Source organism: Pelecanus crispus, chromosome 3, assembly GCF_030463565.1.
Source record: "Pelecanus crispus isolate bPelCri1 chromosome 3, bPelCri1.pri, whole genome shotgun sequence".
NCBI classification, from domain to species: Eukaryota; Metazoa; Chordata; class Aves; order Pelecaniformes; family Pelecanidae; genus Pelecanus; species Pelecanus crispus.
Window position 1 is genome coordinate 18,057,811 of NC_134645.1, and position 64,690 is coordinate 18,122,500.

General features: G+C 44.2%; 1 protein-coding gene across 1 annotated transcript; it reads right to left on the reverse strand.

Moving 5' to 3' along the window:
* Positions 1 to 6,427: 6,427 nt before the first annotated feature.
* EGLN1 (egl-9 family hypoxia inducible factor 1) lies at positions 6,428 to 42,418 on the reverse strand. The gene is made up of 5 exons (XM_075707473.1): positions 41,486 to 42,418; positions 14,862 to 14,981; positions 12,559 to 12,695; positions 10,510 to 10,577; positions 6,428 to 8,462 (listed from the first exon to the last, which is right to left on the reverse strand). The coding sequence occupies exons 1-5, from the start codon at positions 42,416 to 42,418 to the stop codon at positions 8,398 to 8,400; spliced, it is 1,323 nt and encodes a 440-aa protein (XP_075563588.1). The 3' UTR covers positions 6,428 to 8,397.
* Between the last annotated feature and the right edge of the window lie 22,272 nt (positions 42,419 to 64,690).

A 64,690-nucleotide genomic window follows, 5' to 3' on the forward strand; every position in this document is an offset into this window, starting at 1 on the left:
GATGTGGTAGTACTAGGTTAATGGTTGGACTTGATGATCTTAAAGGTTTTTTCCAGCCTAAACAATTCTATGATTCACATGTGGCTGTGGATTTCTGTTGAAGTTATACCATTTTCAGGAGATGGACAAGTAGATGTCCTGTTTGTGGATGTCCTGCACCAGTTTCCAGTCTCCTTGTGTCTCTCCCTTTCCTTTCTTCAATAGAAAGGCTGCCCAAGCTTGGTGTGAAACTGCTCCTGGGTGATGCTAGCATGGTTAGATACACTGCATGCAGTGCTAGCTGAAGGGTATGTCCCATGAACTGCCACAGTTCAGCTCTGCCAAAAGAGGAAGAGCACCCTCAGCAACTCAAAATTAGTTTTCTTCCCCAAGATGGTCAGCAGCTTGCCACACTGAGCTTTTGTCAAGCAGCACCAACTCAGGGCAGGTAGTAGCAGCAGCCAGAGGCTATGCTGCTGGCCATGACTTGGTAGCCACTCCTCTCTGGGCATTTTTTGCAACCCTCAGCCAAGGGCTTAGGTAGCACCTGACCACCTGGAAGAGCAGGCACCAGGCTGCTGCCAGCCTTCATCTTGGAGAAAAAAAACCCCAAACATTTTCCTCAGCCAAGTATTTTATAATTTAACCCACCACCCACATAAGGGGTGTAGCACAAAAGCCTGCAGCTTGGCTGACGTGGGACAACACTTGGGGAGCTAACGCAGCCTGGAAGGACGCAAAAGCGCTGGGTTAGCGAGGGGGCAGGAGAGGCCCCCACACGTGCGCAGGAGCAGAAACGGTGAGGGAAGGTGCCGAGGAGGTAGGAAGCAGAGCTGTTTTTTGCTGTGCGCTCTTGCCTGAGGAAACTAGAGCAAATTTGCAAACCTACTGTAAGCGCTGGAGGTGTGACCAACCATCTCCCGCTTCTCCTACTCCTTCATCCCTGCCCTGGTGGATGTTTAGTCATAGATAAAGCTGCCTCACGAGTATCTAAACAAGAGCGTACACCACCGTAAGCAACAACAAAAAAGCCTCCCGACCCAAAACACACGTCCAATCGCTGCAAGTTAAAATAAATGTCGTTTGTGCAGCACAACATCCTCCACCTAAAATAGAACGACTTGTCTCTTTGCCGCACACGCTTTGCTGCTCTGGCGAGGAGGCCCCACCCCGGTTAGGACAGCAGGGGGACCCAGGCGCCCGCCCCTGCTGCCAGCCGCCCCTGCCAGCCCCTTCCCGAAGCGTTTCTGCATCCCGGCTCCCTGCATCCCGGCTCCCTGCGCCCCGGCCGCAGCCTCGGCGGCAGGCAGCTTCCCCGAGTCACAGCAGCAAGGATGGTGCAAACCCCCTGCGTGTCTTCCTGGCTTTGTATAAGCCTGATTTTTGCTGTAAAATACATGCCCTCCCTGCTTATGTCATTGCATAACATCGCATGGTCGTGAAGTTGCAGCAACTCTTCGCTGTATGCAGTCATTTCCTACTTGTGCTATTTGAAATGAATTTTTTTTAAAAAAAAACACCCCTAAAATGTTCTTGTAGTGCAGGTAGGGGAAAATAAAAGTAAATCAAAGTAGTTCAAAAATTGCTACCTACATGCCATTAAACAGTTCTACATATAACAAAAATTTAGGACCAAAGAGTTAACTTACTACAGTTTGCTTGTTCATTAAAATATCACTGTGCAGACCATGTGCCCAGCACCACATTACTTACTATTATGTTGTGGCTGGGGAAGAGGAAGTGAAGGGAAAATAAATATGCCCAATCCGACAGCTCAAACCTCGTTCTTTGCTATCAGGAACACCATCAACTGGACTCTAATCTCCGAAAACAGATTTGGTTATTACCCATGGCCCCAATTCCATCTGCCAAACGCACTGCACTCGCCAGCAGCCAAGATCGCGCTTTTCACGTTTACGGGTGGTGGTGTTCAGCTTGTTGGGGGCTTTTTGACACATTCGTTCCCATCTTCACTGTATGAAAAACTTCTCAGGATTGCAACAGCAATTAATCAAGCTCCAAAATTCTGGTTTCCTTATGTTTCTTAGAGCTGCCACCATGTCCTCTGCTATAATGCAATCTTTATTAATAGCTTGTTAAAGCTTGCTTACATACGATAATGTAAGCAAGATACATTTACAACCTAAGTGACTTGCCTTAAGATACTTTTGATCTTTTTTTTTTTGCTTGGCTTTTTGTTTGACCCTTGCTTTCTTTAGGTAGTGAAATACCAGCTCACAACCCGATACAATATTCAGGTATTAGGCTTTCTGTTTGTGAGTGGGAGTCAAATCTCTGCATTTTAGTTATTCTGGATTCATCTTTTCTTTAAACGCAAAAATAAAATTGAAGCACATTGAAACGAGCCCGGGAGAGGGACTGGTTCCACCCTGGCAAACCACACTGACATACAGACAGGCCCACAAAGAGCACTGGATCCACACGGTAAACGTGTGGAGGTGAAATTTTACTTCCCATCTCCAACAGCATTTGAAACAAAGAATGGGTTTCCTGTTGGGGCTCTCCCCTGAATCAGTGAGTCAGCTGTGTGCAATACTGGCAAGCTGTTAGTCCATCTGTGTGTTTTACGTCCCTCACCACTCAGATGTGAGGCATGCCCTGCAGACTTTCTGCCATGTGAAGGTGCTGGTACTGAGCTTATAGGGTAAACAAGCTGGTCACCTTTTTCCAGCATTTATCACCACATTTTATATACAAGGTAGTTACAGTAAGCTCTCCAGAAGAACCCATAAACTATTACCAACTAAAATTAATCCTGAGCTGCACATTTAATAAGAGGGGGGAAAAATCCCCGAAGTCCCGCAACTTATACCTGGAAGACAGACAAGGAAACCAACTCCTAGTTCAAGCAAAAAGTTACAAACCTCTCATCTTCAGAGACAAAAATATGCTATTTTGCAACACACATCCATGAAGAGAAAGGATGGATGGGATACATCAACAGTTGTCTTTCCTGAGGCAAACACATCATGCATTCTTTCTCCTCATACTTCATGCTCCTCCCCCCAAAGCAGACAACAATAGCGTATTTTCGTTTGGCATGTCCCATATTCCTCATACCCACCCCACACACGTTTTATCTTGGTCTCATGTATCAGTCTCTTCCCATCCTACTTTACAATTTCTATTCAACTCATTCCTTCCTCTGTGTCCTGCTAAGGACTTGAGTCTATCCTCAGTGGGTTGGTGATTTGCATCTCGTCTGCTCCTTCCACTTTTAGAGCCAACTCTTAGTACCTGGCTCGCTCATTTGGGAGCTATAGGGATTTTTTTTCTTATTTCAGGAAAGGGATAAATGTGCTGTATATTCACTCAACTTCAAAGCTATGGGGAAAAGCTTGATGGAACTGAGTAGGTGGTAGCAAAAGTCAACAGAGCAAATTCTCTGGAACTGGTTGTGTCTGGTAGGACAGAGGACCTTGAACCTGCTTCTGTCAGCTGCTACCCACCCCCACCAGACCGTGTCAGGCAACCCAGATTCAGCAGACACTCTAGAGCGAACACAGGTCTTACAGCAGTGTAATAGCACAAACAGGCTTCAACGCATTTGCAGTACATACTTACATTCAAGCTTTACTTTACATCCGCAAAAAAGCTAAGTATTTTATATAAAAGCTGACTATGGGAGACCCAAGTTTCTGCAGATCCATACCCCCCCAAGCAGATGAGATCCCAATCCGATTAAGTCCCATGTTTCTTCAAAGTCTTTGCTGCTCAGTACTCAGAAATTCCCACTACGTATTTGCAAGTGCATGCAGCTATCTGTATATCTGCATGCCTGCAGGCAAGGTACACACGCTAGACTTCCGGGGTTTTGAGACTTTTGAATTTGCTGCTGTTATTTAGCAGTCTTCCTTCTTCTTCAAAGCATTCAGCAGGCACAAAAATGGTACTTTCCAGTGTGATTATACTTATCAGTGTGACTTAGAGATGCGATCTTTCCACTCCTGACCTTAAAATGATCAGCACAGCCAGATGTTTTAATGTAAAATATAGGCTGTTGGCTAGCTTCCTCTGATTTGCAAGCACCTTTCTTTTGAAAAACACCCAAGACAGACTTCATCTTTCCCTGGTGCAGTGTTTTTGACTTTACTATGCAAAATTATCCCCCTGCATATTGTGCTGAACAATGTGATAATTAAAAAAAATCAGGTCTACACAGGATGGTTGCAAGTGCTAGAAGGCTTCTTCCCTGTTCAATGCAAAACAAAGATGGGGAAAAGGCTATTTCAAGAGAAATGTAAGAAGTTACACAGCACTGAAGCATGGAAAAAGCCTCAAAGCACTCTGGGACCAGCTCAGTGCTGCAGCACTTTGGTTTCAGCCTAACACACTGGCAAGAGCAAAACTGAGCACCACAGGTACCCAAGTGCCATGAAAGGTGCACTAAGGCTGGCAGACTCATCTGGAAATCCAGGTAACTCTTCCTGAACCGGCACAAGACACACAAGCACATGCAGAGGGGCTTCACAAGAGTTAGAGCAATGGCAGAAGCACAGCCAGCCAGATGCTTCCTTGGTTACCATACAGTCATTACGAAGCTCATCAAAAAGCTTGGGGAAGTTGTGTGCCATCTCGTAAGGTCTGGCATCTGTAGACTCCACCATTCTTCTGCCATCTTCAAGGGGCTTATAATTCATTGGGAGCCACACAATGAACTGTAGAGCTCCCATTAAACCTTACAAATCCCGTTTGAAGAGGACTTTTGTTTTGCGCCTCACATACCTGTCAGAAAGTGGTGAAAAAAATAGAGCTGCCTCTACGTCCATCATCACTCTCCACTCAGCCTAAACTTGGTGCTGTTTTTGAGGCAGAACTCATCAGGAAAATGATCACCACACCCAGGTTAACTGTAGGCAGTCTAAAAAAACCGGATCCTTCTCCAGAGCAGAAATAGCTCTAATAAAAAAATAAAAAAACAAAACCAAACCAAAACACCCCCACCCACCCACAACAAAACAAAACAAAATATCCCCCACAAAACCACCAAAAATCCACATGCCCCCTTTATCAGGAGGCATTTATAAATTAGTTGCTATGGAGTAGTTTTTAAAAGTTACATCGATTACAAATAACCACATAGTTTTCAAGAACCTTTATACATCATCTTTTTTAATTAGATTAGCTTTACAAGCAACTTGAGAGCTCTTTCATAATGAACACTGCTTTTGAAATTACACAACTTTATAGGCAACCTGTAAATGAATCCTGAATTTCTCTGCCTGCTATAGATAAAGGTCTCATATTTTACAGCCGGCTAACATCATGAATAAAAATAGCATTATGAAGCTTTATCTTTAACCAGGACTAGACACATACAGATCATAACACAGTTTAAAAAAGAGTTTTAAAACAAGGACCTGCTTGGTGATGCTCAAGACTGAATATTCAACCGACATGAAATGAACAGTTTCTAAAGTACATTGAGAAATGGCTGACCTGATTTGTTGACCCTATTGTAATGACTTACATGGAGTGAAAAATTAAGCACTTTTTAAACCTGTCTGGCAAGCACAAACCTACAGTGTGATGAGAATTTGATACGCCATTTAACTGCAGAAGTTTGAATTATAGAGGGACTGAAATGAGTTTAAAGGCTTATGCTTACATTTCTAAAGTAAAACCAACCAAACCTCCATTAAAGTAGTACTTAAAGAAGATGAAGTAGAAGAGGTGGCTTTTTTGCTTGTTTCAATTGGTAGCCTAAATGCACTGCAGACCAGACAGTAATGAAGATTTGCACTCCTTGGCCAGGTTGGCAGAGGCACTTACAGTAAAGGTATCCTGTCTGTTTTTCTGGGAAAAAAAGAGGAAAGACGAAGAGAACTGTAAAGGGGAAGAACTTACTAAAAAAAGGAAAAGCGAAATCAAAACAAAACTGGGATTTCTGTTGGTTCTCCTAAATGATATACCAATACTGATTTTTTTCCCCCTTCTGTCAGTTTGTTACTAAACAATTAGCTTTTTCATGTTTTACATGAACAATAGTAATCTTTTTAATAAAAAATTACTGAGCTTTCCATAGAAAAGGTCTCTAATTGAATACAAACTATACAGATGCTAAAATTGTCACAAGTTGTAATATATACAGAAATATTTCTGTACACTCACATTGTTTTGGCTAGTAAGGAAATAAGGGACAGATAGAAAACTGCAGTAGAGCTTGTAAGCTAATCAACCCCCAAACTCCTGTAAATATGAATGCTGTCTTTTATAGGTTTGCTTTTGTTTTCTCAAGCTTTTAAAGCTCAGGGAAAAAAAGAAACAAGAAGAAAAGGGGGGGGGGGGGGGTAATATCAGTGTCCAAAACATCTATGTCTTAAAAATAAGAATATCAAAGTTTCTGCACATCTCACTTCTATTCTGTGATGTCCCCTCTCCTTGATAAAATGAAAACAATGGAAAAGAAAGTGAAATGCTTTCTTACCTCATATATATATACCTCAGTATTGATCAAAGGGCAGTGTCTTTTTGGGGAAATCCTTCAGCACAGTGAAAACCTAAAGATGTATTGCACAAGGAGCCTACAGTGATGCACTTCAGCTTCAGTGTGCTGACCATCTCCTTGATACTATATAATAGCTCAAGGTGTCAACTTACAGACTGCATGGGACACCAACGTTTGAAAAGGAAATTAAAAAAAGTGAATTTTAGATATTCTATTAACTTATATACAAAGGAAAGGGGGGTGGCAAATATTCTTTAGAAAAGGGAGAAAGCTCAAAATTTTCTGTCAAGTACATAAGGAGGTTCTGGGTACCTCTAATAGCCTAGGAAAGCCCTTGTATATTCTTGTAACTTGATGGTATTTACCAGGTCCCCAAAGCCAATGACAGCAACCAATAGTGTCAAGTTCACTTAGTGCCAGTCACTTAAAAAAACCAAACCAAAACAAAAAACCAAAAAAACCAAACCAAAAAAACAAAGAGACAGAAACTTCCCCTCTGTGGATTCAACATACAAACCCACAAACTTAATGTTACTAATAGCGAGATACTGATTTGCTTCTGTTAATAAGGTTCAAGAGGACATATTCAAAAAAACAATACAGCAGCAATCTTTACAAGTTAAGATTAGTGTGAGATATGATATAAACCAATCAGGTTTTTAGCTGGTAATTAAAGTGCTCCATTTCTGACTTAAGGTGTAAAGAAAATTAAAGTGATTATCAGTTACTGGCAACCCTTACATTAAATTAGGTCTTTCATGGCAGAGGAGAACAGTATGAACAGTTTTACAAAAATAGATCCATGTTATTTTGGAGAATACTGCAATTTTTTTTCTTTTTTTTCAGTTTTTCTTTTTTTTTTTTTTAAGACTCAATTTTGATAAACTGTACCTGGTCATACAAAAATTACCCAAAATTCAAACTTTTACCATATAAAAAAAGGGAGAGATGACTTGGATTCAGCTGGATGACAGTGTTAGGATCCGATTTGGATGAGAGGAAGGCCCCCCTGCGTTCTAACTGACCTCAGACGAGTCTGGGAGGCTAGGGGCAGCTAGACCGACCTCTCATTTCAGGTTCGATCCCTTCGAGCGAGACTGAGACACAAACGAGGTCAGATGTCCTAAGTCCACCCGTTTATTAACCACTCGGAGGAGAGAGAAACAGCGATAGAAAAGGAAGGCAGGCAAGATGGAAAATTAAGCAAGAGTTCAGGATAGAAGAGCGCAAATAGTCACCACCATGGATCCGTGGCGTCCCGGGGGTCCGTGTTTCTGGGGTCTTCGGTGGTGGGCGATCACCAACGGGGTCTGGGATGGTGGCCTTTTATAGGCTGCGTGCCTGAGGCAACAACTCCACGCTTGCGCAGAACTCCTTTGCGCCATGCTTGCCCAGGGCGACGGCACATATCCCACGTCTCTGAGCCCCCCTCCCATGCCCAGGGTCTCATGCACCGACCATGTGCACACACCCACAGCCAGTTATCTACACCGAGCAGGATGTTACTGTGGTCTTGCTGCCGTCCTTCTGGTCGTGCGAGCAGGTGACATCTTGCACAATTGCCTGCAAGATTCTGTTAGCTTCACCTGGGCAAGCTTTGAGACAAATGGTCAGCCGTTTCGTCCCTCACAGACAGGTCTGGCAAAATATAAGGATGGACAAATTCTATGTAGGGCACTTATTTATGTCCAGATGCATATGCTGTTTCTTACTGATTGCTTATCTTCTTCACATAAGCAGTCATAGGCCTGGAGTCACAATCACATAGTACAATGCTTCAGCAGTCAAAGAACCTTCTATTGGATGCAACATGGAAACACTGTTTGCTTCTTTATTAAAATGTTGGTTTGTTGTTGATTTTCCTTTATCTTGTTATTCACATTCAAAAGTTAATAGATAGCATCAAGATTTGTCAGGGAGAATAGCAAGGGGAGTTGCTAATCAAAGGCTTATAAAACGTCTTTCCCAACTGAGTCAGAAGGTTTATTAAGTTCAACCCTCACACCTTTTTCACCTGCAGAAATATGAAAAGGAAATTGGTATTATTTTTCAGCATTTATCAAAGTACAGTCTATAGAACTACTACATCGCTTTCCAGATTAGTTTCAAGAGAGTACTTCAAAGATTGTCTAGTACATATGATCTAGCAAGACAGATATTTTTGTATACATGCTCTGCATCCTGTGCTCTGTAAAGTTACTGAGCCGTGGTTACTCATCATCTCTGAAAGCGGGCATGTATTTGGCTGCCAAGTAGAAAACTGGATACTTCACATCATATGTGCAGTTCTGAAGCTATCTCAGCCTTTATAAAGGTAAGCTTTAAGAATGGCCCATTGACAATCTGACGACATTGTTCATTATTCTGTATCAGAATATCGGGAGTTTCTGCGTATTTACCTTCGTAAAGAAGCTCTGAGGGATTTTTAAAATGCAACATTCCGTTTGACTGGCTGCTAAAAAATAAACAAAACAAAAGCACCAACCAACCCACACTTCTTCTATCCTTTTCTCTAAAAATTGACCTAGGCAACTTCAGGTACCCCCAAATAAAAGTTTGACTCGCAATACATTAACAAACACAGTTATCCCGTATTCAGGAATAATTCACACATATTCTGCATGGCTTTAGTTAGACTGACACTAAGCCAAAAATGGATAGTTTTCTATTTTATGACATTTTATTCTACAATTTTATATTTAATTGTCAGTAGAAAATAAAAAGCATCTTGCACAATTCTTGCTGCAGATACAGAGCAAAGAATGCTATTTTAATCGCAAATGAAAACTTAAATCACAACAATATGATAATATAAAGCAATTACAGGGCAAACCGATATTGAAATTTAAACCACCCCTCCAACCCAGCCTTCCTTCCTTAAGTGCCTGCAGTTTAGGGGGACCCCAGAGAGGGAGGGGGACCATGGGGGGAGCACCTCCCCTGCAGACACAAGCCCATCCGAACCATTTCCCAGCACTCTCTCTGAAAGGGCAGCAGCTGAAGCTGCGCAGAGACAACTGAAACAGCTCTGATCCGGCAAGGCGGGCTCCAGGAGCTGCGTGGTCACACGCGTGTGACACGAAGCCCGGCTACAGACAGACAGGCTTCCTGCGGAGACCAGGCGGGCGTTATCCGGCATTCCTGACCGCCTGGGAAGTCACCGTGCCTCACTGGGCATGCACCACCGAGCAGCGGGACAGCCTGCCTGGCCGGAGCTGAGGGACTCCCTGCGGTTCTTCACCAGCCAGGCGGGAGCTGCATCGCTCTTACTCCTCCCAAAATGCACAGTCACCAGCCGCACCAAGGGGGACTGAACTAAACTGCAGCTTTCTCAGCCGCTAGATAGCTCTGAGGCTACTTATGAGCTCTTTGACAAAACCGTGGAGAAAGTGGCCCTGTGCATGTGCGCACTTGCAGTCCACCTGATTTTGGTTTATTTTTAAAGTACTGTAACAAACAGAAAATCATGATGGCAATTACAAGCATGACAGAAGTCCTAGGCCATTGCTCCTTATAATGCTAATTTGAACAGGAAAATTAGATCAACTTCCTCTTGAGGGAGAAGCCAGAAAAGGAAAACAGATGCTAGATATGTGGAATTGGAAATGGAGGAAGTAACTCCATTCTTTGATTCCAGATTTTAATTTTAGGCTTTTGTTTTTCCAATATAGAGACTCTAGTCAAGTTGTACTCAGTTGTTGAATCACTATATTTGATCAAAACTCTTTCCAGGGCTCTCAGTTCTGCAGTGCCGCACAGTCTCTGGTGTATTTATCCTCCACAACGACTAGAGAGACAATACTAGGGAGAAGCTGTATCCCCCATATAAAAATACTGAGCGGTCTCAGAGGAAGTGTGAGCAGGACAAGGCACTGACCTGGATTTCCCAAGTCACTGCCTAGCAGCTCAACCACTGGGTCACCTTCCCTGTAAAACCTGACTCCAAGTTATGCTGTTTTTCTCCCCCTTTTTGTGCACAGGGTGGGCCAAGGAGATGAGGCTGGACTACTTAGCTATTCTTCCAGAAAAAAAGAACACAGAAGATATTAACAAGACATTACCTGTTAGATATTTTACTTTAGCTCGTGCTCTTTCATCTGCATCAAAATACCACACTGTTATTGCGTACCTAGGGAAACGGATGGAAAAAGAACTCCTGAACTATGAAGAAAAAAACCCAGTGAAGCACTTGACATAAAACACAACCTAAGTGAGATGATACTTCTGCAGTCTGACCGAAGAAAGATTTCATAAAGCACAAAGCAAGCAGGGTATTTTTTCTGTTAGTAGGTATAGACTGAACAGTCATTGAAAGGGTGACACTGATGCTGTAAATTTACACTTGTTTTTCCTGGTGAGTCGCTATTACGGTTCTTGCCCAGAACCTGTAATATAGTCTGCCTGTATCACCTTGCCCTATGACCTCATCTTTTGCTTTATTCGGTCAAGTCCATCACTGAGTCACGCTGCAAGAACCTCTTTTGTTGGACGTTCGCCATAAGGGAAAATTAACTACCCCTTCTCACATGGCTCCTCTGGTTTTCCACTGCCCCTAGAGGATTTAAATATGAAATGCCAGCTATTGAGAAAAGACTTCGAGGAGCTTTAGTAAATGGCGTTTCACCCACTGACTGCTCGGAGCACAAAGGGGGAGGGGAGAGGGGTACGGCCTCCAGAAAGGCTGCAAGGGGACGCATTGATGGCAGTTTCAAGTTACTTCTTGCAAAGGTACTTGCGTTATCTCACAGCTCCAGTCACCCGTTCAGTGCCCTGGCCGTGAAAACGTGTTGTGACATGGACAACAGGAAGACTCCAATGATTTACCTGTTAACACTATCGGGACACGCCACTCAAGATGTGGGGGCAGTGAATGCAGCATCATCCACTGCCCTACACTGAGCGACAAAGGAGTTATCAAGTTGCCCCTGTGGCTCGGACTGGGAGCAACTCCTCTAATACTCCAGAGAATGAAAAGATTTGTCTATCAATGGTCGTTTCTGCCCCTCAGCCCTCTCCCAATTCCCAAACTAGAATGCGGTGGCTTAGTTTGAAAATGACTGTTTTCTAACAACTCCCTCCCCACAAGAGGGGACTGTCCTGGTTTCGGCTGGGATAGAGTTAATTTTCTTCCTAGTAGCAGGCATAGTGCTGTGTTTTGGATTTAGTATGAGAATAATGCTGATAACACACTGATGTTTTCAGTTGTTGCTGAGTACTGCTTATGCCAGTCAAGGACTTTTCAGCTTCCCATGCTCTGCCAGGTGCACAAGAAACTGGGAGGGGGCACAGCCAGAACAGTTGATCCAAACTGACCAAAGGGCTATTCCATACCATATGATGTCATGCTCAGTATAGAAACTGGGGGGGGGGGTTGGCTGGGGAGCAGCGATTGCTGCTGGGGAACTGTCTGGGTATCGGTCAGCGGGTGGTGAGCAATTGCATTGTGCATCACTTGCTTTGTATATTATTATTATTATTATCATTATTATATTGTTATTATTATCATTACTATTTTACTTTATTTCAATTATTAAACTGTTCTTATCTCAACCCAGGAGTGTTTCTCACTCTTACTCCTCCAATTCTTTCCCCCATCCCATCGGGGTAGGGGGAGTGAGTGAGTGGCTGCGTGGTGCTTAGTTGCTGGCTGGGGCTGAACCATGACACGGACATAAACTGAAGTACCTAGTCAATCTTCCAGCAACACAGTAAGGTGCTAAGGACAAAGGGAAGGGAGGAGAGTGTAAAGCCATCACAGAGAAATGATGAAGACAACACCCCTTGGCTAAGGTGGGGTCTGCTTTATGGCTCTGTGTGCTCCTACCCAGTTCTGCCAAGTACAGAAACTCAGAAACTTCTGATGTTTCCAGTCCTCTTTCCTACCCATCCAAGGGTCTTCTCCAAAATAAGAGATCAGACATGGGTACAAACTCAGCTGCACAGCAGAAGCCTAATCAATCAGTAGAAAAAAATCCCTTCTGGTCACAGTGCAACTGGAACTGTACATGGAAAGACCTGCGATCAGGTCATAATGTCACTCATTTCTCATTAGGATTCGCTCATTTCTTGATAAAAGAGGCATCATGCAACACAGAGTCCATTAGTCCTACCTTGTAGCAAATGCTGGCTGTACTTCATGAGGGTTGCGGCGATCAGACCAGAAGAATAGCAGTCTATCGAATTTGGGTTCAATATCAGCGAATTGGGCTTTACCTTCTGGAAATATCCGAAGGATGCCTCCACTTACCTACAAATTAAATATTTAAAACCAGTGCTTGAAAACAACATCTCATTGTATTTAAAAGTACTGAGTATCACATTTGAAAATATTTCAGACACTTAGAACTGAAACAAAAGCCTTTATCAGATGCTATAGAAATTATGAATCCACAGCTTTTCTGTTGATACATTTCATTTAACACAACAGTTTTACACATTTTTTGCTAATTTCAGAGTGCTTGCAAATATAAAACCTCCATTCATGTTTAAGTAAAAAGTTGTGTTTTCAGATTGGTTGTGTTTTAGCTGCATTACCTACTCACAAAAAATGGACAAGACCAACTGATACTACACAGGTGGCTAAAAATATGCCAATACAGACGAGAGAAACATTGTATTTCACATCAGAGTTTCACCCTTTCCCATTAAAGAGATTGTTTTATTTAACAGCAGCACAAGCTCATGTCATGTTTCTGTAATTAAGATGAGGAAAGGCTAGGAAACTTCAACCTACAGCTTGAATCTGTTAACTTCTTCCTACTGATGGTATTGATGCTGTTAAATCTAACCACAGATTGCTACCATAGGCCTCCATGGGAAAGTCATAACAGTGCTAATAGTTAACATGGTAAATTGATATAAATGACTGGTTTTTAACTGTTATCTAAATCAGCGAACAAGAAGTGACAATTTAGATCAATTTGTTCTCCTAAAGACAGTTTGAGCTTCTTTCTTTGCTAACCAATATACTTGGTAATATACTAATTTGCAATTTAAAATAGGTTTTGCAGGAAATTAAATACCTTTGTTCATAAATTAAATATCCAGCTAGTAAATTTCTCAAAGTTATTGTGAAAATGCAATTTGCTTGACTTCTACACTCTGGTATGCATTCATTTTTTTCCAGGAGAGAAACTGTAAATCAACCAAAAAAGCCCCAAAGCTGCATTTCAAGATGTTCAGTTCAACCAATGCACTTTTATGTGAAGATGCTATCATGGCAAAAAAGGCTAGTGATTTATTTTCTAATTGAAGGACCACATTTGACATTTCAAAGAGCAAGTCAGAAACAGAAAGCTTCAAGTGCATCCATTTCTGACTCAGCTTTCCAGTCTACCAGTTTTATGCAAGTATGTTATCAGTCTGATTGTCTGATCTAGCTCTTGTAAGAAAGAAAAAAAAAAAAAAAAAGAAGAAAAACTCTCAGCTGCAATCTGTGTTATCCTGTGTTGTTGGTGCACCCAATTCACAGAAACTGACTGCTTACGTGCTTTTCCACAGGCTACTTCCTAAGTATGATAGAAGTTATCAGTAGTTTTATCTTTTTTTTTTTCATATACAATGAGAATAAACTTCTCCATAGCTAACTGCATAGCAATCAAGGAATAAACAAAGCTATCTTTGCATTACTCCCTCATGCTTTCAATACAGCCCGTTAGCTATGTCCATTCTTCCAATCTACCCTAATCCCACTGAATCACTAGGAAAATCCTTATTAAAAAGTTACTTTATCAGAGTCACTGCATCTATGGAGGGTTTCAAGTCACTGGTAGTAAATTCTTAGACCGCTTATCCTTATCTGTTCTACATCCTGTATCTACAATGATACAAAGACTTGTGCTGCCTTGAACTATACTGATATAGCAATAACCATAACACTTGGCTTACTTGAAACTGCTCCCAAGCTACAGCATCTTTCTTTTTATAAGCACACTCAGTTAAGTAATCTAGTTGCACAGACAGTAAACTCAAGATTCAGCAAGAATATAAGGAGAAATAAACTAAAAGCAATTCTCTTTCAAATATGCTTTATTTACTCTTTGTGCATGTGTGTGTGGGGGTGTTTACCATACAAATAATGTACAATAATTTGCATAATTAGATATTTACAAAACTTGGATACTAGCAGATATTTATATGCATAATTAAGAAACATGCATGAAAAAACACGTAACTTTCCTTCAGCCTCACTGTCAAGGAGGTCCTGCTGGCATCACTCAAAACCTTGAAAATAAATGCCTAACTCTATGTCCTCTCACTAACAGCAAAATCAGGGGGGCAAAGGATACCACTGTTAACATGATGTAAGAACACAACTAAGGCACAAATACAAGGACATGAACAAAGACCTGTAGCAAAGGTGCGTTAGCAAGTATATGTAAAAAAAGCGTTACAGAAAGAAATTATTGCATACCTTGGCATCCCAGTCTTTATTAAGATAATATATACATGTAACACATCTTCCATCTCTATTTGGATTATCAACATGGCGCACGTATCCCGTTCCATTGCCTGGATAACAAGCCACCATAGCCTAGAGTCAAAGAATCAAACACGATAATTAATTTTACCTGTGTGGGGGGGGAAAGTCTACTTTTTATCTGTATTAATTCCTAAGTAATTCATACATAAGCAACAGAAAAAATAAGTTAGAAATAATGGGAAAATAATTTTTTTATCTGCGTCTTCTTTCTAGCTAAAAACTGCTTTTGAACACAAACAGATGTCTACAACAAAGGTATGAAACACATTGAGATGAAAACTGTTAACTAAGGTATGGAAGGTAGGGCTGCTCCCATGTTGTGAGTAATCCTTCAGACTTCCCTCTCTTGAATGAAATACAAGCGAGGAAAAATGTCTCGTGTATAATTAAGTAGCATGTGCTTCTCCTTGTGATAAGAATACTGGTTTTCCAGACTCAAGTTCACAGACAGCTAGCTATCTTTTTTTTTTTCCCTTCTGTGTTTCCAATGCAAACAATTCCTCTTCAAAAAATAGCATCAAACTTTATTTTTAGGAGACTTTTTAGACAAGACCATTAGCCCATCTTACTCAATCGCTCCAAGGGCATTCTTGGGCTGTGTTTTGTCCTGTACATAGGAGGTCTTTGAACCTTTGTTGAAACAAGCCTACATGTACACCAAAAACATCCTTTTTAGTCAAGAAGTGAGAAATTGAAAACAGACGCCAAATGGTAATCTGCAATAACCTTCTGACATCAAACAACACCCAGTACAGTAGTATATTTAACTTCCCATGCTGCACTGAGCTCAGCTGACTTGAAAGACCCCTAGAAGGTCGTTTGCTTTCTGAGTCTTCAGCCACACAGATGTGCCTGTGAAACAAACTGGCCATCTTGCTAACAGATGGCCTGATTAGCTATCAGTTCATGTGGCCGGCTTGTTGTATGGCACATCCCCATATCTTCGTGCATTTACTGGAAATAGTAGTCATTTTGGGTTTTTGAAAGGGATCAGAACCAAGTTTTCCAGGCCAAGTCATCCACTGCCACCACAGTACTCGGATGTCTGCAGTGACAATATCCTATCTGCAAAAAGTTGTAACATGAATTTAAAAGAAAAGCAAAAAAGTGAGTTTCTACCAACAATCCAATACACTACTAACCTCAATGAATGTCTGCGGTCTAAAAAAAAAACCTAAAAACTTTTAAACTCAATCATTCCTGTCTAGATTTAGCCTGGTTAAGTTACAATTTAAAGTCAGACCTCTGGATTGCAAACTCTTTCATCTCTCATGTACAATATCAAAACTAGTTTTCCCAATAAAGTGTTAGAGTAAAATGTAACCCTTCCAATTAAAAGTATTTCAAATCAACTGTTTCAGTGCATTTTTTGCTTTATACTGATAACATTTTCCTCATTTTTTAAATGTTAACAAATAAAGCTTTCCACAGTTTGCATTACTTGCAAGAAACTGTGCCTTGAGCAGGCTGAGAAATAGTTTAACGTACTTGCAGTTCAGTCAGGAAGGTATTTGTATATCACATGTAAGCAGAATGGATTTTGCTACAGCAGCAAACAATTTAAAATCTTTATTTCCATATATACTCTACTAAGGGAAGAAGAAGGTTTTTGATAGCTCCTTCTAGGCAGAAATCAGAACATAGTATTTGCCAAATAGCAGCACCATGGTTATAAAAAACCTAAAAATTAAGCCAAACTTCATTCACATGAGATGGATGTGATGACACTGCATGAAAAACACCCAAAACTACAAAATTCAAATACACTTGTAATTTTGAGATTAGGCACTTCAGCTTCTCAATCCCTTTACTGTAATCATAGTGCAGTCGTCATTACAGGTCTCACATTACATAAACATATTACATGTATCAAGTAATGTGACTGAGTATTTGGCAACATCATTACTTAGCAGTTTTGCTGCAGGAAGATAAACCCACAAAAATCAAACCAGTGAGTTAAAGATATCAAATATTTAATAAGGGTTCTGTAATTTCCTTTCTTACAGAGAAAAAAGGAACAAAACAAAAGCAAAGCTGGGCTGGAAGAGGAAGATAATTGGTTTCCACTGAAAGCCAACCCTCTTGAAAAAGGTCCCACATACCACGTAAACCTTATCAAGCTCTCATGGAGCATGAGCAGTGCTGAAAGCAGATCCAGGCCCAATCCTCTAACAGCATTCCTAATAACAGGAAAGTTTTAATTTAACGGGTTTTGCTGATAAGTATCATGTAAATGAAACCCTGACATTAATTGTTGCTCAACGTCTGTGCGGAAACAGCTACTAAAACTCATCCAGAATGAAGAAAACATTGAGATCGAGTAGCTAGAGCAGTGTCAATTCTCACTGACATCACAAGGAGTTAGACTCAGATATGAAAAGGTCTTCAGGCATGTAAATGACATAAATATCTGTCACTGAGCTAAAAAACCTAGTGTTAAAAGTTTAGGACAGTTCCCAGGTCTTTCTGGCCAATACAGAGGTTTTTTCAAAGGCACGCTTGGTTGCCGGCTGTTCCTCAAAAAGATAATTTTGCAGTTAGAGAAGCATAAATTTGCATCCTATTGCTATTGTTTCCTTTATAAAGTAGTGAAACGGGTACTTGTTCTCTTTGCCGAAGGGAAATCAAGAAATGAATCTTTAACATCCACGTTGCTGAAGGAAAAAGAGGACCAGCAGCACTCTTTGCAAGTCTGGGAAAACACCAGTTGTCATCAACTTCACATGAAGAGCAGCCATATTCAATGTCAGAAGTGTTTCATCCAATCATCTCAGTCTAAAATACTGTCAATGTTTAAAAAAAGCCCTTGTTTTTGACTTCAGAGTTTGAAACTTCTGCTATCATCGACTGCAAGAGACGAGAAACAGTTTTGCTGTGATAACTTATCTAATATGTATTTGTTATAACAGTAAGAATGACTCAGCCTTTAGAGGCAAATTGGAAAGCAAACAAATTCACAAATCAGCCAATGTAGCACAATATACATTGGTTTTGCCTGTTAGTGTGACAATTCCCTCTCCCCTATTGAACTACGGTAAGGAAAGTCACAAAACTTAACAATTTACAGGACATGGGAAATACATTGCTTCGTGAAACAGTGTGAAGCGAGTTCATGTCAAACTGTCATGTACTGCAAGATTACCCACATGGAAAGGACAAAAAAGTGACCCTGGTAAATAACAAAGTCACATACTTCCATTGTTGTTTTAATATTTTACAGTATAAATAAGCAAGCAAATACATGTATGCCAAGCAGAGAGAAAATTCTGGGGTTGCGGCTTTTTTTTTTTTTTTTCTTTAAACACTGTTAATGGCAGTCAAGCGAGCCAGGCATTTGGGACGAGAATGTCCAAGACTCCTTAATGTTTTAGACTACGAACAATAAAGTTGTTAGCTCTCCAAAACAGAGCTACCTGTCTCATCAGTTCTCCTACAAAAGTAATCGATGAATTCAACTCAAGGCATTACTTGCATTTTCTTAATAGACAAGGAGGTCTCCCCTTTTGTGCTTCTTGGGCACTACAATTTTTAAGCATTCAGTAACCTTAATTTCTGCAAAGAAAATATTTAAGTTACACATTGGATTTGTTCATCCACTGGATTCCTTTGCAAACACTTTTAATACTAACCTCCTTTAACTCAACAGCATTCTCTTTTAGTCTGAGCACTCATGCCTAGCACATGAGCGCTGCCCTAAGATACCCTCTGGAATTCATGAGTAATGGAGAAAGCATGAAAGTGCCCTCGCCACTCTGCAATCTGCCCCATTTGTGTCTATCAAACCGAAGTACTCACACACTTAAGAAGCTGCTGATTGCTCATTCACATACAGATGTTCTACTTGCAAATGTGTAACTCTGGAAAATTAACTTTAGGCCATCAGCCCAAACAAGCGACAGTAAGTTGTTAACAGAAGAATTAATTGAAACCACAGATTTTTTGCTAAGCATCAGCATCCTTAGAGTGTCAGCCATTACTCTAATTAACAATTAAATGCATGAAGGTAACATCAGAGGGAATACTCTGTAGTCCATACAGTTTTGTTCACTATGTAAAGAGGTGTCAGCCAAGACACTTAACCCTGGGAGGCATAGCACATCAGTGCAGCTGAAAACATGATTTCATTTGGCAGTAGCTTCGACCTCCTTTCACATAGAAATATGACAGCCTCACCCATATCTAAAGAAGGAAGACTTGCAGGTAAACCGACTGCAGCTTTTTCTGCTATCCTTTCCATTCCTCTCACAGCTGGGTACCTGCAAGTTTAGGTATTGTTCCTTAAAAAAATGGAAGCAGTAATAGCCAACTCTTAGGAAAGAGGGAAAAATACCAGTTACATGACAACGTAAAATTCCTTAAGGGGAAAAAAAACCCCAAACCAACCACAAACATAAGATGGAGAGAGGACGTGTGTTCTGTCATATGAAGTTATTAATGTAAAATAACTTTATTGTTTAGCTCAGATTAAAGAAAGCTGCATCGGTCAAGGAGATGTCACTTTTGCTGTTTGCTGAAGGAACTGCAAATCTCAGTGAGCAAAACAAGACGTCTAAATGCAAGACCGATGACTTCCTACCAAAATTTATCAGATGCTCTCACAAAGACTTCACTGGAAATCCTTGGCATGGGTCATCTGACAGATTATTCAAAGAAAAAAAAAAACCCCACACACCACTGGAACGAAGAACTGAAGAAAAGAAAAAATATGACCTGTCCCTGTTTGGTCCATCTATGATGTATTTCTAGTTCAAGAATTTGTTCATCCCTGACAAACAACAGTCCTGAGGAACTACATTTCAGTTTAAACACATCAGGCTAAGATTTTTCACAAGGTGTGCAAAACAACAAACTGAAGGAAAAAAGACTGTATTGGTACTACCTTGTGTGAGCAGCGTCAAGATTACTGACTTAAACATGCTAACGTGGTACAACTTGGCCTGGATTCGTAACTCTTCTCCTGCAAATTCTTCACAGAGACAGAAACTTCCAACAGAAAGAAAACATCAGTGGGGAGAAACTCCTGTCAGCCTTAGCCAGAACAGAGGAAGCTAAAAGGGGTAAGATAAACTCTTTGGGACACAGCTAAACCAAGTATTTCCATACTAACTTTCATCTGAGTAAAACTTCATGCTGATAGCCTCCATGATCTAGTACGCAAGGCTAGAGAACCAAGTTTTCACACAAGTCAACACTGTGAAACTGGAAAAGCATCAGCCCCTGCAAAGACTCCCTCATTAAAAATCCATGCCTTGCAATCATCGTCAACTGGAGAACCTGCAAACTACTTCTTATGGGCTTAAAAATGAAACAACGCAGTAGTTCACACATCCCCAAGAGAGAAAGGGAATCTGTAAATTTGAGTTAGAAGCTAACATAAAGAAGAGACTGACACATTGCAGCAGCATTGAATCATTTATCTTTAAGCCCTCTCTCTTAATACTAAGTTACCACAACAGCCATTCAGTTTGTCTATTAGCAAATGAGTATGAGCTACTATTTTCTGTTGCATTTTTCTCTGCAGATATGGTAAAACACCTAGCTGCAGATTTAAAAACAAACAAACAAAAAAACCCCACAACCTACCCCCAAAACCCCAACTACTTCAAACACCAGCTATTTGGGTCACCTTCTGGCAAGCAGAGGAAGCTGCTCTTCTAGGAAAACACAACTAAAGGCAAGGATGACAAGTGCGGGTCACCCCTCTCCTGTGGCTGCTGAAAGTAGCAGCAGCAGTTTTAACAGGAAAGGAGTCTTGGCAAAGCTGCCCGCTCTTGAGCTGGCAAAGGGAAGGCAAGCTGAACTGAGAACAGAGATGAAAAATTAACTCAGATAGGAAGGGAGAGAGGAAAATCTGAGAGTTGACATAGCCGCTTACACTATAAATAGAATCAGCACACGGCTATGTGCATGGATTACATCTTCCATGAGCTTCTAGGGAGTTCAGAAACTAATGGTAACCTGACCTACCTCACTCCTTCCCAGGCCTTTCAGTGCAATGGCCAATACAAGATTTCTACTTGCTTCGACAGAACCATGTTTCATAAGCATACAACATGCCACCAAAAGTTTGGCACAACAGATTAATACCATTACTACGTTGCTTATTTCTTACTTCCCAATCAGATGTTGATTTCTCAGACCGAAGTTCAGAGAAAGCTTTGCCAACCTAGCAGTTCAGCGGCAGGCTCTTCAACTCCTCTTCAAATGAAGTCACTGCTTTACTTTTGTCTTCAGTTTTACGTAACGTTTACCTGCTTACAACATTCGCTTCACACATCCTAATAAACTGACACAAATCAGAAGGCAGAAACTTTCATGCTGGTTCAGCGGCCGCATTCAGCCCAGCACTGTAGGGCCAGTTTGGATCCAAACACCTTGAACGTAACCAGGGTGCTACTCGGCAAACAAGCTCACGTATTTTTCACTGTAGCTACATAAAGTTTGGTACGCCCCCTTTACCGTTCAATTCTAATTGCGCTTAACAGCAAGATCACATGAAGTTGATTTCCAAGTATCATTCCTTTCATTCATGCATGCCCATAGGCTCTAAGAAACGTTCATGAGCTCTTGAATCGCTACAGAAATGTGCATACAAGTTTGGATAATTAATCCGTTCTTCCAAATGGCACAGGAAAAACCAAGAACTGCAGTTGCTTAAGTCTGATATTCAGGAAATGACTGAGTGTGGGATGTGCTCACACTTTGATGAATATATCTAATAAAGAAAAAAACTTACATAGTTTTGTTATAGTTACAAACTCCCATGAAACTACCAAGCAAGAGCCATTAACTTGGGGGAGATGGTGGAGATTCTCGCCACGGGGACAGAAGGCACGTCCCCCACGCGCAGGCTTTGACTGAGCCCTGAGAAAGCAGGGCGACTGGAGAAATGCATCTCAAAAGGTGAACTGATGAGCAACTGAAACCCGTGTTAGACAGACATAACAGGAAGACCTAAAATACACTTCCCAACTCCTAGCTGAAGTCCTGCAGCCCCCACCACTACTAAACTGAGATAACAACATTTAAACATTACCGAGGTTCTCTCTGCTCTCCTGTACCTGAGTTTGTAAAGTTGCAAGTCTCAAATCTCCAAAGGCAAAGAGAAGAGATCGCCGAGTCAGCTTACAAGCTTCAGGGGAAAAAAATAAACGTTGTATCTTCCTTAATAGTTAACACACTGGCATTTTCCAGGCTGCTAGTCAAATTAAGTAGGACATGCTTATTCTCAAAATTGTGCCAGTTTAACCAAAAGGTGCTGTTTTAAAACTGGATCGCTGAAACCAGTGCAAATACCTTGCAGTACTTCAATCTTATGAAGGCCTAGCTTCCATTAACTTAATCTAACTGCTTATTAGAAAAATAAATTGGGAAAATAAAACTGGGCTCAAACCTAAAAAAGCATATTAAAGAAAAAAGAAGAGCGCTGTGCACTGGCTTGAACTGGGTATTAAAAAAAAAAGTAAAGTTTATCTAATGCATCTCTGAATATAAACAATGTCTTCAAGCCTAAACCACCTGCATTCCCTTAAAAAAAAAAAAAAAAGGAAAAAAGAAAAAAGATTTAATGAGCACATCCAAGCTATGTTAGTGCTTCAAAGCACTAATAGCTCCCCTAAGGTTCAACATCACACATTCTGACAGTTTTGATATCAAAGTCTACTACAAACTTAAAAAAAAGTCAACAACCTAGAACAAACAAACAAACAAATCCCCCAGGTATACCTAACAGAGGCTTCCCAAAGAAGGTAGATGAAAAGCACTGTCACCAGGGTCAGAAAGTTCTCTCTTGTAAGCCTAGGAGCAAACACAACACTCAACTTTGCAGCTGAGAAGGGTTTAAAGCATACTTTGATTTATGTCAGCCTAAATCTGTCTACATTATGATTAAATAAGTTGGCCAATACACTTCAGATTCAAACAACTGTTGAATAATGTAAAATGTGTTTGTAGAATTGGCCAGCCTCCATGGATAACTCCCCGTTCCCTCCAAGAGAAGCAGACTGGTGACTCAGTGTTTTGGCACTGTACAAAAACTTCATGGAGAAGTCAATCAACATGAATTTTAAGAGTCTGTTTTTAATTTGACATCGTAAATGCTTTGAAATGAATAATACCATTTAGAAAATAAGTATTTGAAACTTTTTTCCCCCACGATGGGGCAGAACGTTCTGCTCCTGCATGAGACTAGTCAGCTTACATCTGCAAGAACTAAAAATAACACAACACTAAACCAAATTACAACAGTGCACTAAAATAGTAAGAAGTTCAGTCTCATTCAGCTACATCACTTAAAATATATTCTGACAGCAGTTTGTGCACACCAGATTTCCAGAGCCAACCACATGACATCAGCAGGCACACTGATGGATGACAAGTGTAAAAGCGTGGTTACCTATTTTAAGACTATTACATACAATCAGTGAATTTGTTTAGTTGTGTGAGCTCTACTGGATAAACAGAACTTTATTACCTCAAAAATAAAGCATGCACACTAGCCCAAACTTCAAAGCTGGAGACTTTTTATACTTCTTAAACCCAGGAGAGGCTGGGGAGGAAGAAACCCTAGGGATTAAGGGTGGGCAAGGGGTGGTGGTTTTTCATTTTTAAACAAAACCTCACTGTAGTATCTGTGAAAGTGAATGGCTGAGAGATTTGCCATTTAAAGAATACCACTTACCACCACTACCATTCTTCCCCCCAGAACTGTACATACTGAGAAGCCTGTAACTTCTTCCCTATAGAAGCTAAGAAACTGTACATGATAGTTTTGCTAAATACTAGGAGATAGTATATATATGTATTTTAGTTATTTCATTTCTTAAAACTGTAATTTTGTTTCCACTTTAAGGAGCAAAATAACCATGTAACTGAAATTTAGCTTGCAGGAAAGATACCTTTATATAAATTTGAAGGTTGTGCAACTGCATGGTAACAGGATTGCATGTTTAGTACTATGGTTAGCCAGATACTTGAAGGTACTTGTGTACTGTAAGTATCTTAAGTTTACTGCATCTACATGAACATTTACTGAAGTGTCCAACGCAAGGTCTCAGCTGCTGCCTCTAGATTTTAAACACAGAAGGATTTACTGCCATAAACAGTATGTTGAGGAAATTCATTTTTAAAATAGTTTTTAATGATATTTGCAAGGGGACATACATGATATGGCATGCACACAGCATTCCAAACTTGACACCATACACTACAGCATTCACTCCTACTATTAGAGTCCAGACAATTCTTTGAAATTATTTATGAATTAAAAAACCCAAATAACTATGCACTGAAATGCTAATAGACAAAGCGCTGCTTTAATTTATATTAGCACTGCACAAAAGTCTGACTAAGGTTTAAAGCCAAATAGCAACGAACTGCCTGTATACTCTTTCAAGTCACCTACAATTTAAATCCAAGAAATGCTGACTCTGCCTATACTGCTTTTTATGGTCTGATTTCACACATAAACTGTCTCCATCCAAGCCCTTCTTTACAATCCCGCCATCACACTGTAATACGGCCTTTCTCCCAGCTGGTATAAACAACACTTGGGGTTTTTTGGTTTTAACCAGATCACCCAGCGTATCCAGTTCAAATGTAAGCAGGCATTATGCAAATCTACTGGTGTTCCAGCTGTGCTGGGCTGCCATCAGTGCTCAGGGAAAGCCTTGAGGAACAGCTGTGGCCACACAGAGTTAAGGGCTGACCATAAACACCAGGAGCAGGACTGCTGACGTTGGCGTGCGAGTTAGAAAAGTGACTCCAAGACCCACCCCTTCCACGTATGTCCCAGCAGAGCCAGCCACATTATTTCAGGTTAAGGAGGCATTCTGCTGTGACGGGGAGGCTGCGCCGGCTGGGTGCAACTGCTGGAGGAGGATGGCTCAGGAACGCGATTTATTTGCTCTAGGAGTACGTGGCCACACGAGCATGACAAAGACCTGAACGTACCCAACACTGACTTCAGTGAAAAACACCTGAGGAAACCGCCCATCCTCGCCTAGCCAACACAAAAGCCCCACCGTCGTCTTAAACGCCCGTTCAGTTGACTTTACAGCAAATTTACGCTCACGGCAGCAACAAGATCATCTTTAGGTTAGGACCTCTTGCAGGGAGCAGGGCTCCCTGGTGCTGTTCCAACAGGCTTTTGCCCACTCTCCCCGTTGGTCAAAACCCCAAGAGACCAGTGTGACAGAAAAACACATCACTGGAAAAAATAAAACACGCTGCATTACCAACTATCAATTGATTAAAAGAAACCCATCTGGTTTGTTCCAAGTACATTTATGCTTGGCATTAGGAAATGGCTACGAAAACAACCAATCCAGGCAAAAAAGTTACCTACTTTCCTCCTCGCCACTATTTCAATAACAAAAGTAATGTTCTATATATTCATCAAATTATTCACCCTTCCTAAAAGGCAAGCAGGCCTCTCCACTGATCAGCCCTTTTCTGTGAACCACTAAAATACCTGTTGATGCTATCTGCCAAGGGTCCTGTCAATCACCATTGCTCTGACTGTCTGTAACTTAAATATTGTGGTTAGAAGTGAGATGCTAACCTCAAACTCCACTCTAAAAATCAGACGGTGGCGGAACCCAAACTGCACACAAAGTAATGATGTAAGAAGAAATGCTGTAAGTGTATGAAACCTGACGTTGAGGGGAACAAGAAGAAAGCCTCTCTGAAACAACTTGTCGCCGTGATCTTTTTCCTCTTTCAAGGCATTCAGAAGAACATAGAACCAGGACCTCTCTCCCCAAATGCTCACACATAAAGTTAGAAATCCTGCAGCTTGTAGAAATCCTGCATGTAGCAGATGGCCCTGTATCTTTACACTAAAGATACTACAGATCCCAGAACTCACTTTGTGTCCTCTCTTAAGTCTTCATCTGATCCGAGATGTGCAACCAAAGAAGAGGAAAAACAATTCTGAAGCCAGAGAAAGGCTGAAGGAAATAAGAGGGAGGAAGAGGAGGAGCAGGTAAGAACCCATGGATGGCAGAGGTGCTTGCCAAACATGCTGTGCAAAAATGAAGGGAGCAAGTTCCACAGCACAGGTTTTAATTGCGACTGCCCTGCTACTAACCCCATGAAATCAAGTTGCAAGCACTAATGACTGAGATACCCCATCAGGCCTCAGCTGTAATTGCTTTTCTGTGTCCTCTGGTCCGTTAATCAACTGCACTACAAAACATCTTGGACATCAGAGGTTACTCTCAGCACACAGAATTGCAACTGAAAATAAGAAAAAAAGCCACTGCTCCATGCACAGCACAGTACTATCGTGCTCATATCCACCCACTATGTGCAGAAGGCTGCTCACATAATCTCCCAGATAAAATGTTCACATGGAGAGGCCTTGCAAAAAGCTAACTAGAAACAAAAAAAAGTCAATTCAAATTGCAGGTGCTGTAACAATAGATAACTGCAGCATTCCTAACAAAAAAAGTTCCAAATGGAATTGACTTATTTCATGTTTTAAATAATTACCTAGTTTTTGCTGGGGGGGGGGGGGGGGGGGGGGGGATACACACAGAATTATTATATATGAAGATTTAGCTTACATTTAATTATAAATTCTTCAGGGAAAGCACTGTTGGGTTTCAAGTCTGTAGGCAGTTAACACATAACAATATTATCTGTTTACTGAAAAAATGTTTAAAACTAAATTCACGAACAGGAAAACGACAGAGCTTAGGACGCAATCTGAAAACACCACAGCCCAGGATGCTCAAGAGGAGCCAGCAGCGTACCGTGGCAGCTGGGGAGGACAGCAGCACCCCAGGCTGCACTGCCAGGAGCAGAGCCTGTATATTGAGGGAGGTGACAATCCTCCTCACGCAGCACTTGCTGGTCCCCAGCCTGTACCACTGCACAGGGCTCTTCCAGGCGCAGGGCTTTGCATTCACCCTTGCTGATCTTTGTAAGGCTGCTGCTGGCCCATGCCTCCAGCCTGTCTGTATCTCTCCGAATGGCTGCTCTGCCCTTAAGCATATCGACTGGTCCCCCAGCTTGGCACACACGCAAACCTGCAAGTGCCAGTAAAAAGACTAGAATGTATTTTATTCCCAAGATGAATACAAGCAATGCTATGCAGCTATCAGCAAGACTACTGAAAATTACTCCAGAAAAAAGGAATTTTCTTCCTCTGTAAATGCAACCTCAATGAAGGGTTCCAAAGCCAAGATAACTCCTCCTTGCAAATGAAGGACAGCTGACAAAAAAAGAAAAGTGTAAGGGGTTTTTCAAAGGGAGAAACCTCAAAGGAGCTCCATCTTCCTATCACTGGCAAATTCTGTTCTCCACCAAGCCCCTGAAGAATTCCTTCAATCCCTCTGGAAATTTGTACCCAAACTGGGGGCAGGGGAGAGGGGAAAAAAAAAGCGTTTTGGAATTTTCCTTCATTCTAAGGCAATTTTTCTCTGTGGTTTTACTACATAGCTATTACCAGTTGAACTGTAGAAGCTGAAGCCTCAATGGTGAGGAAGGGTCACTTCTTATTAGCTTTGTCTTTCAATGGATGTACCTTCGAAGTAGCAGGATGTGTTCTTAGAAAGACCAAAAGGCACAGTAAAAAGTAAAAATCAGAAGCAACACCTCTGCAACATCCACGTTGCTATATGAGAAGACAAACTGAAAATAAAGGTAGCTGACAGTATCTTCATCTACATTTCTTGTCCTGTAGAGGAATATTATTTTCCATGTATGCAAGGCTCTTTATAAAGTTATAGGACTAAATAGGTAAAAATAATGTATGTTTATCTTATTAATACCTATATAGCCTACAATATAATTTTGGCATAGCCTTTGGCTCATGAGAGAGACCACTCCAGTTTTCTATTTTTGCTGAGGAAAATGACAAAGTCAGGACTCCAGTCTAGGAACTCCTGTGTTGTTCTTGAGTCTGTGCCAGGTGTTAGGAGGCCTTCAAGAGTCACTACATGTCATTTTCTCCAAGCTATAATGGAGATTTAATAAAATTTACTTGAGGCATTAATTTTAATGCAAAAATTAGGCGTTTTTAAGCATAAAGCATTTTAAGCATGGATCTTACTCGCAAGACGTTCTAAAGTGCTGGAACAGGCCAAGCCAATAGCAATAAAATAGTAAATTGCAATGAGAATTTCACTACAGCAAACTAACCTCCTTTCAGTGAAAAATGAGTTACCAGCACGATCCCCACAGGACCTGTACTTTTCATATGTGACCTGGGAAAAGGGGGTGAGCAGCAGAGTGGCAATGTTTACATGCAATATGGATATATGTTGTGTAATCCATCCTAGACCTGATTGCAGAAGGACACACAGAAGGGTAAAATGATACCAAGTGCCTGGACAATAAGGTGGCAGGTGAAATTCAGCAAAGACTAAGTGCAAAGGAATACTTAGGGGGGGGCGGGGGGACCTCCTTACACACAGTGATGTCTTCTAAACTGGATGGCATCACTTTAGAAAAAAACTGTAGTAAATACAGGCAGTTCTCCTAAGAACATCATTTCAGCACAGCAGCAGAGGCAACTAAAGTGCTGTAAATCACTAGACAGGGAAAGGCAACACAGAATACATCACTATGCTAGCATACAAATTCATGAGGTACTTGTACATTAATTCTGGTTGCCTTAAAGAGGGATTAGCAGGACCAGTAAAAGCTGCACAGAAGGGCAGCAGGAATGATCAGAAACATGGAACAGCACCCATCTGAAGAAATAGTAAAAAGAATAGAATTCTTCAGTTTAGGAGGGAAAGGGTGTCAGCTGAAAAATAAATGGAAGAAGATACCAGACTTCTAGAACCATAAAAAGTAAAACTACGGGGAAATGAGTTTTCATAATACAGAGTCTAGGAGACATTGAAATCACCAGGCAGTAGGTTTTAAACAAAAGGAAGTTCCTTTTCCATCTAATCAAACTATGGGACTCGTTGTTACAGGATGTTGCAGAGGCCAAAAGTACAAATGGCTTTTAAAACAAGATTACATAAATTAATGGTGAGTATGTCCATCCATCTGTGCGTATTACGAGCAGTGGTCCAGATGCAACCTCTGGCTCAGAGAGTTCCTGAATTGCCAGAAGGTGGATGGTATACAAGAGCATCAGTTTATATACATTTCGAAGCTTCATATACACACACCAATTATTGATTATTTACAACAAATACATAATGGTATGAACATAAGATGACAAATACTTGCGTAAAATGGCGACATCCGGTAAGGAAGAACTCCCATCTAGCAAACATGAGAAGGCAACTTGCTAGAATCTGAAACAATTTAGCCAGAGTGCAAAAATGGTCTAAGTTTTGAGCAGAGTGGGTCATCAGCATTTGAACAGTAACAATGGCTGGTTTATGCTTTGTTTCAATGCATTACGTTTTTTTTTTTTTACAGTAAGACTGGATACTCTTCAAAAACACATAGCTTTAACCTACAATTCAGGGACAGTCTAGCATCTAGTTCAGACAGAAGGTCACTTCAGATGAGCACAACTCCATCTGGCTTCAATTTGCCACTAGATATAGGGCATGGATGGTCAAACTGGCATCTCCCAAGAGGCACGCAGCTCTTATCTTTCGAACGCAGTCCTTGCAGAGGATAGCCCATTGACAGGGTGCCTGCAACTGCCGAATACCTGGCAGAGAGCACCCCTGCCAGGGGCAGCCCACCTCTCGGCACCTGCTCCTTCTCCCTTCTCTCCCTCAGCAGCAAAGGAACCCACCGCTGCACACCGAGGTCTCCAGGGGACGACACGCAGGAGGGAAGTGGGCAGGAGCAGCAAGTATGCATGGGCAATACAGATGGAAGAATGGCTAGAAGTTAAAAATAAGGGGTGAGGATTATAACTTGAGAGCTGCAGGTTTCTGATTTATACAACAGCCTGACAAAATGCATGAGCCTGACTCTTACCTGTTCAAAGGTTCCCGCCTCACACTTCTCTGATACTGTTTTTAATGTGAAGTGGGTGGCATTTTTCTTTAGTAAAATAAAACTAAAACATACTGAAAATAATTTTGTCCAGATGTTTGTTACAAATTTGCTACATAAAATAAAGTAAAAATATGGGAGATATTAAAGTAAAGCACTTTTTGGTAGTTTGTGGCTTTGAAACAGCATATTTCACTTTTCTGTCTGCCTAGCAAAGAAAGGATAGCGATCCCTGGTGCATTATGCCCTCTCACTATAGCAGAGGTCCCAAAATCATATATAACTTTAAAATAATTTTGGAGAGAAATTTTGAGCCCCCCTATAGTAAGTAATTTAATTTCTTAAACTTTTGCTTAAATCAGTCTTGTGAAGTGTACACATGCTTTAAATCAGCAAGCTGTCCTAGGACAGGACTGCGTAATGGGCATATGCATATATGAACTGTAAAACAGCCAACAGGGAGAAAACAGTGAAGAGGCGGCAGCAAAGACTGTAGTGCAAGTGACCACCTGGATGACCAAAAGGGATTCAAGCCAGGAATATTTCAAGCTGTTACATTACTTACATATCAGACCACAACGGTCCTTTAAGAAGCAAATGACCACTAGCAAGAAGAGAGAGTTCTGGTGACTTCACTCAGAGATATAATAAGCAGGACTTACTACTGACTGTGTCACTGCTGGAAAAAACCCTGTTTTAACAGACTGCAAGAATTGGCTTGTTTTGTATCTCCTCCACTCCAAACTGCATTTTCTTTTTTTTTTTTCCACAGAAGGGCTGAAGTGGGCAGGCACCTTTGGAGATCATCTGGTCCAGCCCCCTGCTCAGAGCTGGGTCACCCACAGCAGTCGGGTTTCGAATATATCTAAGGATGGAGAGAGATTCCACAACCTCTGGCAACCTGCTTCTCTGTTTGTTCACCCTCACAGTGGAAAAAGCATTTCTTAGTTTAAATGGAATTTCTTGCATTTCAGTGTGCCCACTGCCTCATCACTGGGCATCGCTGAGAAGAGCCTGGCTCTCTCTTCTTCGCTCCCCCCATGAGGTATCTGTATGCACTCGTACAGTCCCCCCGTGCCTTCTCCTCTCCAGCATAAACAGCCCCAGCTCTCTCAGCCTCTCCCCGTATGACCTGAAAAAGCAAATCCACTATTATGAAGAGGGCCACCGACAGGCTGATGCTTTGTCATACAGGGGCTAAAGGAGACGCAAACAAGGTTAAGCCAAACAGAGGTACGATTAGCCAACATCTATTTCACTGGGCATCGTATAAGATGCCAACTGAAACTGAGTCAGTTTAAGATGCTCTTATCAACTGGCCACAGTTTCCTTTCTCACAGCAGCGAGGCGGCGTGCCAGCTGCCTGAACAACAATGCAGCAACCGCTGGAACTGGGAGGGCCCCGATGCCTTCAGTCGAGCACAGACCACACGCTGGTCGAATACAGCAGAAGCTGCTGAGGGAGCCTGGCGTCCACGGAGAGGGTTAGCTGCTTCAACAGGACAGAGAACAGCCACAGGAAAGCTATGTTATTAACCAGCTATAAACTGCTTCGGAAACCTTTCACGTGTTGCAACCCTGGACTTTTTCACAGTGTAGAGAACTTAAACATATGAGGATTTCTGCCTCAAAATTAGCATGGACCAAGTTTTTGATCTATAGCAATTTGAATTCCACATTATCACAACAGTCAGGTTAGTCTATTATTGTAACTTTTTGGTATAATTTGACTAGTAACTTCAGGACTGTTCTAACTATATATATAGCTGCAGCCTTCTGAACTACGAAAGCAGGAAGATAACAGACCCTGGCACACCAGAAGGTCAGCAAGCCACTGCAAGAGAAACCTACAGCCTCTGCCATTTCACCAAGAATTTCAAGCTATCAACAAAACAAAGTGATGTGAATTGACAGTACAAGCTCCTCCTGTAAACAGATTTAAAATACCTTTAGATTAAAAAAAACCCAACAAACAAACCCAAGCAAATGCATATAAACCCCTCAAGTCTTCAACCAGTTTATTGCATTTTAAAACTGTTTACAGTCATGTGATAATCAACGCAACAACTCCTCCACCTTATTAGGACCAAAAGGGAGAACAGCTTCCTGAGCTTCCTCACTGCATTCACCTTTGTATCATTTTCAACATAATGCTTGTTTTTTGCTGAAACAAGGCAAGGCAGTCTCAGGCTCTGCTCTCACAGCAGCACGCTGGGGCCACACAGCAGCACCTCCTCAAAGCTGTACGTCATTTGTACAGTCCAGAATGCCTTCATGGTGAAACTATGTGCTCTGAGCTCATCTGACCCCACATTACTGTGTAAAATTAATCCTTGGGTGTAAAACAGTATCTTTCATTAGGTTCCATTAATTACCCTACAGGTATGGTCTTCCTCAATTTGTTAGAGCACTACGCACACAACATACACATAACAGTCTCACCTTCACACATAATGTCCATACAGACATGCAGGCACGCACATTTCTACCCGATTCCTATTCATAACATTATATGCTAACAAAAATACTCTCGAGTATTTTTAAGTTAAATACCAAAGAACAAGAAAGTCTTCAAGTGTAAGCAGCTGTTATGTGCATAAAAGCATTGCTCTATTTCTGACAGATGCTGCCCTGGAACAGCGAGTGAATTTGCTTTCGACCTGAAGCTTACGACTGCCACTTACCAGCTAATTCTGGCACAAGCTTGCACTGAAAATATGCTTGATCAGCTCTCGTTAACCAATAATCTTCAGAAACTGGAAGGCATTTACAAGGATTTAATGAGCACCAAATGACTTTTCCAAAAGGCCACAAAGACCAGCATTAGTCCTGCTTTTGAAGGGTCTAAGTAGTAAGTCACAAATGTGGAAGACAAAAAGGGTATCATAAATAATGATTACTCCATTCAGTAGTAGCTGCAAAGTCAAATAACTTTACTGTTCTGTTCACTGAAAATACTGCTTTCAAAATATTATTTCCTCAGCATAGTGTAAAAAACATGCCAATGATTAAAGATCTTGTATTGATACATTCCAATTAAGTTTATTTCCAAAAAACACTTGCACAGTCCTTGGACTGTTCACAGTCACTCCCTTATTGTAAAGTAACAAAATACAGCAGCACAAGAGACAGGGAGCCCCATGAGTGTCCCACTGAAGAATTAAGTAACCAGCCCACTCACAACAGTCCCAAACTGAATTCTGAACTGAAAAAAGTGCTGGTTTTGTACAAGAACTCTCCAAGGAGCCTAAAGAAAACCTATTTAGCTTCTGGATAGGCAAGAAGAAACTTTTGCTCTATACAGAGCATCCGTTTCCCTTTTACAAAACAAGTTTCCTTTCTGCTGCAGCAGAAAGCCTTCATTTAAGCTACAAGGTTAAATGCAACTTGCTAGCTACAAGTACACTATGTACATACCTACAGGTACATACTAGCGCTCAGTACAGGACAACACAGTAGCAACCAGAAAGAGAGCATTTTGCAAAATTCCAATAGCAACCTAGCCTGTTCAAGCCAAAAGCTGTCAGATATTAACCAGGATGGTCTAAACACCACAACTGAATTACAAACACCATGAATGCAGGTAAATATAATGAAAGAGAATAATATGCTGCCGATTTATTTGCAGGAAATAGCTGGCAACCTATTCAGAAATTAAGCATCATCTAGAAAAAGGGAAAACTTCTCTCAAATGCCCAGTCAAGCTTACTGATACAACTAACCCAGAGATCTGAGGAGACTGCTGTTCAGTCCTATGACTTGGCAGGACATCACTTCCAAGGAATTTCAGTCCAAGAGGCCGCCGGCAAGGGAAGACAGCTCTTCCTCTCGAGCTGTACAGCTATGATGAGAAGTATCCCGCCTGATTTTGGGGTGGTATTGAATTGAGCCCATTCTGCACAGGAGAGACAGCATAGCACATCAAAGCAGCAACACTGTCAGAAGATCATCGATACCACTGACAGGAAAAAATGGAGTTACCCATAGTGTACTGAAATCACTGATGTGCACAAAACACAAGGCTATGTGTTCCTAATCTCCAGAGCAGAAACAACTCAAAAACTAACTGCAGTTGCAGAGTCAAAAATGATGGGAAAAAAGCAAGCACCAACCCAACCCAGAATTTCATAGAGCTATCCTAATGCACCAGAGAACAGAGAGGAAACAGGACAAGAAAAGTGAGATAGTACTGAAATTGCCCATTTCAGACAAGAGCCCCTGAAGCAGAGCGAGTGCTGGACCCAGCACAGGGGGATGCGGCTGAGCAGGGACCTTCCTTACCAGCAGCAGCCAGCAGCAAACAGTAGCGAGCTGCAGCACAGTGTTCATTGCAGACGATGCCAGTCCAGCTCTGTCTTGAAACAGAGAAACCAAGAATGTCTTTGGTGCTAATAAAACTCTAGAATAATGGATAGGGACAGCCAACAAGCATAAGAAATCTAGCCGGTAGGTTGGTTTTGAAGCTTGGCGGGGGCGGTGGAGCAGGCAGAGAAGGGTGAAAAAAAAATCCATTTTCATTTGGAGAAAATACTTTTTTCCTTGTGCATGTTACATGGGATCACATGGTGGGTAGACCAGCAAAGCTGTATAAAACCATCACAAGGAAGATCCTTGGAGGACAAAAGAATGCATTTCTGATGGCAAGAACTGAGTCTCACATTGAACATGGAAGAACAAAGAAAGGAAAGGTTAAGAAAGAAAAAAAAATACATAGCTAGCAAAGATTTCGTAAACTGTGTTTAAATTTTCACAGGCAAATTTTGGAATAATCAGTCCCTAAGTGTTAAACTAAGGCTGTAGTTTGGCAAACACTTTAAGCTGGCATAAATTTGCATTGCTGCTGAAAGAAAGTCTCACCATCTGCCAGTCCCCTGTGCCAGCACAAACATCCGAACACTGAACCAGGAGCACTTCTTTTGCCAGTTTATTTTTCAGATGGATCAGTTCCCCAAACCAGTTCACAGGATGGCCATGTAAATACTTGTGCTGGCAAAGAAGAGTGACTACTTCTCCGGCAGCACCAGCCTGAAGTGTTCACCGAACTACAGCCTGAGACACAGGGATATGGAGAAGTTCCTAGCAGTCACAGGTGGTACTCCCCACCCTCAAGCACGCTATACTCATACAGCACTTCAAAGTTACAATCACCACACAGTTGCCCCTCAGAAACTAGTATATCTTTGTAATTTTCTCTAGTAGGAGAACCAGCCAGAATCTCAGCCATGTTCATTTGCACTGGCCATGAACAAGCATCTTTTCTGGATGCTGTACTACTTGATCATTTGCATTAGAGCCAACAGACAGCCTTTTGATCATCTGTTCCATTTGGGACCCAAAATGCTTGTACCTGGGGAACAACAAATCAAATCGCACTCATTGCATGTCAGGGCTCTACCCCAACAGGGATATGAGAACTGTGGGCTGCTGAGTATCCATGAATCACCATACAATCCTTCGCTGATCAGCACACTCGTCTAGAAGAAAACACTATCACCAAGAGAAACATCACCGTCAGGAAAAGAATCGCTAAGGACAAGCGTCTGCCATAGTCTAGATCAAGGTCAGGCAACTCAAGTGAGTACTGGGAGACCGAGAAAGACCTAGCCACACTGTCCCACAACTCAGTGACAAATTTAAACCCATACACTCATCCATTAGGAACCAATTAGATCAGTAAGTTTTCTACCAAGAAATAAATTCTAGGTGTGATAGTGAAACAAATCCCAAGAATGATACAGAAGGATCTCTGTAACTGGGCATGCCACAAGCAGACTGAGGGGAAGACTTTAAAAGGTGTTCCTCAGCCTGGATCCCCAGCCGCAGTCTGTGGGTCCTGTGATCAGAGCAGGACTCACGCCAGCGGCAGCAGAGCCCCGCACCCACCTCTGTGTTTGCTTTCCTTCTGCCAGTGTTCCGCTGCCATCACTTCTCAGTACCTGCTTAGTTGCCGAGTCCTTACTCTCTATCTCTTATTTTCATCTGTCATCTTACTGCAGCACACACACTCGCAGTTATATTTTGCAGAATAAGATATAATAGAAAGAACATCCAGAAATCTTGCTCGGGTCTCCCGCATGTCATTTTAAACAGCATCTGTAAAACTAAAACTCAGACTTAACCTATCCTCTTCCCATGTTCCCTCTGCCCCCTCTCAGTGCTACATGGCTGCTGACAGCTCCAGCTCTATCAGCTGTTCACTGCTGCTTAGTTACACTTCTCTTTCCTTGGTAACATTAGTCCAACATGTTTATAGGAAAGCTCCTGCATAAATAAATGGCCAGAGCAGAGAGCCTCTTCTTTCCAGTTTATGGAAAAGCTAACAGCAGGGTATGAGAAATCCACTCACTCTTAGAGGATTATTTTCTAAAGGAGCATTACTAACTTTGAAAGAAGCTAAATTAATAGGGCACCATGGGACTAGTCTGAATTAAGGTCTTCAGAAAACTCCAGGACGCACTAACATGCAGCACCACACTGAAAACTGACGAGCATCCAGGGAATTACAAGCAACAGTTAAAGTACTTACAATCAGGTCAGTTTATTTTGAGATTGGAGGTGGGGAGAGAGTAAGAAATGAGCAATTATGTAATTCAATAATTTCAAGAAAAAGCACAAAAGCACACTTGCACAATGTGCAGCCAATAAAGCAAATTTTTAAGCCACTGGTGTCTGAGAAGCAGTGGGTGCCACTGGCCTACTGGTAGAGACTGGAGAGAATTAAAATGGAACAATTTGAACTGTAGCTCTTCTGTCAGGTTACAAAGGAGTGGGAATGAAGAGAAAACTAAAAGGTATGTAACAAACTGTCTATTCGATCTCCTACCAATTACAGGTAGGAAATGGGTTATGAGATGGGTGGTGCTGGGTGCAATGGGAGCAGAAGCAGGAACGACTGATAGATCAGATGTCCGTTTATACGGTGATTATTAGGGACCCAGTCCATGACCGGGATCTCCCAGTATTAGTGCAATACCAGTAAAGCATGCAAACTTCAGATTTCTAAAAAGATGATCAGCAGAGTCCACAATAGGGGAAAGAGAAACCTAGCAAAAAAAATCATAAAGCTGCCCCCTCCCTTGCCCCTCTCTCAGCCTCCGTGTGGGGACGGAGGGAAAACTTTCTCGGCTGGGTGAGATTCAGGAGGATTTCATTCCCTGACTTTGATGAGCAGGTTTATATCTCCACTGGCTATCTAAGACAGGACAGGCAGGAAACAGAAACACGTGCACGTAACAAGTGAGGTAACTGATAAGAGAAAGGGAAGAAAAGAGAATTAATAATTTGGGAAGAGATGGAGGACGAAAAACCTAGAAAATAACAGGAAGCAGGAGAAAGACACTACAGCTCATGTATGCAAGTATGTGCCACCATTTGCTAGAGAAAAGAAGGAAGCAGAGTCTGGAAAGAAAGAGACTAAGAGAACAAAAGCAAGGAATGCAGTAAGTCAGGACTTCTGAGTAAATAGTTTGCCATTCTCTTATGCCTGCTGCTGTACTGTCCACACACCTCAAAGGTAGTTGGCTACCTACTGCTATATAGACACCTTTCAGGCCGGAGAGTAGTCTACTTATGGCCAGGTCTAAGCAGAACCACATCAGTTTAAGTAGATAAGCTTTAGATAGCCCAGTTAGTCTAGAGAAAACCCCTAGAAGAGACTTTCAAATGTACAATCTCAGGTTTCTCACACTTAACATTTTACCTTATTTCATGTCCTTTACCTTCAGAGACCCGCCCCGGTGAATATAAATCAGTTTAAAATAAATGCCATTGAAACAATGTAGCCTTTTCCCTGATAGATAGTTTTACAGGCTAAGAGATGCAGTGTATACATCTCAAGACCCATTTCTTGTCCCTGTTTCATGTACTGCTTCTAGACACTTTGCAAGTTCAATGCCAACACCACCAACAGGTATACAAATTAAGCTTTAACTAAATTTGAAGTGATAATCTAGGTATCACCTCCTCCGTTTTATCTACAGCTGTTTTTCCCCACCACCAAAAACAATTAGCCTTGGTCAACAGCGTCATTAAAACCTTTGATCAATAATCCATTGACTTCTGTAAAAGTACCCAGCTGCTACTTAAAGCACAGAAAATAAAACTCTTAAGATTTTATAGGTATATGTAGTTAACAAAACATTTCTGAAGACTCGGTAATAGCAAGAGGGTAGGCATTTCAGCACACTGTGGAATGGCTTTATTTATGATTCATTCCCTCTAATAGGATATGCTTGTTTACAGAGCTTGAACTAGATCTGTTAAAGGTTAAAGATTCAATAAAAGCTCCTGTGACTCCTGTGACATAATGCCAACCCTTGCACAACACTCAAAAACAAAGCCAGTTTTCTAAGAAGATGCTGCAGTGAACCCAACAACAATATTTTAAGTAACTGGCTGCAAGCGGTTTGGGTTTTCTGCTTGTTTTTCATTTAAAGGTCTAATAAAAAAAATAGTTAGGCTTAAAAAAAACGCCAAAACACACACCATTAAAACTGTTAATACAAAATCACCTTCTCCTCAAAGCTACAACACTGCACAACTGATTTCTCAGTAAATGACTTTTTGAGGAAACACAAACTCCTAGACCTACCTCACCACCCCAGATCTCCTCAGCACAGCTACATCCCTGACATTTATGAGCACAGCCAATTCTAGCAGGTCCCCTGTTGCACCAGGTGCCGTACCAAACTGCAATCATAAAATACCGTGCCAACCCATCACCCTGTGCGGCTAGCATTCGTAGTGTTTTAGAGAGGGCCGGGGGATCCCCAAGGGCTGGAATTCTTTTGCTGGTTCAGATTCTGGGGAATTACAAATCTGACCAGTGAGGCTGCAAATTGGTTTACTTAGCACCTTCAGTAAAACGGTACACTAAGCTCTCCACACACCAACTATGCAAACCACAGTATTGCAACATACGCACACAGGAGTAGTAAAATTATTCTGTAAGAGCTCAGTCGGTCAGTGTGCGCTACATTTCCAAGCATTTTGGTCCTATTACTTGAAATGAAGCCAGTAAGAATAAATATTACACATGGATCACTCCTTTCAAAAAGTCTTTGCTGTGAACGCAAATCCAATATACCCATCAAGATTTGAAAGCAGACTGTATTTGACTAAATGAACTAAGCAGCTGTCACCACACAAAGTGCACTAAGAGAAAGCTCCAGAGTAACCCATTGCAGCTATTACAGTATCTCCACTGCACACCCATCTATACCACCAAGAATAAAAAGTACACTGGGACTCTGGTAGCAACGCAATCAAACCTCAATTCAGAAAAAGCAGGGCTAAGAACTGAAGAAAAAATTACTTCAGATAACCAAGAGGTGTGTCTCTGTTTATTTTACGTCTTCCCTTTCCCCCTTTGAACAGCCAGGAGCCCTGAAGGGATGTACAGAAGTTTCCACTGCCGGACTGCTCCCCCCTGCCACAGCTCTTCGACTCAACTTACTGTGGCATTAACGGCAGAGGAAAGGTGCAGTTCTCCATGGATGCAAAAGAAGAGAGAAGGTGAAACCCACATCACTCCTACCCCTGCTGACTTTACAAATAAGCATTCTCCAACACTGACAAACTCCATGTTTCAACAGCTCAAACTCTTCCACTGACTTGTCCATCTCTTCTCCCCAACTGCTTCTGTTTATTCAACTCGGAGGTGAATCTGTGAAAGAGACTGACAGTTTTCATTCTGTTCTTGCTGAAACCTTAGGGAACCGAGCTTTCCTGCAGCACTACAAGCACTGACTTCTGTGGGGAGGTAAGGAAGGGAAGGCGAGAAGACAGAAAGTAATGCATTTCTGTACCACCAAGGAGTAAAGCACTGCACCTTTACCGATCTGACCCCTGCACCTGTTCTGATCCCCCAAATACAGAGGAGTTTCAGCACTGACTGAAAGCCAAATAGGGCTAAAAAATCTTCATTGCTTTGCTGTTCCTCCACAAAAGCATGCAGCATGAAGAGATCTTTCTAGAAACATAAGACACAGTAGTCCAGGAATCGCACGCGTGATTCAGGACTGCAATTCCAAAAGTCCTTTTCTAAAGCCCTGGCACGTATTATTTCCAGAAGCACACCACTGCACATAGAAACAGAAGCGCTATTCCTTTGCTGTATAAAACTGAAACTCAGCAAAGCCACTGATATTTTTAGAGTGCAAGTTTGAAGCACTGGGGCCTTGAAGAGATTTAGGACTGTCTGAAAGGTAAGTTGGTTTAGAAAAGTCCAAGCTAACAGGGTTCTAGGAGGAGCATGTTCCTGTTAAAAAGTTTTAGCACAGTACTGGTTCAACTAAAGGTACACAAAGACGGCATTTAAAAAAACTGAAAAATTCCCACCCACTTTTCTTTATCACGGGAGTTTCCCGTGCCCCAAACAAATCCAAGGCTGTTTTTTGCCTTCCAGTTTCTCCCCTCCTCCCTCCCACAGCTTCCTACCAGCTGAGATTCTGCAGCTGCGGCAACAACAGTCTGTCTGTGACAGTGCAACCACCGCAGCGGGATGGTTCCTACCAATTCACTAGCTTCCTTATGTTTTAATAGAGGTACCAAATTGTGGAGGGGCTTCCCCCCCTCCTTTTTTTTTTCCACTGAAAAGATACTGATGAATATTCATTACTAGTCCTTTACCAAGGCCGCGAATTTTATTTAAAAGACTGGAAGGGAATTGCAAATTAGGCTAATACAATGGGAGATTTTGACTCAGTTCTCTGGTCTCAAAATACAGCTAAAAGTAAGATTTTTGCAGAAGAGAGACTTCATGGTAGTGGGGGGAAAAAAAAAAATCTCTCCCCAAAGCCACCCTGCTCCTCACTGCTGTGACTCTGCTGCCCACCGCAGCACCAGCTGCCAGGGGGTCACACTGTAACTCACGGGCTTGCAGTGCCGTCGGGGCACTCGCTCAGGTCTCCCACCCGCATTTTTTAAGTCCAGCACTTGGCAGGCCGCGTTCTGAGCCAGGACTTACCAAAACCCGACCCCTTCATGCAAGCCCGCGAGCGTTAGGTGCAGAATTTTTCACGCTTCTCAGCAAGCGCCGCTCCGGGTGAGGTGCGGGCTGCTGTCCCTCCCGAGAACGCGTTACAGCCGGTGTCTACCCCCGTGTATGAGTATATTGCTAATGAGCATATTGCTAATGAGCATATTGCTTTCCGTTTTTGCGGGAGACCACGGGAGAAATTGCATTTCAATATTCATCGCCTAGCTGATAAGCTTCCAGCTCAATTTTTTAACGCAGGGATGTAAGTGACATAGGGTTGGTTGTTTCCCCGCCCCGCTCTGGAATAGCGAAGAGGCAAGGAAGCCCTTCACACCTTGCCGGTCGAGGGCAATCCCCGGGCGCTGACCGCGGACAACTCCCGCCCGCCGCCGCGGCCGGGAGGGAGGGAGGGAGGCGGCCCCGGGGAGCGGGGCGGCAGCGGGCGCACACGCAGACGGACGGACACACAGGGACGGACGGACAGACGTGCGCACACGCACGCACAGCGGCAGCCGGGCGCACACGTGCGCGCACACACGCCCCGGCCCGGGGAAGCGCCGGCTCCGCCGCCCCGCTCCCGCCCCCCGCGGCAAAGCCCCCCCGGCGACCCGGGGACGGGGGGGGGGGCACCGGGGGTCCCGGCTCCCGCACTCACTTTCGTCCTGCCGTTGATTTTGTAGTTGCCCAGCTTGCCGTTGCAGTGTCGGATGAGATCGTCCATGCTGTTCATGAGGAGCCGGATGGTCTGGCAGCCCGGCTCCTTGCCCTCCACCCAGGTGATCTTGTCGCCGCGGATGTCCTTGGAGGAGTCGCTCTTCTGGCTGACCAGCTGCCCGTCGGTGAAGCGGCCGGTGTGGTGGAGGGCCCGCACCTCCTGGGCCACCAGCCCGCCCAGCTCCTTGCCGAGGAAGTCGTCCACCACGCAGATGCCGTGCTTGTTCATGCAGGGCACGATGTACTCCAGCGCCAGCCGCTGCGGCAACAGCGACTTCGTCTGCCCGTTGGGGCGCAGCGCGGCCCCGCCGGGCACCGCCTGCACGCCGCCCGGGTACAGGTTCGACTTGTCCCGGTACAGCAGCACCGCCTCCGCGGAGGGCGACGGGGAGTGGGCCGCGGACGGGGCCTCCGCCTCGGCGGCGGCAGCGGCGGCGGCGGCGACGTGGTTGTTGGTCAGCGGGGCGGCCTCGGCGGGGGCCTCCGGGGGCGGCGGCGCCGCGCCCTTCCCCGCCGCGGCCCCGGCCCCCGCCGCCCGGCTGCCGCCTCCCGCCGCGGCCCCGGCGCTGTGGGCGCGGGTCGGCGGGGGGTGCCCGCCGCGGGGCTCGGCAGCGCCCCCTGCTGCGGCCGCCGCCGCCGCCGCCGTGCCTCCGCCGCGGCAGATGAGCTTGTGCTTCTTCCAGTCCTGGCGCTGGTGCTCCTTGCTGCAGTAGAAGGAGCTGCGGCAGCGCCCGCACCGCAGCAGGTTCTCCATCTTCCCGCACAGCTCGCAGTACTGCCGGTCCCGCTCGCTGCTGCCGCCGCCGCCGCCGCCGCCGCCGCTGCTGCTCTCGCCGCCGCCCTGGCCGGCGCCGCCGCCGCTGTCATTCGCCATGGCGCTGGTGATGCCGCCGCGGCCCCGCTCCGCCGCCGAGGGGTTATGTAAGGAGGCGGGCGGGAGCGGCGCTAACGCGGGCCCCCGCCCGGCCGCGCGGGGAGGGAGCGCTCACTGCATCATGGCCGCCCGGCTCCGCCGCGGCCCCCTCCGCCGGCCCGCGGCCTCCTTCGGGGCGGCCGGCCGCGGGGCTGCCGCGGGGGCCCGCGCCGCCCTCCCTGCGCCGCTAACGCCGCTAGCGCCGCCGCATCGCCGCCCCGCCGGCGGCGGCGGCGCGGCCCGAGGGGGAGAGCGGCGGCGGCGGGGGCAGCCGGCTGGCGCGGTGGTGGGGCGGGGAGGGGGGGGGGGGGCTGCCTTCCGCTCCCCGCCGGCCTCTCTGCCCAGTGCGCGGGCCGGCGCGGCCGCCGCCTCTCCCCGCCGCGCCTCCGCCGCTGTGTCGGGGCGAGGAGGAGGCGCCACTCTCCCGGCCCGCTTTGCACGTACGCCACTTCCAGCCCGCCAGCGCCGCCGGCGCGTCAGGGCGGGCGGGGCCGCGCCGCCAGGCGGGCGGGGCCGGACGGGGCAGGCTAGGCCAGGCCGCGCCGTGCCGCGCCCTGCGGAGGGGCCGAGCGGCCCCAGCGCATCGCCGCAAGCCGCGGCGCCGAGCGCACGGGCGGACCGGCCTCGGGCCGGGGCCGGGGCACCCCTGCGGCGGCGGGAGGGCGGGGCGAAGCGGCCCCCTGAGGACCGCGGCCTCCCCGGCCGCCTGCGCCGCGGACCCGCGCCGCCAGGGACGGGGGGAAGCGCTTCTGGGGGTGTCACCGGCCTGGGCTTGCCCGGGGCACCGCCGCCGTCCCCAGGTGGGCGGTAGGTCGCTAGTCCGTGGGTGCCCGCGCCCTGTCCCCAGCGGCGAGCAGCCCCTCTGCCCCCCTCCCCGCCCCCCGGGTTGGGCGGAGGGGGTGCGGGCCGGCTGCAGGTCAGGCGGCGGCACCGAGGAGCAGGAGGGGCACCGGGCTGACATGGAAGCCGGGCGCTGTGGCCTTGAGTGACAGGGAGGGTGGCGGCGGCGGCACCCGGCCCCGGTGGAGGGCCAGGTTTTGTCACTCCCGTAGGCCCCAAAATATCCCCACCGGATAGCTGGCAGAGCGGGATGCACGCTGGCTCCCTCGTGAATGACCTTGTGTCCCACCTAACTTGGCGGTAACGAAGGCCAGAGTCAGGCCGGTTAAGGAGAAAAGAAAAGCAAACCGCAGGAAGAAGGAGCAGGTGATGCAGCCACTGAAACTAGGAGACGCCAGGAGTCGGGGCCGGCACCGTGATCAACATGGCAAAGCCCTGACAGGAAAAAGGAAGCCGGCTTGGCAGAGCAGCGCCGGTGGAGGGACGAAGGTCCCGACACAGTTGCCGTCGGCTGTCAGAAGCCACACGAGGACCTGGCCTCGTCTGAGGTGAAGTGCAAGCTCCGATCGATCCAACTTAACCATGGCTTTGCTTGCTTGTAGTGGATGTTAGGAAAGTGGAGTGTATTCTGTAATTTCCTGCCATACAGCCCAACGCGGTGATCGGTGCCTCAGAGCCTCATGGCAAGCCGGAGCAAGGACTTTTCCCGGGCTGGGGGTTCTCCTGCCCACCCCCTCGGAGAACCATTTGGTGAGCAGACAGCAAGCGTTGGCTCCATGGGCTGGGCTGGTGAGAGGCAGCGCCTGCAGTTGGTGTGCACTGCCTGTAAGTTAAGCAAAAATCCATGCTAAAGTCCCAGAAGTGTCAAATACATGAGCCAATATACAGATCTGGAGGTAGAAAGGTGAAGTGAATCCTCTGGTTGGTAACCTGCGGGCTGCCACAGGCTTTTGTGTGATTTTGGATAAATCAGTTTTTTTCTTTGCCAGTGTAGAAGAATAGTAATGCTTTTGCTTCTCACAGGCTGTTGTGAGGTTTAAGACTGTAATGTATTATAGTGAGATGGCTTTATGTACACAATTAAAATCATTTGGTTCTTATCGTCTCTCTATATAGAACTGGATTTAAAATTAACTGACATAGCAGTAGGACTTGGAGGAATGTTAGGCACTGCATGTACTACGTGAAGGATGTGAAAGGAGGAACAGTGTGCCAAGGCTACAAACGCCTGTAGTACATACACAGAAAATGAGAAGGAAAAACAGGGTGAATTATTAGGAAGGCAAAAGGAGTACTGAGAGGACAAGGTCATGAAAGCCCAAAGGATGAGATTTCAAGGTGAATGTGATCAGCAAGCTCCAAGGCTGAATTAAAAAGAAAAAAAACTGAATGAACTGGAAAGGCTGGGAACTAAAACCAGATAGAGTTGCAGATTAGTAATTTATTTGTTCATTGCTCTTAAAGGAAGGAAAATACAGCAGTAGAGGGAGAAGGACGTGGGTTCAAAACAAGTTTTAAGCCCAGAGCATAAAGTGGACAGATTTTTAATCTAGATTTAATGAAAGTTGTTCTCTACAGGTATATCAGGTATGTCAGAAATACTAGGCTAGGCATTCCTCTAGCTTCCTTTAAACTGAGATTAATGCAGCTGAATTCCTTGGACTTGCAGCATTGTTAAACTGGGCTAAATGAGAAGAGAGTCAAGGCTGTTATTTTCAAAAACTTAAGAAATGCAAACAATGACGTTATGCCAGAAAGAAACTGAAGAGTTAAAGACCTTTTGCATTTCTCTCATACTCCTTCAGCAAACATAATGGAGATGAAAGTCACAGACTCAAAACTCAATAGGCCAACTGTGAAACAAATAAGAAAAGAACCGAGGTACAAATATGGTGCCTGGCTAAAACCTAATGATAGTTATTAATTCACGGGCTCATTTGGCTTCAGAAGTCTTTTGTTCTTTCCCTCGCTTTCCCACATGTCTTTAGGGATGCAATTAAAGGTCTTGGTATTAGTTTTTACATTTGCTAATGCACTGAGCTACTTCAGGTTGTCTTGCATACTGTTCCCCAGCGTGGTCAACAGAAATACCAAGTTCAACAAACTCCATGTGCGGGTATGTGACGCATTTGCCATATTTTATGATTACAGCACTTCACCAGCAACACAAAACAATTGAGTGAAGGTTGTTGTCTGGTGACAAAGCTGCAGAAAAGAGTGGTGGTGGTAAGGAAACTCTGGAAGACAATGAGTATTTATATTACAATAGTGTCTACAACATGCTAGGAATGTTTTCCAAGCATAGAAAGACTCTGTTCATTGCCAAAGAGCTTGTTCCTTAAAAGACAGTGTAAGGACAAAGCACGACAAAAAGCATCATACAGTATACAAAGCAAAATGACCACCGTGATGATTACCAAAGCTGAGGCGGAAGGGACTTCCTTCTATTTCTTTTCTGCTGGCTACTCTTCACTTGCTCCCTAGCGTGGCATCTCCAAGACAGCTAATTTCTTGTCTGTGTCAGTGAATGCTGGAAAAGAACTTGACTGGTGACTAGGTAATGATGAGACATACTGCCTTGCAGAGAATGCAGATGAAAAGCCTTTAAAGTAATACCAGCCATGATGAGGATGTTGTGGGATAAACTTAATGCAAGGTCATAGTTTTTTGTCACCACTTAGATATGGATCTGATATGTTTATTAGAAATGCAAAAAAAAAAAAAAAAAAAAAGGCTGGTCAATTAATAACTTTTCTGTTTTCATTAAGTAGTTATAATAGCTGCATTTATACCATGCTTTAAATATTTTGAGTACTGCAGTGGTTAAGACTGTATAAGCAACCGAAAAAGAATCTTTGAAGCGCAGGGAGAGGGGGGGAATGCAGAATAAAAAGATTAGAGAAGTTTAATTCACAGAACAAAATCAGCTTAGAAATAAAGTTTAAATAAAAAGTAATCTCATCTTCAGGTAGTTTTGCTGTGAGCAGGAAAGAAGTCCCTGGAACTGGAGTTCTGTTTATCACTGCTGCCAGAAGGTCACTTGGAAGCTACACATGCTTCTGAGGTTGGTGGTAGTGTAAGGCATCAGTCACACAGATGTGTGTCCACAACAGCGTCACGATTAAAATTCAGAACTTGGGGGCTTGTTAATGTTTGCTCTCTTCCCCCCAGACCACTCCACCGTGTTCTTCAGCCTGACTGCTCTTATTCCACCTAAACCATTATTCACTGATCTCAACAGCAGCGCTCTTAAAGCTTGCTTTTCATACTAGCAAATGAACTGTAACAGGTTTGCAGCTTTTCCAAATAAAACTAGAGAACTGTTTGTCTGAGTTGGATTCCCTGTTAAACTCACTTCCTTTCTAATCAGGACAAACTGTACAAAGTACATCCACGAGGCTATGCAAGTGCTCCTTTGTTGAATGCACGCTCTTTTCCTGAGGTACTCAAAGGGTTAGCGTGGTTTATTCTTCCCCCAAATACCTCCCCGCCCCTGTTTCTGCAAAGTCAGGAAAGGGTCACCCATTAGAGGTGATCAGGAAGGTGCAGGAGCACACCGACTGCAGCGTCCTGTCAAGTCCCTCTGTGGCCGCACAAGCTAAGGGGCCTCTGCAATTTTCAAGATCCAGGCTTCAGCTCTGTCCTGGTTTCGGCTGGGATAGAGTTCATTTTCTTCCTAGTAGCAGGCACAGTGCTGTGTTTTGGATTTAGTAGGAGAAGAATGTTGATAACACGCTGATGTTTTAGTTGTTGCTGAGTACTGCTTATGCTAGTCAAGGACTTTTCAGCTTCCCATGCTCTGCCACGTGCACAAGAAGCTGGGAGGGGGCACAGCCAGAATAGTTGATCCAAACTGACCAAAGGGCTATTCCATACCATATGGCGTCATGCTCAGTATATAAACTGGGGGGGGGGGGGGGGGGGGGGGGGGGGAGTTGGCCAGGGAGCAGCGATCGCTGCTCGGGAACTGTCTGGGTATCGGTTGGCGGGTGGTGAGCAATTGCATTGTGCATCACTTGCTTTGTATGTTATTATTGTTATTATCATATTGATATTATTATCATCATTACTATTTTACTTTATTTCAATTATTAAACTGTTCTTATCTCAACCCAGGAGTGTTTCTCACTCTTACTCTTCCGATTCTCTCCCCCATCCCATCGGGGCAGGGGGAGTGAGCGAGCGGCTGCGTGGTGCTGAGTTGCTGGCTGGGGCTAAACCACGACAAGCTCTCTTGATACTTCCCTGTCGCAGTATGAAGTGGCACACAGCCCCTGGGGCAATGGAGAGTCGGGCTCAGCCCTGAGAATAATCTGCAGTACCCTGGACCGCCTCTCATCCTGCTTAGTGCTTGTTGATGCCGTTGTAGAGTTTCCCTAAAAGTGTTTGCTGAAATTAAAGTAACAGGATAATTTGGGGTTTTTTTTATCACTGAATATCATAATGGTGTAATGTTTAAAGGAAAAACCTTTCATTATAATCTGAGATTACAAGGGTTGGGCTAAATTATAAGGAGAAGTATTCTCAATTACTTTGTGTAAACTTGTGTTTAATACTGTGTTTAACATTGCGGGATTCCTCTGGGCAATTCAACTAAAATTGTTTTTGCTGTCCCTGAATCTGTCTGAAACGATACGCATTTGCTTCTCTGGGACTATAACCTATTTTTATTACACCAAAAATTTGGTTAGGGTTGATCCAGAGAGATTTATAGATATTAAAATATTTGACTACTTTAATAATTTTATTCATATTTAAAGAAAAATTAATTACACTAGTGCAGTACAAGACAACATCCCTTTTTTTATTTTCTTTTTTTAACCTGAAAATGGTGCTACCAGATGTCTATATCTGTAAAGCTATGGAAATGCAGCAGAGCTTAGAAAATGCTCAAGACTGACTCATTCCAGTTTTGTCCTCATTTTAAACTTTGTACCATGGAAAGTTCAAAAGCTTTTTCCACATTGTTTGTGAGGTTTCTCCAGAGGGAATATTTCTGGCTTTGGTTAGAAAAGAACTCCCTGTCTTGCTAAAGATTGACAATTATGTACATTTTTGGCCTCTAACTTAAGCAAGCCAGCAGGCCCTCGGGGTGCTTAAAGTCCAGTTATGGACAGAAATTTACTTTTAAAGAACGTTTTTAAGCACAATCTGAAATCCATGCACTGATACAGCAATAAGCAGTTTTTTGGGGGGAAAAAAAAAAAAGATTCCTGTTTTATGTGTATGTAGGTCAAATTTATCTGAACTGCTCCGGAAGCTTTTCTCGATTTCGGTGCAGACAAGTCTTCCAGCATGAGAACAAGGGACTCCAATGTAAAGAAAGTCTCTCCAGTGCTTCGTAGGGCCACAATCATAACATGACCTTTTCACTTTGCATCTGATACGTGCTTCCTGCCCCTGTGTCATGATGATTCAGCATCGTGACATGCTGAAAGATCATCAAGGTGGAAACAATGCCGAGCAGTGTTAGGATGATGTGGCCTGTCATGATTATTTTGCACGTACCTGATTTACTGCACATCATATTTTCTCTTTCCTCATCTTTCAGCTGCCAGGCACGTAGTTCTCTCTTCTGCCAGTGCCTGTCCTTGCATTTGGAAAAGAGAACAGGGATGTCCTGGGGTGCGGGCAAGAAGGACAGTTTGCTCTGCGCCCCTTGGTTTGGGAAGTTAGAGAGTGCCTCAGCTCATGCATTACAATATATCCTGCTATTTAATGAGTTACAGTCTCCCTTTTTTTTTCCTGATTCCCTGGAAACTATTACACAGAGTTCAAGAGATGAACTCAAGAACGGTTTCTGAAGCCATAAAGATGTATTTGTTAGAAGACTGGACATTTTATCTTTGAGTGAAGATGCAGCTTCTTCTCCCTTTCTCCAGTTGGCTAGCACAATTTCGGATCTCTCTGAATTCTTTTTCTTACCGAGGCAGTTGTACCAGTAAGACAGATTCCAAGAAAAGAGCGAGCTTCAAACATTTGCTGCTGTGAAAGGAGAAACATGTCTCAGTAATTTAAGAGAGGAAGGAAAAGACAATAGCGAGGGAGTTTTTTAACTGATAAGACTGACTAGGTGTTATTCCTCAGTAAGACTTAGGGGGTTGATTATTTTTTTTTTTTTCTGATGAGGCAATTTCTTGAGAAGAAAGGGGCAGGCTTCATTTTTGTTTGTTTTCCAAGTGAACAATGGTGTCCTCCCCTTTACTTGAACAATGGAGATACAATATTATAGCTCATTTTTTGTTAAACTATCAAGACAGCACATCTGTCCTGAAGAGCTCACCTTTGCCAGCGCTGGCTACAGACACGCACACAGGCGTTGTGAGCCTGAACTCTGAAGAGCCATCGCAATCTAGATGGACTCAGTACAGCTCAGCACCGTGTTCTCCTGTGCTCCCCGTTGTTCCCCCTTCTGCCAGGACAGTGCCTGTGTGTTCCCATGCACCCCTCTGATGCATATCAGGATGCAATGTCCTGTTGCTCCCAAGGGCTTTGACGCATTTTCTTGCATTTCCACCCTTCCCGAAGACACAGGCTTTTACTCCATGCCCTTCTGTTGGCCTTCAGTGCTCCTCTTGTGCCCTTCTGCAACGCTTTCTTCAGTTGTGCTACATTTAAGCCATGGTGTTGAGTTGCTGCCCACCGAAAGGGGTGTTTCTGCTCCCTCCAGCAGCATGTTCCTTAGCACCACGCTTGTCAAGCCCTTTGGTGAGTCAGTTCAAGAGAATAGTTTTCTGTTGGATTAACAAGTTGGATCAGCTTACCCAGTGGTTTGATGTGGTGCAAGAGAGGGTGTGGACCAGCACGGCCAGGAGTCAGGGAGGGAAAAGCAGGACCACCCAAGTCAGAACGGTAAGCTGACTCAGTCATGTCATATAACTTCACCCTTATTTGCTTCACATTATATAACTTGACCCACTTCTACTTTCTCCCTAACTGAGAGAGAAGCCTTTCCTTTCTAAACTGTATTGAGAGAATCAGCAGATCCAAAGTACAGGACATTCTATACCAAGACAAGATAATGGCTAGCATCAGCTGATTCTGCTCTCTAAGGATGTGGGGAAAGGTGTTTTAGGCTATTGATTCTGTGAACAGCATGCCAGGGACTCACATTTCAGGGTTTTTTTTCTTTCTTCTCAGTTTTTAGTAGTTGAAAGGTTCTGTCTGTTGATTAAAATAATTCTTGATATTTTAGAACTGAACAAATGTGGTATTAAAAACTGTGATATTGATGCACAATCATTATGATAGTGTTCTGTGTCTTCTTGTTTCCTGTGCTAACAAGCATGTGCAAATACTCTTAGTCTAACAACAGAATAAGATATTACAGCAAGTTTTAAAGTATTTCCCAAGCAACTTATACCAAGGACAGATATTTACTAAACCAGGAATGCTAGTAGTGGATATATAGTAATTTAAATTCCTGTATTAGTATGAAAAACTGCTGTCTTCCCCTTCGTGATCTAAATTGACACTATTCATTTTGTCTCTTTCAATGGACATTCAGATGGCACAATGCTGTTAATGAATCCAGTAAACATAATGCTGGAATTGTACGCTGGAGAGCTCTTACAAAGCAGTACCTAAATATTAGGTCCTGGAAAATTAAACTTACCAGGAGTTCATGCAAGCACACAGCTGAATATGAATTATTAACATATTTGGTTTGTTCTTGGAGTGATAGTACGTGCTACAGAGCTGTAATTAGAGCTGGGTTGCATCTCAGTCTTGCTATCGTGCTGCATCGGTTTGTCACTGTTAGAATTGCTACCCCTGAACCTGTTCCTTGCTCACCCAGCTAGCTAATTAGTGACCTAGAGATAAGGTGGCATTTATTGGTACTAGAAGAAATGGCCTTTCATTTTTATGCAGAAGCAAAAGACAGGTCAGCAAGCAATTTACACATTCTTCATCTGCCCAACAGTGCAGTGGAAGATGATAATGCTTATCTTGTCAGGAGGTGGATTTCACTTTTTTCCTTAATGTTTTATTAGGCTTACATTTTCTCCCTGGCATTATTCTCTCTTTTTGTTGTTGTTGTTGGTTGGGGCATTTTTGTTGTTGGCTGGTTGGTTGGTTGGTTTTGGTGGGGGTTAACCTCAGACTGTGTCTGATGCTGGGACCATGTTCAGGAGTTTTCATTAAAAAACAGATTCCTAAAAGGGTTCCTCAGATGACAGTTTCCTCACTGTGTGATATAGATAGAGTTTGAACTGGAGGGGATAGGCAGAGAATAGATAGAGACTCTGTCCTCACCTATTTACCGAATGGTACATGTTGTTGAAATTTGGGTGGGAGGCAATGCTCCTCCCTTGTGCAAACATATCCTCCAATAAAAGCCATGTGCTGTGGGCAAAAGTAGTTAAGGGCTTGCTGCCTTTTTTTTTTTTTTTTTAAATAAACAGCAACTTATCAATGTGAGAGGCCAAACATGGCGAGCTCATATACACACAAAGGCTCATGTGTTTGTGGATATGCCTACTCTGCGTACCCAGCCTGGCCCCTACTTTATTTTAGCTAGGGTGACCATTTCTCCCCTATTTTAAGAAATATTCTGTATTTCATTTGTGACATGAGTAAAAGAAATGCTGAATCATATCTTTGTGGAGCAACACTCAGCAGTGCATTTGTTAATGGACCCTTATATTCGATTTAAAAATACCAGCCTCAAGAGACTGAATTTTTTAAGAAAAAACTACAGCATGAAGCTAAAAACAGTTCTCCCTCTCTGTTATCTTAAGATAGCACTGAATCGCAGACCTAGGATAAAAATCAATTAATTAAGAATGTGGGTTCATGTTAGAGAATCTGCCCCAAGCCTCTCACTTTGCATTTGTAATCCAGTTATGGACAAGGCATGTCAGGAAGAAAACTTCAAAGGTTCGTAAATGCCAACGTATAACATCAGCTGCTTGCCTGGTGCACTGTACATTTTACTGCAAAGGTTTAGTGAATGCTATATGCAGGGCAGAGCTATGAAACAAGGTAGCAAGCTCGTTTGCCTTTGTAAACCTTCAGAGCAGCTAGATGGGAGCCTTTCCAGAAAGCTCTCTGGAAACTTTCATCTAGCCTCAGCACTCTATAAATAGAGGAGGTCTTCATCCCTGAGGAGGTTTTGCAGTGCTGTTCTGCAGGGGAGTGCCGAGCTCCGATGGAGGCAGTGGAAGGAGAGTTACGGAGTGACATGGTGGCACCAGGAAGGGGAACGGGATCTCCTTGAATGTGAGATGAGGTCTGCGGACAGGTTGAGGGGAGAATAATTAAGATGGAAGGCTCTTCCCAAAAATGTGTGCACAGGGAGAAATTCCCTTAGATCCTACACAGAAACTACTGCCAGCAGAGTGGAAAACGCAGCCATAGCGACCGTCAGCTGCAGATGGCAATGAAAAATACCTGATATTCCCTCAGTCAGTCAAGAAACACTCCTGAAGAGGAGATCTCTCACTCCCCAGAATGAATGGAGAAGTGGTTTCACTGGGATCGGTGAAAACAGCAATAAATGCTGTCAGAATTACTGTAGTTTACCATGTAGAAATTTTTTTAATCTCTCTGATGGACTGTCATGAGTGAGATAATATGCAACAGAGTAATCACAAACATAGCTCTGGAGTAAGTCCCAAGAGCAAAACACTTGGAACTTTGTTTCTAAAAAATATGTAAATATAGAAGAAAACCAGCTGACTGCTACAGAAGCTAGAAAAATCTGTCCTAACAATCTCCATTTTCATTAACGTAGGTCCCTTGATTGTGACAGCAGATTAAAAAGCGTTGTCTTCCAAAATTTAGCTACGGTGTATTTTCCAAAATTTATCTACAGTTTAAATGGCAGGCAAAAATTTTGTTGGGGTCAAGCGTCATGCATTGTTTTCAAAAGAAATTATTTAAAAAATGGGATTGAAGGAAAATGTCACTCTGACTTCTGATACTACCATGATTCTCATGGTAATATCAAAATCTCAGTCGCTATACATTTGAAAGAGAAATACTCCATTACCTGTTGGATTAATTTTTGGGAAAAAAAATCTGCAAATATAAAAACGGGACTTAATTTTGACTAAGCACAGTAATTTGGAGCCAACAAAGCTAATTTGGCAGACAACAACAGACAACTTCTGTCTACAGAAGAATGAAAAATGAAAGCAAACCATTTTCCTGCTCACAGACTGCATGTTGAACACACTGGGCTATAGATAAATTATTATTTGATCTCAAAGACCTTTGATATGCAATCTTTAAATGTTTTTCTTCCTGCCAGCAGAGTTTCGGAGTTAAGAGAGATCTTTATTTTGTTGATATAAAAATAATATGGAAATGATAATATAGGAACACTGAATTGCCCTGCAAGATTATCATCCCTCTGCCTTCCTGAAATTGTCATCCAGATACAATTTCTTTGAAGGTGAGGGGGATGTGCTTTCCATGCCAGAACAGTACTTACTTCTTTCAGCATCCTAAGGTTTCATGGTAGAGTTTTAAAATCAGAACAATCTGATCTTAGATGGGCTAGGGTGTATGATACAATGTGCTAATTATAAGGTAAATTACAAGAAAAAAAACTCAAAACCAAAACTGATGACAAATTACTTGGTCATATGTATGCTTTTAAGTATACCATGACAAAACAAATGGCAAGGGATTTCAAATAGTGACATGCATTAGCTCCCAAACACTTCCCTTTGCTTTTTGATTCCAGTGAGCAAGATCATCCTAGCCTATCCTACCCTACTTCAACTGAATTATCTGCTGCCATCTCAAAGGCCAGAGTGGAAAGAGTTTTCTTCATGTAAACAAACCTGTTTACACACACAAGAGAAGAGTAGTCACTCCAATGTTGGTGTAATCCCTCTGAGCAGCTTCACAGAAACCTTAAGGCTGTACCCTTCAAGTGGTGCACACGTAGCGAAGTTGTGTACAGTCATTTTCAGAATATTTTATTAATATTTTGCTAAGTACTGAAATAAATTGTTCATAAATAGGTCTGGCTGCACACTGAGTTGGTGTGAGAGTGCCTGAGAAGGAAGGGAGAGGCCAGAACTTGTTTCCAAGTGGTTTATTGACTATTAAACTCTTATAGCCAGATAAAACCAGCAGCAAATAACCTGATCCATGTGTTACAACAGTGCAGAGTCTCACCTTCTCCCTCCCTGCATCGTATTTCCTATCTAGGTCACTGTACAGTGCGAGGCTGTTGGTTTACCAGATAATGTTTCCACACGTTGCCCCAGACGCGGTGACGACAGGCATGTTTTCAGGCTGTTTATGCAGACCACCAGTGTCCCAAACCTGCTCCTGGCACATATTTTACCTTCCTCCTTGCTGTTTTGGTGCCTGGTATGGCTTGCCCAGCCTTATGGATGGAATTGGCTCTACGGACATCTAAACAGCTTTGTAGATAAAGCCATCTTGCCGTCAGCCTGTCAAACATAAATTCCATCACTACCCTGCAACTGCTATGTAATTAAATGTTCTCGTGCTAGGCATACTCTGGTTTAACGAGTTTTATGAGTCATGGCAGCACAGGGAAAGGAGAGTCCCCAAAAACAAGAATGGGCACAAACACCCCCTTGATAATCATCTTATTTAGAGAGAATAAGATTCTCGCTTGTCCGGAGAAGTGAACGCCAGGTCTCCTCAGATCCCTTGTCAGTGTCTCATACTGATGCTCACTAAGGTACCCAGAGAAAGTGATTTTGCCCCACCGAGGCAGAACAAGGCACATGGTGCATTGCCAGGACTGTCCACACCCCCCTGCTTTCACACCTCGTTCCAGCAGGGAGGGACTGTGCCCCTGGCAGTGTGCACAGGGCGATGTGGCTTTGCTTGCCCCCAGGTGGACCTATATGCTAGCTGTAGATAACTCCCAGTGTGGGGAAGAGGCAGTCAAGGAGCGTGTGGGGATGAGAAAAGGGTGGGCACATCTGGAGTTCCTCTGACCAGACTCACCCTCGCGGCATAGCTTGCACCAAACACAAGAAACCATGAAAAGCAAATGTCGGCTGCCTTAGCGGCTGGGTGCATGGCGCAAATCACCACAGAGGTGTATAAGCCAATCTTTAAACTCCAGGTCTGTCGGCTGAAGAGATTACTACTTGCCCAGCACTCAGGCACACACACCTCCTGCCAGCTTTCATTGACCTATTTAATAGCAATGAACTAGATGCAGGCAGACCTTGCGTTTCAACTGCTTGAGCTAGCGTGGCTCGCTTTGACTTCAGAGGGCTGAGGGAAGCACGTACAAGCAGCTCTGCTGACAAACCTGGGAGGGTAGTCATGGTTAGCAGGAGAACCGTGATGAGCCAGGGTGGGGTAGACTGGGGCATTAACCCTTCAACTACAGCTGGAAGAAGACTTGGGTGTCCAGCCTGGTTGTGGCCATATGGCTGTGTTCAGGCTAAGACTGCCCAAGCAGGGCTTTGAGAAGGGCTGTTCCCTCCCTTCCTCTCCCCATGCCACCGCAGGAGGTGCTGCTGCTGCCCCAGCAGCCTGCTGGCTCCTCCCGTGGCTGCCCTTGTGTCGCCCAGGACTGAGCGCTGCATCCTCATGCAGGGGCTGGCCCAAACCATGCTGAGCTGGCTCATGTCCACTGCTTGAAGCAATGCACAGCAGGAACGACAGGGCTCTCTGCTGTCCCCCAGATGGGACAAGGATCAGCCTCTGCTGCAGCCCCTCTGCTTACCTTGTCCTTTCACCTTAAGCTCTTCATTTATCTGGGTCCCGTTGCAAATGCCAAATTAAACCCTTAATACCCCTGAGCAGGGATGGAGGGTTAAATAAGATGGAAGATTAGAGTACCTAAGCAGGATATATGCTTAACTAAGGGTGCTGAGTCTAAAACTGAAGTCCCAAATGCCCCCAGGCAGCCGGCTACACCCCTGGCGGTGCCAAGACTTGCTAGGCAGCTGCCCGCGTGAGCTGCCGGTCCCTGCTCACAGCCAGAGCTGCTGCTCTCTGGGCAGCTTGGCGCCCGCCTCTTCCAGATCAGGACACCGGCCTCATGTGGTGGGCGTCCTAACCCACCGGCAGGAGAAAGTGGCACATGAAATGCTTTGCAAAACCCCGCAAACCTGAGGCAGATGTCTGGCCTGCAGAATGCAGTGGGGTTCACACACAGCCTGCTCCTCCAGACACAGCCAGTTTCTTGCTTCTCCCCTTTTCAGTCCTCCAGGCAGTTTTTGAGGTAGCCACGAAAGCACATGCTTGAGGTGCTGGCAGAAGAGAGGGGCCTGTGCAAGCAAGAAACATGGTCCGTACACGAGAAGCACAGGTCTGGCATACAGCTCCTACAGTTTGTATATCCCAGGAAAAATGAAAAACCAGTAAATAAAACTGTCTGCCTGTTTTGGCTCAGGTGACTGGAGACTGAGACTAGGTAATGTGAGTTAGTATAATTGAATTTCCATGTCTCTGCCTTTTATAAGCTGTGAAGTTTGTGCTGATTTGCTGTACTCGTATGACTTTCTCAATCTTCATAGGCTTCAGTTCTGATCTCTTTTTAAACCTTGATAATATCCTTGCTATTTTTAGTCTTGCAGACTATTTTTGGATAATATGTACAAGATATGGTCTTTTTTAGCTAGCCTCACAGCCAGAACTGCGCCAGACTCTCATTCTCTTCTACCATGATTGCCGCAACATCCTTTCTCTTGGTTGTGAGACATGTACACGTTTGCCCTGCGGATATTTATTCACAGAGCCGCTGCGAAAGTTGTTCATTTTGCTTGCTGTGTTGTCGCCCCTTTCCACTGACATCCTTATCTCAGTAGAAGTACTTAACCCAATTTATACAAGCCCGTTTCTACTGTGGCTGATGGTATTACTGTATATGTGCAGATGGACTTATTTGCACAAGCACAGCGGGTGGAGCGGTTTTGCTGTGCCCCAGGTTGCTGCAGGAGGGAGCGCAGCCAGGGCCGTCCTGCTGCTGCTGCGACACCCCCAAGCATCGCACAGCCCTCGGGGCTCGCCGCGAAGGACTCGCAGGCCATTGAATTGCCGGCTGGCAGCAGCTGTTTGTTTCCAGCACCACCTTTCCTGGTGTCCCAAGGCCCCATCGCTGTCGCATCAAGGATATGCACCACTCCCATGATGGGCGAGAGAGCAAGGAGCCCTGGGGAAAGGTGGCTGCAGGGTGCCAGAATAGCCCTGCCACCCCCGGAGCAAATTCCTCCCGCCCACAGCCTAATTGCTGTGAGCTCCAAGTTGCCTCAGCAAACAGGTCATCAGGGGAGGCTCTGGGCCAAAGGACCTGATTTTCATTAGTATAATCCACAATGGGCCACTCAGAAGCAATCTGCACATTCAGGTAGCCCAGAGCCCCTTCTTCCCTGGTAGATCGCCTGCTAGGATCCTACGCAGACTCTTTCTCCTTCACAGTCTCTCCTGCCTCTGCTGAGATGTTGTGCAAGTTATCTGGGAGCTTATTTTAAGGAACAGTGCGACACTGATCTGTAGTTTTTCTAAGGTGCATGCTATACATATGGAAATACTGTAAAGCTGTTCTCAATACACACAGATTGAATTTCCCCTAATTTTAAACCGTCAAACACAGCTACTTGTCTTTGCTTTCAATGCCTTCAGAGCCTATCTCCATTCTCGCCCTGACAAAATACAAGGTGAAATCCCACCTTCAAGGAGATGCCGGATACTGCCCCATACTTAGATTTTATCCCTGCAACTTTGAGCTCTGTCACACTGCCTTTCACTTTCAGGAGACACTCCCAGTGAACATCCGCTTCCAAAAAGCTCCTTAGACCTGGCTGCAGCCGAACTGGCAATGGCAAGGCTACTGGTGTCCCACTGCCCTGTGGGCTGGCCAGGCAGTGATACCACAGTGCTTATGTATTTCTAAATGGGTATGACACTAAGTGGTATCATGTACAGAATACTGCTCAATTTCTCTGCATGCTGCAAACAAGATTAACTTGGATCTTCGAAATTAAAATAGAAATATATAGGCTCTGGTTCATGGAGGTGGTTATGCAAGGAGCTTAGGAAATAACAATCCCAAGCCTGATAAAAATAAATAAAGAAAATATTCTACATTTTTTTTTGTGACTTCTGTTCTCTTATTGTCACACATAATTTGCCTTGCAGGCTAATCTAGGGCATCGATCCATTTAATCATTTTTAAGATAACAGTTTCTTTCTTCTCCAAACCACATTCTGATGTTAGTATTTTACAAAACATAACAACATTTTAAACATTTGAGCTTGTCTATGCTAGAAAATGGTACTGTTATACCAGTGAAGAAGTAATCATCCCTGCCTATTGTGCAGACAGCATGAAGACATTTTATAGTAGAATAGCAAGTCCCAAATAAGAACTGAAAGAAATTTAACAGTATAAGTCACTTCTCTGTCATTCAAAGTAGGGCTTTTGCCAGTATAAACTAGTTTGGTTACAAAACATCACAGTTCTTACTGCAATTATTATACTAGGAAAACGAGTAGATCCAGACTGCCTACAAAAACATGAGTGTAGCAGCCACCAATATCCTGAGGACCTGTTACGCCAAAGTCAGTCCAGTTGTAACTCTTGATTTCATTTAAAGTTATTCCAAGAATGACTTTGTCCCCCTGGACTGGACTCCCTTTCATAACAAGAGTGTAAAGTGCACTTCTAGTAAAATCACATATTCCAGGAAATATGTAAAAAGTAATTTATTTTTTTCTTACAGCTGGGGGAGGCACCGCGGGGTGAAAATGAGTCATTTCTGTACTGCTGCAGGAATTCTGCCACCCCACTAACTACCCAGCCTCCCACCAGCATGCTGCCCTCCTTATTTTGCAGGCTCGTGAGGTTTTGCAGCTCCAGGTGGCCTCTTTTTCCCTCCTAGATAGCACAGCTTGGCCTCACAGTCAACGCAACAGTTAACCAGAACTTTTTTTAGCTTGATAAATATATCTGCATGAAGGCATTGCGCAGCGTGTGTGAATCCAAGCAGGGCCGAGGTGTGGGCTATGCAGCGCGCAGCCCAGGGCTGAGGCAGTTGCATGTCGGGCAGGAGGAACTCATTCCCTCCCAGCACATAAGCAGTGGAAACTTACAGCGCGTAGGGCACAGCAGTGTTAATCCCTCTCAGCTACGCCACTTCCCAGCCCCATAACTTTGGTTTCCACCAGCACTCAGGTGGCCTCGTGAGGGGCATGATGGGTTACCTGCGAATAGACAGCCTGGGGACATCCTGGGCACCTGGCGCCACACTTAGCCTGGGCTCTTCCCCCTTTGTGGGACTTATCTGAGCTCCCCTTCTATCAGCTCTGCTGTGTTGTGGCTTCTCTAAGCCTGACATAAATAAAAGCATCAGATTCATTTCATCACGGGAAACAGAGCTGCTTCTGAGCATTGAGGTAGCAAGACCCAGGGAATGCCAACATGAGTCAGGTTTGGCTCTCACCATTGGCAAAGTAAGCGGCTGAAAAATGGTGGTGGCTTTGCTACATATTGTAGCTACACCAGAGCTTGGGAAGCTGGAATGGGAGAGTACAAACTACTGTCCCTGCTCCCACCTCTGCTATTTCCCCCTCCTCCAATGGCAGTAGGACAGCATACCCAACTCTCCAAGGTCTTCTGCCAGCTCCCCATTCCAGCTTGGATATTTCCATCTTCCCATGAGTGGTGTGAGCCAGTCCCAGTCCTGGCCTTTTATCCTTGGATTGTGGTGGCAAAAGTCACCTTTGCCAGCTCAGCTGGGGAGCCCAGAGAGATGGCTTTGGCTGGACAGACCCAACCAGGTGCTCTAAAGTGCAGTGCTCCCTGGGTCCGCTCTAGCATGTACCAGGCATGGGCTTGGCATGTTTTTGTACCTTCACTTACAATTAATGCCAACCCATTTTACTTCCTATTGCAGCAGCCTAGGAAAGCGCATACAGTGACTGGACCTCACCTAAGAGGATGGTAACATATTAAAACTCATTTAATTCAGGCCTTTGCACTTGTCCGTCAGACGTTTTGCATGCAGCCGAGCAGTGCTCAAGACAGCATAGGCAATATTGTCTACCTATGCAGTTTCACATGGTTCTAGTTTTGACCGTCATTGCTGTTTCCTCTTATCTTTGGGACACTTTTTAGAGACGTTGCTCTGTTGCCAGGGTGTGTGCAGCTCCGCAGGATCAATGGCGAGGAGAGCTTGGACTTTGCATTGAACATGACTCAGAGCGTGTCCCTCACTGCACTGGGTGCTGCATAGGCATGTGCATCTGTGCAAAGCAGGTGCAAACCACTGCTGTTCATATGTGGAAATGACCCTGCTCAGGTATCAGGGGCTGTGTCACCTAGGGTGTTTTACCTCCATGGGGAATCACGCCTTGGGCTTCTTTTCACTCCCCTGCTTGGGTTGAGAGGGAGTTTGTTTTAACATGTCAGGTTGAAAACTTCATTGGGTTAGGAATTGCTTCACATGCAGCTCAGCTGGCCCATCTCAGCAGCAGCAGCCTCCAGGGGAAGGGAAGAGTAGGCAGTGAAGCACAGAGACCTTAGAACTATAGAACTCTACCTGTGTGGATGGGTTAACCTCCTTTGCCCACTTCTGTAAAATACTGCAAGGTTTATGCATTTCAGTATCTGCCCTATGCACACTGCAAGGTTTATGCATTTCAGTATCTGCCCTATGCGCATGTTACTCATTTGTTAAAAGCCTGCCGGTTATTCCCCTTCGTCTGTTGCTCCCAACTGCTGTTTATCCTAATTTGGCATTTGGAAAAATCTTGTCACCCAAATTACATTAGCAGAAGGTGAAAGTAAGCAAGGAGGAAACAAAGACAACTACATACATTCCATATTGGTAGATTACTTGTTCTTTTCCTGTGGAACAACTGTGGATGTTTTTCTTACTTTAAAAAAACCCCAAACCTCCAAAAAAACCCCAATCAACCAAGACCCAAACCTCTGGCTAACTACCAGCTTCAGCTACACCAGCCATACCCAGCTGTATGCACGTAGCCGAGTGATGCCCCCCCCAGAGCAGGGCACATTCCAGTTACTTGGCTCTTTGGGATTAACTGTCCCTTTCATCAAGTTGGCTTGGATGTTGATCATGCAATGCAAATCTTCCTGAGAAAGACTCGCAGGCTATTGATTACAAAAGGTAGCCATTTCGACAACCATTACATAACAAAATCTAAACCCTCGATGTTGCAGGCAGTTGTTGTCATAGCTAGGAACTGTTTATTGATCACAGCCAGATATGAAAATACGCATCGCTTACACTAAGTGATGCTGAATATCTAGTGTTGCAAGATGAAAGCCACCATTTATGCCACTTGGGGGAAAGAGCTCCGCCAGAACGTGGGAGGATGTATGTTATCTAACATCCTACCTAACACGTAGCGGCTGAGAGCAACAAGCAGGAGAAGAATTACACTTCAGCTTGTGAAACATTGTGCCTGAGAAGCAGAAGGGTGTGGATTTACCCCCACCGCATTTTAGGTGTCTAAACGAAGCATTGGTGTCAGGACCACAGTCGTCCTGGGCACTCCCTCAGAGAGAGACGCAGTCCAGGTTTTAGGAGGGATAAATTGCTTTCTGCAGGCACCTCCCTCTCTCTCAACCACAGAAGAAGACTAGCTACACTCCTCACCTGGGACAAGTCCAGCTGCAGTGAGGGAGCAGGGTAGCAGAAACACTGCCTGAAGGGAAGATACTAGGAGTTGTTTGGGGCCACTCTTAAGGAAGGGAAGGGGGAAATCCTAAATGATTGGCTCAGGATTCTTCTGGTGGCAGGGACAGCCACAGCCAGCAGCAGTCAGTGTGTACAGCAGATCCTGTTACCTCCAGCCCAGAGGTGTGCTCGGGAGGAAGGTTGTGCTGGGACAGTTCCCATGAGATAAAAACCTCCTGTGATGCCAACCCCAAAGCTACGCTTATTTACACTAGGATGAAAATAGCCCTCAGAGGTTTTACGCTAGTGAAAGGTCAGCCAGACTGGGACATCAGGGCCAACATATAAAGGAGTGGGCCAAATAGCAACTTTTCTCCCTATGTGCTGGAGCTCTGCTCTAAAGATAGACTCCTGAACTATTTGTTGGGACAGTTGTGTGTCCCCTCTGCCTAGGAACAGGTTTATCTCTGAATGCTGTCACCATTAGAATAGGTATTGGACGGTTTTGAGGAGTCCTGGGCTCAGGCCAGGATTGTACTGTGCTAACAGAAAACTTAAAATATAGCCTTGTCCCACATCACAGTGTGTTCCCTGTAAACGCTTTCTATGAAAACTGGCCAGATCCCCTTCTCAAAGCCCACGGACTCCTCGGTGCCAGCAGAGATTATATCCCTGTGAGCTGCACAGATGGACAAGTTCAGTGCACCTCCTTGATGCCAACATGTGCAAAGGAAAAGTCAGCTTTTACTTTTCCAGCAGACTCTGCTTTCCCTGGGGCCGGGGGGACACCCTGCAGGTACCCACTCCTTCCTTTGACCACAGAAAGCCACTGCCAGCAAGGAGGAAGGAGAGCGGAGAGGGGGTGGCTTCAAGGAGCTGGAAAAGCTCCAGTTATCACAAGGCCAGCACCACGCTGAAGGAAAAAGGCGGGTGGTTCATTAAACTTGGCATGGCCAGCAGTGCCAAGGTGACAAAGGGCATTTTCCTGGCCGTCAGCCTCGAGCTTGGTGGCAGGGCGAGGCAACTGCATGTCAAAGCAGTGGAGGTGAAAGTGTGCATTGCTATGAACACATGTAGAAAGCCGGTCCCCAGGAGATGATCAATGGATTTGGAGGTCTGAGGTGCTCCAGATTTGTTGGCGTGATTTGACAGAGCTCACAGTCCTATTGCCTGACCCACACTCTCCTCTGCCCTTTCTTCCAACCACCAGGCTTTGCAGTTTGTAAATCTGAAAGAGCGCTTCTGTGATGTGCTTTAGCACCTGGCCATCCACCACGGTCGACGTACTGTTTTTAAAGCAGTTGGGTGCAGAAAAGATCATGTTAAACTTTTCAAAATACACATTTCTTTCCCCCAGTCAGAAAGGCGGCTGGCCCACTATGGACGTGTAGCCATAACAGGGATTATCAGCAGTAGCTGTGTGTCTCCTCTTCCTCCTCCTCTCCCCGTGAGTCTGCCTACACCTTCCTGGCAACTGCACTGGCGCGTGTGTTTCAGCCAGGCCTGCTGCTTGCTCTGGTAGGTCCCCACGGACACTTGTGCTGCCACAGCTGAGAGCAGAGCACCCTGCAGCCCCGGGGCAAGGGCAGAGAGCAGTGAGGTGGCAGGGGTGGAAATGCCGCATGTGGGCTCTAAGTAACCTGCCTGCCACAGAGCCTGCTTGTTCCCTGTTGCCTTGGCCGTGGAAATACCTGGGCTGGAGAAATATGCCGTTTAACTACTGCCTAAGATCAAAATGAAGAGCACCTTTGGAAAACTGGCAAGTATTAAGCAATGCCTGGGGCAGCTGGAGAAATAGAAGAGGATTTTGTGTTTTGCGCAGCACTGTGAGAAAAGGGAGCAACCTTCCTCGAGGGCTGGGAGACAGAGTTTCAAAGATTTGCCTCCCAGTCTGTGCAACCGGTGAGACACCCGCTTGTGTAAGACCAGACTCCAGGAACGCCTTCCTGGGACACCACTGGCAGCTGCTGTGAGGACAGGAGCAGGGACAGAGGTGGGAATTGATCCCTTGGAGCGCTGAGCCTGGCCTGGGTCGCTGCAGGCAGCCATGTGGTACAGGCTTTTTGGAAACTAAATGCACCTCATACTGAAAATCGGCAACATTTGCTGCTGTCTTCCTCTGTGAGAAGCCTGTTTGGTCATGTCTCTGGTAACTAGGAACTTTCTTCTAATTTCAGGACTCGGTCTGTTGATGGCCAGTTTGCACTCAATTATTTTTGGGTGAGATTATCCTTCAAGTTGAAGAGTTTGTCTTTTTCCCTCCTGTCCCCCCACGGTGTTTATGGAGAGAAATTGTAAGCTCTCTCATCCTTTGCTTTGCTGAAATTCTTCCCCTGTCTTACAGGGCAGGCTGTCTGTTCCCTGTAATTTTCCTGGACATCTCTTCACAGCACCCGTTCTAGTTTGAGGGCTTTCTGAAAACAGAGCTAACTGGAATTGTATACAGTATTCCAGATGAAGTTTCTGCAGTGCCTTTTTTACAATGCTGTTAGTATCATTTCCACCTTTTTTCCATCCGATTTTTACTACAGCATTTGACTCTATTTGTATGATTTCATCTCTCAGGGATCTCTGCCTGTGATATCATAACTTCTTGAGTACCGGCAACACCCTCCAGCTTTCTGCTGTTGACAGATTTCATCACACATCAGTCATGTTTCACAACACTCCTGTTTTTTTAATATCTAAACTGTCAGTAAAAATATTGAAAGCCCCAAGACTGGTCTTTGTGGACCCCCCTCATTCCAGCACAGCAGCTTTCCAGCGTTACTTATCTTCTGCCCTTTAGGCAGTT

Excerpts from the sequence above, each read along its gene's own strand:
- EGLN1 (XM_075707473.1), bottom strand. The coding sequence starts at position 42,418 with ATGGCGAATGACAGCGGCGGCGGCGCCGGCCAGGGCGGCGGCGAGAGC. Across the intron at positions 14,982-41,485 it reads AAATCAACGGCAGGACGAAA|GCTATGGTGGCTTGTTATCC; the intron begins GTGAGTGCGGGA and ends CTTTGACTCTAG. Across the intron at positions 8,463-10,509 it reads TAAAGTAAAATATCTAACAG|GTGAAAAAGGTGTGAGGGTT; the intron begins GTAATGTCTTGT and ends ATATTTCTGCAG.